The 61,336-nt window shown below is 40.0% G+C and overlaps 1 protein-coding gene and 1 long non-coding RNA gene across 11 annotated transcripts; both read left to right on the forward strand.

The window, feature by feature from the left end:
* The first annotated feature begins 17,248 nt into the window (after positions 1–17,248).
* On the forward strand, positions 17,249–43,546 carry LOC119779936 (gastrula zinc finger protein XlCGF8.2DB-like). Of its 10 annotated transcripts, none has more exons than XM_038279793.1 (5): positions 17,250–17,570; positions 30,742–30,789; positions 41,306–41,944; positions 42,029–42,784; positions 42,869–43,546. In XM_038279793.1, the coding sequence occupies exons 1-5, from the start codon at positions 17,507–17,509 to the stop codon at positions 43,222–43,224; spliced, it is 1,863 nt and encodes a 620-aa protein (XP_038135721.1). In that variant the 5' UTR covers positions 17,250–17,506; the 3' UTR covers positions 43,225–43,546. The 10 variants fall into 10 exon arrangements, with proteins under 10 accessions (XP_038135720.1, XP_038135721.1, XP_038135723.1 ...); XM_038279795.1 differs by having other exon boundaries at positions 41,306–41,642; positions 41,811–41,944; positions 42,029–43,546; XM_038279799.1 differs by having other exon boundaries at positions 17,251–17,570; positions 42,029–42,298; positions 43,223–43,546.
* A 13,864-nt stretch (positions 43,547–57,410) lies between these two features.
* Positions 57,411–57,823, forward strand: LOC119779938. Its single transcript, XR_005280315.1, has 2 exons — positions 57,411–57,651; positions 57,730–57,823. It is a non-coding gene; the product is annotated as an uncharacterized LOC119779938 (long non-coding RNA).
* The last annotated feature ends 3,513 nt before the right edge of the window (positions 57,824–61,336 follow it).

The following is a 61,336-nucleotide window of genomic DNA, read 5'->3' on the forward strand; positions in this document are numbered from 1 at the left end:
GATCAGATTCTTTGAGGTGACTCCTCCTATTAGTGACTCACAACCCTCAGGTACTACAGAAAACAGCACACTATTCTTTGCTCTTCACAGTTACTCTTAGCCTACACTGACCTTTGCTTTCTATTTCTTTTCCATTGTAATATTTCAGCTGCACTGATTTCTTGAGTATTTTCGGCTTTTCTTTCATAGCCCTGATTTCAGTCATACTGATCAGATTGGCTTGTGCACTCGTGTCAATTTTCAGCGCTACCAAAGAACCATTTATTGGCAGTAAAACAATCCAGTTTTCATCTTCTGTGTGCCTTTCACGTTCTTCTCTGGCTTGACCTTTCTTTGCGTGTTCACATGACACTATATCTATGAAGAACATCTCACCCAGGTCTGCTTCCTCAATTACCCTCACTGGCTTTGATCTGTCCTTAGTCAGGCACTGTTTGGCAAAATGATTTTTTCCATTGCATTTTGCACATCTTTTGCCATATGCAGGGCACTGCCTTGGCTCATGCTTTCCACCACATCGCTTGCAGCCTGTTACATTTTTGTTTGTTTTCTGCTGGTCATGTCTTTTTATCTTATTTCTGATGACTGCTGCTTTAGCACTCTCATGCACGACAGATGCAGTCATTTCTGCAAACGTTTTAGCATGCTGTTGTGCTAGTTCATTAGCATGGCATATCTTCTCAGCCTCATCCAAAGTTAGCTTCTCGTCTCTTAGCATCCTTTCCCTCGCCTTTTTGTCTAGTATTCCATAAACTATCTGATAACGAACCATTGAGTCTTTCAAATCTCCAAAATCACATGACTGGGCCTTCAGTTTTAAATCAGTCACAAAGCAGTCAAATGTTTCTCCTGCCTGTTGCATTGTGACCAGAACACATACTTCTCGTATACAATGTTCTTTTTTGGGGAGCAGTATGCTTCGAATTTCTCTATGACTTTACTGTCTTCTTTGTCTTCAGCCCTGGTAAACTCGAATGTGTTGAAGACCTCCATGGCTTCCGCTACGGTGAGCAGAATTGCAATTTTCCTCGGCCCTGGCTTGTTGTCCATCCCTGTTAAAAGATCGCCAATTACTGTCCACATTTCCAACGAATTTCAGTCCCTCCGGTGGCCTTAGCGTCTCCATCTTCAGTTAATCCAGTTGCTCGACACCCGGTTTTAATCCTGGTACCATGTGTTGTTTATGAACTCAGTCATTAAACAAAGTATGATCCACGGTGAGCATGTGCTCAACTTTTATTAACTTCTTAACCAGCATTAACAACCGTCTTGCTTTGTTTACCTCTTCTTCTACCGCCTTACTCTAGTAGTTGACCTTGTATTCATAAGTCAATAGAACCACCTAGTGGGCATATCTGGAACTACGATTGAATACATTCTGCATATCAGCACACTGGACTGAAGACATTAGCTGCGTCTCAATTCGCAGGCTGCGTACTTCGGAGGACCCAGCATTCGGAGGCTGCTCTGGAGGATCCTCAGCCGTTGGTAAATGGGACGGACTAGCCTTCGGAGCACTTCCTGGTTGCGACACGACGTCATCACGTCTACCCCAAAAACAGCGCCAAACAAAATCCCACCGCTCGAGAAATACGGAAATAAACAACAAAAACAAAAAAATGGATATGTACATTTTTATTTTATTTTTTTTATTTACTTGTTATTAGAGGAGGAGAGTCGGCTTTGACAGCTTCCGCGGCAGCAAAACCGGCGACGGATTTTTCTCAGGCTGGGAGAGCGCATTGGAGAGGTAACATTTACCTGCTATTATTCTAACCCACAGGGGCCTGCTAATGATCAGAATATACCAGTTATTAAATAGACGCTTGTCAGCAGATTGACCAATATGTTTAAATATCAAATTTTATAATTGTAATAGGGCTCGGGATCCACGTTGCATTGTAGGATGTGGCGGCCATCTTGATGGCTACGCTAACATAAACATAGCTCTGATACAACGTTGTTGTTGAAAGAAGAGACGTAGAAGTAGAGAGAAAAAAGATGTTAAAATCCCGAAAAGGATCTGGAATTTGACGGGACACATTAAATAGAGAAGCAACGGACCGGTATGTTGACAAAATCAGCATTATTAATCATTTGGATCCATATGAAGTTCCAAACAATGAGTGGAGCACCGATGAGTGAGCGCCTATACTTCAAAACAGTTCCGAAGCTACAAGTCCTTGGAGTCTCATGTGCAGTTCATCAAAGGATGGGTTCAGGAGCTGCAGATCATAAAGCCAGCAAACAGTGGGAACACAATAATCTGTACAAAGGTAAGCTGTGCTCAGACGGGCTCTGGAACCTGCTAGTTTAGTAACCGCTAACCGCTAGTGCTAACAACCACTCACACATGTAATGTACTTTTAACTAGCTGTCATGTGTTTCAAAGGTGTAGTTAGTAACGTTAACTGCCAACCCTTCCTAAACCCTCCGGGTTTCTCACGTATTTGAGCCTTTTCCCGCTGCCGATTTTATTATTTTCCCATAAAAGATCCCAACTTTGAAGGAAAGAAACAATGTAGGCAATAAAATAAAACCGTGCATCTTTAACTTACCAGAATGAAAATGCAGGGAACACACTCTCAACAGAAAGCAGCAGCAGTGCCTGCAGTAGTGCGGAGAACACCTTTAAATGTGTCATGATGGGTCTCTGTGTTTAAACCCACACGCAGAACACCACAGGAAACGGAGTAAAAGTTCAATAATTTATTTGGAGAAATACACAAGAATAATTAATGAGCAAGTTCTGGTACTGGTCCGGGACTGGAATCACAGAGTAATCTGCAGAGATGGATAGTTTGGTTAGCCAGGCAGCGCTGATGATTTCTGAGAGGTTTGATTCTGGTTTGTACCTTGATGAGGTTCAGACTGATCGATGGAGAGAGGGAACCGGTTGGGTCCAGAGACTGTGGATTCAGCAGAGAGCTCAGCAGCAGCAGCGTCTAGCTTCAGGCTAATCCGGTTCAGACCTTGAATTGATCTTCTAGTTCTCCCTTGAGAACTAGCTGGGGAATTCAGACTAATAGTCTTCAGGTTTGGCTTCCTTGGGCAGGCAGGCAGGTTTCCAAGCAAAAGCTCCTCCAGAGCTACAGACTTCAGTCGGGCTTTCCTGTGAGCAGAGAAGACAGAGGCTGGTTAGAATCTGGTTACTCACCAGAGCAGACAGAGATTCTATGTGCAGGCTGAGGATCAGGTTCTGCTAACCAAAACTGGTCAACACTCCGGCGACGAAGACAGGTCTGGCTGCTGCTTATGTAGGAGGTCTCCTGATGGGCTGATGATCCTCAGGTGTGCTGGAGGCTCCAGCCCAGGAGACCCACAGCGCTCTCTGCTGGAGACAGGTGGCAGATCTCCAGATCCCAACAGTAACCCAAGTCCCAACAGAAAAACATACAACAGGAGGGGATCCTCGGCGCCCTCTGGAGGGCAAGCCTCTGGATCCCAACAAAATGTAAGTAGGTTGTTTTTGTTTTTTAACTATTCTATTAAAATACACGACGGTAACGGAGCCACCGGGATGTGCAGGACCAGCTAAAGCTAAAGCTTAAAGCTAACCTGTTGATACGAGATGCTCATCAACAATTAAAAGCCTTCATACAAATATCACAATTTTTTTATTTTAAGCTACATCTTATTGTAACTGTGCTATCCCTCACAAATCGGATCGTTTTATTCTCATACAGTTTATTACAAAGGATTAGAACTGTCAAAGCTTAATGCAGCTGAAGAAATAATATTAGTCCAGCTGTACTGGGCTGTTAATACTGCAAACATTTTGTTTTAATACTCAATAATGTATAGTTAATTTACAGTACAGTATAATACGGTTTAAAGTATAATTCGCTTGAAGAACAATACAGGCGTAATTATACAGAACAGTCATTTTGCCTGTTGACATAACAGAAATATGCTTTACATGTTATTTTGTTCCAGGGAGCAGACAGAGGAGTGGATAAAATGACCTCCTTATCATCGTGGCCAAAAAATACTGCAGCAGTCGGATGGAGGGAAGAGTTGAGGCAGAATTCCATCTACATGTTGCATTTCTATGTAAAAGTCACACAAGTTAAAAGAAGTCCTGTTCAAACACCAAAGTACAAATATAATCTTTTGATCACATCAAATGATGCTCAGATGCCACTCTTTGTAAATCTTATAAATGTGATAATAGTGATCCTAGTGTGTTTATCTCTTCTCATTTCTCTTGTTTAGAACAAGTATGTTCAGTTTTGGATAACGTAATGAAATACACACACACACACACATATATATATATATATATATATATATATATATATATATATATATATATATATATATATATATATAAACTGTTTTCTCACCCCTCGTGGGGTGGTATGTGTCATCCTCAAGCTCGGGTCCTCTACCAGAGGCCTGGGAGTTTGAGGGTTCTGCGCAGTATCTTAGCTGTTCCTAGGACTGCGCTCTTCTGGACAGAGACCTCTGATGTTTTACCTGGAATCTGCTGTAGCCACTCTCCCAGTTTGGGGGTCACAGCCCCCAGTGCTCCAATTACCACTGGCACCACTGCTGCTCTTACTTTACACATCTTTTCTAGCTCCTCCTTCAGCCCTCCTCCTTTCTTGATGTTGCTGTTGCTTGGGATTGCCACATCTATCACTACTGCCTTCTTCTGCTGTTTGTCGATCAACACGATGTCTTGCTGGTTAGCCATCACCTGTCATATATATATATATATATATATATATATATACATACATCTTAAATGACGTCTTATATATATATATATATATATATTATATTCATGTTCAATTTACACTTTCAGTAAGCTTGAACAAAGTCCTCTCCAGGTCACCATTCCAAAGTCGTCTCTTTCTCTGTAGAATTTCATTAAAGGAATAGTACACCAAAAACATAATTAGCCTTCATTTTCTACTCACCCCCCTGCTGAACAACACTCTGGAGTACTTTTTTGATATCTCAAATGCATCTGGAGATCTGGGAGGCTTCTTGCTGTCTGCTGACATTCAAATAATGGAGGTCTATGGTGCCCGAGGCAGAAAGGTCCATAAAAGTCCACAAAAAACGTGTCAATATTCCTCCATACTGCTCGTCCAATGTATTCTAAGTGTCCTGAGTGGGTAGCGTCCATAATTTACTCGAAACAAAGTCATTTAGAATGTTTTTAGAGCATAAACAGTAGTGTATAGGATTTTCTAAAAGCGCGTTCACGAGTCTACGGAAACTGCGGCAGACCAAACCGGACGAAAGTGCGCATTCAGCTCGGCAAAGAACTCATGCTCTTCCTCAACACTGAAGTCCTCAGACATTTTTCTTTCGTTGTTTCTTTCTTTGCACAGATAAACAGCACATTTCTTCTTCTATGCTTGCATTATCGGCAGAGCAGACGCTGAATGCGCACTTTAGTCTGGTTTGGCACCAGGTGTAAAACCGGGTGTCAAGCAACTGGATTAACCGAAGATGGAGACGCTAAGGCCACCGGAGGGACTGAAATTCGTTGGAAATGTGGACAGTAATTGGCGATCTTTTAACAGAGATGGACAACAAGCCAGGGCCGAGGAAAATTGCAATTCTGCTCACCGTAGCGGGTCCCCAAGCCATGGAGGTCTTCAACACATTCGAGTTTACCAGGGCTGAAGACAAAGAAGACGGTAAAGTCATAGAGAAATTCGAAGCATACTGCTCCCCAAAAAAGAACATTGTATACGAGAAGTATGTGTTCTGGTCACAATGCAACAGGCAGGAGAAACATTTGACTGCTTTGTGACTGATTTAAAACTGAAGGCCCAGTCATGTGATTTTGGAGATTTGAAAGACTCAATGGTTCGTGATCAGATAGTTTATGGAATACTAGACAAAAAGGCGAGGGAAAGGATGCTAAGAGACGAGAAGCTAACTTTGGATGAGGCTGAGAAGATATGCCATGCTAATGAATTAGCACAACAGCATGCTAAAACGTTTGCAGAAATGACTGCATCTGTCGTGCATGAGAGTGCTAAAGTAGCAGATATCAGATATAAGATAAAAAGACATGACCAGCAGAAAACAAACAAAAATGTAACAGGCTGCAAGCGATGTGGTGGAAAGCATGAGCCAAGGCAGTGCCCTGCATATGGCAAAAGATGTGCAAAATGCAATGGAAAAAATCATTTTGCCAAACAGTGCCTGACTAAGGACAGATCAAAGCCAGTGAGGGTAATTGAGGAAGCAGACCTGGGTGAGATGTTCTTCATAGATATAGTGTCATGTGAACACGCAAAGAAAGGTCAAGCCAAAGAAGAACGTGAAAGGCACACAGAAGATGAAAACTGGATTGTTTTACTGCCAATAAATGGTTCTTTGGTAGCGCTGAAAATTGACACGGGTGCACAAGCCAATCTGATCAGTATGACTGAAATCAGGGCTATGAAAGAAAAGCCGAAAATACTCAAGAAATCAGTGCAGCTGAAATATTACAATGGAAAAGAAATAGAAAGCAAAGGTCAGTTTAGGCTAAGAGTAACTGTGAAGAGCAAACAATACAGTGTGCTGTTTTCTGTAGTACCTGAGGGTTGTGAGTCACTAATAGGAGGAGTCACCTCAAAGAATCTGAATCTGGTGAGAAGAGTCCACCAAATCAGCTGTTCAAAAGCTGTGAGGACACACAACAGCACAGTTGACTCCATAGTACAACATTTTCCTGATGTATTTAAAGGATTGGGCTGCCTTCCCTACACATACAAAATTCAATTGAAAGAGGATTGAAAGAGGATCCTTAAGAAAGAATTGGACAGAATGTGTGAGATGAAGGTGATCACAAAAGTGGAAGAGCCTAAAGTGTGGGTAAACTCTATGGCGTGCGTAGATAAAAAGAACAGAGGATATGCATGGACCCAGGAGACTTAAATAGAAACATAAAACGTGAGCACTACCAGATACCAAAACGTGAGGAAATTGCAAGTGAAATGGCAGGTGCCAAATATTTTTCCAAATTAGATGCAGCACAAGGATTCTGGCAAATCCAGTTAGATGACAAGAGCTCACGATTCTGCACATTCAATATGCCTTACGGGCGATACAGATTCCTGCACATGCCTTTTGGAATAATCTCAGCATCAGAGATCTATCATTGTGTGATGGACAATATGCTTGAGGGCCTGGAAGGAGTGCGTTGCTACATAGATGATGTGATCATATGGGGGTCCACCCTACAACAGCACAATGAGAGACTGGCAAAAGTCCTCCACAGGATATCTGTTAATGGATTGAAATTGAATCGTGCAAAATGTCAGTTTGGTGTACAAGAAATAACATTCCTTGGAGACAAGATGTCAGCTGAAGGAATTCAGCCAGATGACAAGAAAATTAAAGCAATCCTCGGCATGCCACGCCCCACAGACAAAAAAGGGGTGCTCAGAGTGATGAGGATGATCAACTTTATTGGCAAGTTTATACCCAACTTATCTGTGAAAACAACAGCACTGAGGGAACTACTGCATGACTCCTCAGAGTTCAAATGGACAACAAGGAATGAGCGAGAATGGAATGCTCTCAAGGAAACTCTGACCAAGTCTCCTGTGCTAGCTTATTATGATCCAGCAAAGAAACAGAAGATTTCCACTGATGCATCAAAAAATGGCCTGGGAGCTGTCCACCTGCAGGCAGAAGGAGATAGCTGGAAGCCAGTTGCCTACGCATCGCGTTCTATGACAAAAACTGAAACCAAATATGCTCAAATAGAGAAAGAATGTTTGGGATTAGCCTATGGACTAGAAAAATTCCACTGCTATGTTTATGGGCTTCCCTCATTCACTGTAGAAACAGATCATCGCCCTCTGGTGTCGATCATCAAAAAGAATCTCAACGAGATGTCGCCCAGGATCCAGCGACTCATCATGAAGCTGCAGAGGTATGATTTTGAGCTAATTTAAACTCCAGGCAAACATTTATTGATTGCAGATGCGCTGTCACGAGCCCCAGTGATGAGTGAAGTGAGTCACACTGAAAAAGAAATTGAAAATCACATCAACATGATAGTTGAGTCACTGCCAGTATCTGATGTCAAAGCAAAACAGATACGTGATGAATTGAACAAAGACAAAGAATTACAAAAAGTAATCAACAACATGCTAAAAGGATGGCCCAGAGGCTCCTGTCCAAAATACTACCACATAAGAGCAGAGCTAAGTGTGGCGAATGGACTGTTGTTGAGAGACAATAGAATAGTCATCCCACACAGCCTCAGATCAGAGATACTGAGACAGAAACACGAGGGACATTTTGGAATCGAGAAATGTAAGAGGAGAGCCAGGAGCGCTGTGTATTGGCCTGGCATTAACAGTGACATAGAAAACATGGTAGGAAAGTGTGAGACATGCAACAAATATCAGAGCAAACAGGCAAGGGAACCCATGATGATTCCAGACCTTCCCACTGCACCTTGGGAGAAAGTTGGAACGGACCTGTTTCATTGCAATGGAAAGGACTATTCACTAGTAATTGATTACTACTCCAACTTCCCTGAAATTGCCCTGCTGTCAAGCACAAATGCCAGAACTGTCATTATGCACGTCAAATCCATATTTGCCCAGCATGGAATACCACAGACTGCAATGAGTGACAATGGTCCTTGCTACAGCTGCAAAGAGTGGCAGCAGTTTGCGAGCCAATACGGCTTCAATCACGTCACATCCAGTCCTCACCATCCACAGGCAAATGGCAAAGCTGAAAAGAGGGTGCACATCATCAAACAGATTTAAAAAAAAACCACAGACAGCAAGTCAGATCCTTACTTAGCTCTTCTAAGTTACAGAGCTGCCCCGCTTGAATGTGGTCTATCACCAGCAGAACAGTTAATGAACCGTAAATTACGCACAACTCTTCCCTATTGCACAGATATAAAGCACAATACAGGGATACAGACGAAATTGGAGAACATGAAATGGAAACAGAAACAATGCTTTGACAAGTCAACAAAATCTCTCAGTCCGATCGCCAAGGATGATGTTGTACGAATCCAGGATCAAGATGGATGGAACAGGAAAGCAACTATATACTCCAGGAGATTGGACCTAGATCTTATGAAGTGAAGACTGAGGAAGGACAGGTGCTGAGGAGGAACCGCCGCAGCCTTCTGAAAACAAAAGAAACTTTCACTGACACAGAGATTGATGCTGATGCACTCAGTGCAAGCACACCATCAGATGCTGACAATGATGGACATTTACAGGAGGACACAAGTAATGTTCAAGTGGATTTACCAGTTCTGAGAAGATCTGGGCGCAAGAAAAAAAACTCTGATAGGCTGGACTTGTAAGACCCTGAAATGAATGTTGGTTTATTGTTAAAAAAAAAGGAATAAGGAAGTTTGTGTTTTTTGTGTTAAAAAAAAATATATTGTTTAAATCTGTTCATGTGTTGATAAATGTACGTATCTATGTGTTGAGCAATGTTTAAAGTAAGTTTCAACATGTTAGATTGAATAAGTAAGTAAAGTAAGCATTGAGTGTAATATTAGATTTACAGAAAGGGGGATATGCTGATATGCAGAATGTATTCAATGGTAGTTCCAGATATGCCCACTAGGTGGTTCTATTGAGTTATGAATACAAGGTCAACTACTAGAGTAAGGCGGAAGAAGATTTAAGTAAAGGATATTATTCAGTTCTACAGGTATATACAGATGGGTCTAAGGAGTCAGAGTCTGGAAGAACAGCAGCGGCAGTATACATTCCGACATTCAAAATAAAAATTGCAAAAAGAATATCTAATCATGTGTCAGTATTTACAACTGAAGTATTAGCTATCATATTAGCACTACAGTGGATCGAAGAAGTTCAATCACTAAGAACTGTAATATGTACCGACTCAATGGCTACGCTAAATAGTCTTCTAAGTGGAAAATCTGAAACTTGGCAAGATTTAATATTTGAAGTATTGCAAGGTCTATTTAGAATAAGGCAGTTAAGAATACTGGTATACTTTCTTATGGGGTTCCTTTAGTGCCAAAAATATGTTTCTGTGTCTTCTGGTATGTTTAAGTGTCTTCTGGTGTGTCCATGTGTCTATGTAAGGTGTGCATGTATCGTGCTTATGTAATGGAAGTTGTATATGTAGTGGTTTAAAGTCTATATGTCAGATTCATATGTTGTGTCTATATGCTGTGAGCATATTGTGTCTACATGAGGGATAACGTGCATTGCATTATTCTTCACTTTATGTTGTTTGACCATGTTGTTGAACCTGTCAGCATGTGATCTCGTTTTGCTGTCGTTTCCTTTGCTCTTACAGCCTGTCGTTGTCACGTCATCTCCCTCTGCTGGTACAACCAGAAGACACATAAACATATTTTTGGCACTAACGGAACCCCATACTTTCTCTGGGTGCCAGCACATGTGGGTGTAGATGGAAATGAGAAAGCGGACAAGCTAGCAAAGAAAGCATTAAATCATCAGCAAATAGAAATGAATGTATTTTTAAGTAAATCAGAAATTAAAACATTGATAACAATTAAAACTAGAAAGAAATGGCAAACGATATGGAATAATGAGTCAAAAGGAAGACATTTATATCAGATTCAAAAGTTTATTGGAAAGGAGAGGAAAAGATTTGGAAATAGGAAAAAAGGTATAATTATTTGAAGGCTAAGAATAGGTCACACAGCATTAAACTAAAGTCTTTTTAAAATAGGGAAACATGAAACAGGAAATTGTGACAAATGCAGAGATCCAGAAACAGTACAACATATTGTTTTTGAGTGTACTGCGTATGTTAGGGAGAGAATGAAGTTCATACAAGAGTTGAGAAAAATAGGGATTAATGGAATTCAATAAAAGTATTGTAAGGAAACGAGATAAGACAAACAAGAGTTAATGAAATATTATTCAAATATCTAAAAGATACAGGAACAATGAATAGGATTTAGTTATAGGATTGTTTTATTTTTATTTTTTATTTTTTTGGGTATAGTGCAGTCTTCCAAAATTGTGCACCTCACACTCCAGATCAGTAGGTGGCGGAAATGCACCTTTCAGAAGAAGAAGAAGAAGAAGAAGAAGAAGAAGAAGAAGAAGAAGAAGAAGAAGAAGAAGGCGGTAGAAGAAGAGATAAACAAAGCAAGACGGTTGTTAATGCTGGTTAAGAAGTTAATAAAAGTTGAGCACATGCTCACCGTGGATCATACTTTGTTTAATGACTGAGTTCATAAACAACACATCCAGCTTCAAGGAGAGTTTATCAGCGAGCAGTTAACTCCTGCTGAAGAAACATTCACGGAGTTTAAAGGGAGTTTGGTCAATTCGGAGGAAAAGATGGACGACCAACATCTACTGCTGGATTTCACCAGGATCCCCCAGATCATCTTACACCGGATAGGTAGGAAACACCTGATAGAAACGATTCCCTGATGATGCACACTGTGGATGTTAGCCTCATCTGATTGGAAAACTGCTTAGAGGAGATCAAGATGCTAAGCTAAAGCTAACTTCCGGTTGATGGTTAGTTTACGTTGTTGGGTTAAAACGTGTTAGTTTTAAGTTGGATATTCAAACATTTGCTCCAGTTAAACCCCTTCCTCCCCTGGTTTGGAGAAAGCTGCTCCAACATTTTAAGTGTATTAGAGACTTTACAGTAAAAACACATCGAGAGAAAAGGGCTACGTCATGCACCGACTTCCTGTTTTGAAAATACAACTGCTAGCTTAGATATTTATTTTTATTGATATTTAATTATCCTATATACAATGGTCTGGCCTTGAAAGTGAAACAGACTGAGTGAAAACTTTTATAGTGAGTAAATAGGATCAATTAATATCTAATTAAAAGAGAAATCTAAATTTTCCAACTACAGTCCACCCTTTCGATTATAGAAGGATATCATTTTGTAATCGATATTAAAAATGGGAAAATTAATGAATATAAAAAACTAAAAGTAACTAAAACTGTAAATATTTATAAAGAAAACAAAAAAAAATTGTGTATATGTAAAGAAAGGTAAAAATAAGAAACTAAAAATAAAAATAATAATGAAACATATATATCAAAAACGCTGCATTAAGTGAGTGGACAAATTAAATGATTATAATAGATGGAAAAATCATGGAAAAGATCATGAAAGCTAAAATGTTTTGCCAATAAATAGAGCCCTGGAATCACATCCTAGTTGGCAAAAATATTTACTGTTTTTCCCCATGATGATACTTTTATGGTAAAATATCTATTGTTGAGAATTTTAATGTTTAATTCTTATCATTATCAGTTACCCTTTTTGTTTCCCTTGAAAGAGAAAAGTTCAAATCAGTCAAAAAAAATGGACTCCTTCATCTCTACAAAGGGTAAGTCAAATTATTAACCTGAGCTTCATTATAAGTAACATAAAAAAAATATCTCTATGCAAAAAGTTAAAATCATAACACAAAGATGTTTCACACAGATTCAGTTCAGCTCTGCAGAATCAGGTTCAGTCAAAGCTCACATTGAAAAGTTGGAGGATTTAATCTCAGCGCTCCTCTTCCCCAATGGTAGCTGAGATGACCCGATCATCAGAGTTCATTCTCTAATCCAGAAATCTCTGCCAATACTGACCATCAGCCATCAGGTGCTCATCTAACACTTGGACTTTATTTATTTTTTAAGAAAAGTTATATCAAACACTCAGATACTAAAAATGTTTATCTTTCATTAAAATACAACACATTTCCCTTCTCATTCATGTTGTATAATTAAATAATCAAAAAGCCAAAGCTGATGTCAGACATCTTCAGGTGGGCGTCTTCATCTTTCTGTTGATGTCGGTCCCTTATACAGGCGACATTTTGAACGAGGTTCAATGGATGGTTTGCAGAGCAGCCGGTCCTCAACACATCAGATGGACTACTGATGTGTTAATTAACCAATCAGAGGGGATTATTCTGGTCCTTTATTCTGGTTTGCTTTGTTGAAGCTCTTCCTGGTTCCTTCCTGATGAGCTCAGATGAGATCTGATCACTTTCTTTTGATGACTTTGAGACACACCTCCTCGTCCTGAAGGATGGAAGGATGGCTGAGATGGTCCTCCATCAGTGTCTCCAGGCACCTTGGTCCCTCTGTAAAGCCGTCTCTAAGGGGAAAAAGGTCATGTAGGTCATTTTAATGTTTCACCTGTCAGTCCCAGTCTGGCCAGAGGTCAGTGGTCTGGTCCGTTCTGTGGTCCAGGAACGGGTCGACCCGTCATGAGCTCATGTGGAGCAAAACTGGGAGTCAAAGTTACCAACGGTCTGAATTAAAGGAGCTGAGTCTGAGAAGGACAGATCAGATGTTATCTTACCCTTTCACAAACAATAGTAGATAAAATAATTTCATGTAGCTTAAAGAATTTTAGATGAAAATTTCAACTTTGTCACAAATCAATGAATTATTCCATAATTTCAAACTGACCCAGTAAATTTACTTCCTTAGTGTTCGGTACTCTTTATCACTTCTGCACCTGCAGAAGTCCAAACAAACTTCTCCTCAGCAGAGGAGGGAGGGAGGACTGTGTGGCAGTTTCAGTCAATTTAACCTCCAGATATATCTGAGCTATGGATTCATTGAGAATAGATCATTTTAAAGACTCCACCATTCATCTTAATGTAGGAATTATATCCTGTTATCTATATCCTCTGTCACTTTAATAATTATTATTAATGTTATCATTATTATTATTATTAATAAATAATAGTATTAGTATTATTTTTGTAACTTTGTGTCGTCCACCAGGTCCTTACTCTGAATTTTTAGATGAGTTTTCAGAGTTCCTTTCTGATTTGGTATTAAATACTGACAGGGTCATCATAGTGGGAGATTTTAACATCCATGCTGACATTGAAGGCGATAGCTTAAGAGCAGCCTTTAATGCTATCTTAGACACTATTGGCTTTGTTCAAAATGTGAATAGTCCCACACATTCTCATCTTCATACTTTGGATCTTGTGCTGACATATGGCATAGAATGTGCAGAAATAACAGTATTTCCTCACAACCCTGTCCTTTCTGACCACTTTCTAATAACCTTCAGGATTACTTTAACAGAGTTCTCCCCCAAAAGAAGGTTCAATTCTAGTAGATCTTTATCAGATAGTGCAGTTATACATTTTAAAGAATCTGCTTCACTTTCTAAGCTGCAGAGGTATGATTTTGAGCTAATTTACACTCCAGGCAAACATTTAGTGATTGCAGATGCGCTGTCACGAGTCCCAGTGATGAGTGAAGTGAGTCACACTGAAAAAGAAATTGAAAATCACATCAACATGATAGTTGAGTCACTGCCAGTATCTGATGTCAAAGCAAAACAGATACGTGATGAATTGAACAAAGACAAAGAATTGCAAAAAGTAATCAACAACATGCTAAAAGGATGGCCCAGAGGCTCCTGTCCAAAATACTACCACATAAGAGCAGAGCTAAGTGTGGCGAATGGACTGTTGCTGAGAGACAATAGAATAGTCATCCCACACAGCCTCAGATCAGAGATACTGAGACAGAAACACGAGGGACATCTTGGAATCGAGAAATGTAAGAGGAGAGCCAGGAGCGCTGTGTATTGGCCTGGCATTAACAGTAACATAGAAAACATGGTAGGAAAGTGTGAGACATGCAACAAATATCAGAGCAAACAGGCAAGGGAACCCATGATGATTCCAGACCTTCCCACTGCACCTTGGGAGAAAGTTGGAACGGACCTGTTTCATTGCAATGGAAAGGACTATTTGCTAGTAATTGATTACTACTCCAACTTCCCTGAAATTGCCCTGCTGTCAAGCACAAATGCCAGTACTGTCATTATGCATGTCAAATCCATATTTGCCCGGCATGGAATACCACAGACTGTAATGAGTGACAATGGTCCTTGCTACAGCTGCAAAGAGTGGCAGCAGTTTGCGAGCCAATACGGCTTCAATCGCGTCACATCCAGTCCTCACCATCCACAGGCAAATGGCAAAGCTGAAAAGGGGGTGCACATCATCAAACAGATTTAAAAAAAACCACAGACAGCAAGTCAGATCCTTACTTAGCTCTTCTAAGTTACAGAGCTGCCCCGCTTGAATGTGGTCTATCACCAGCAGAACTGTTAATGAACCGTAAATTACGCACAACTCTTCCCTATTGCACAGATATAAAGCACAATACAGGGATACAGACGAAATTGGAGAACATGAAATGGAAACAGAAACAACGCTTTGACAAGTCAACAAAATCTCTCAGTCCGATCGCCAAGGATGATGTTGTACGAATCCAGGATCAAGATGGATGGAACAGGAAAGCAACTATATACTCCAGGAGGTTGGACCTAGATCTTATGAAGTGAAGACTGAGGAAGGACAGGTGCTGAGGAGGAACCGCCGCAGCCCTCTGAAAACAAAAGAAACTTTCACAGACACAGAGATTGATGCTGATGCACTCAGTGCAAGCACAGCATCGGATGCTGACAATGATGGACATTTACAGGAGGACACAAGTAATGTTCAAGTGGATTTAGCAGTTCTGAGAAGATCTGGGCGCAAGAAAAAAAACTCTGATAGGCTGGACTTGTAAGAGCCTGAAATGAATGTTGGTTTATTGTTAAAAAAAAAAGGAATAAGGAAGTTTGTGTTTTTTGTGTTAAAAAAAAATATATTGTTTAAATCTGTTCATGTGTTGATAAATGTACGTATCTATGTGTTGAGCAATGTTTAAAGTAAGTTTCAACATGTTAGATTGAATAAGTAAGTAAAGTAAGCATTGAGTGTAATATTAGATTTACAGAAAGGGGGATATGCTGATATGCAGAATGTATTCAATGGTAGTTCCAGATATGCCCACTAGGTGGTTCTATTGAGTTATGAATACAAGGTCAACTACTAGAGTAAGGCGGAAGAAGATTTAAGTAAAGGATATTATTCAGTTCTACAGGTATATACAGATGGGTCTAAGGAGTCAGAGTCTGGAAGAACAGCAGCGGCAGTATACATTCCGACATTCAAAATAAAAATTGCAAAAAGAATATCTAATCATGTGTCAGTATTTACAACTGAAGTATTAGCTATCATATTAGCACTACAGTGGATCGAAGAAGTTCAATCACTAAGAACTGTAATATGTTCCGACTCAATGGCTACGCTAAATAGTCTTCTAAGTGGAAAATCTGAAACTTGGCAAGATTTAATATTTGAAGTATTGCAAGGTCTATTTAGAATAAGGCAGTTAAGAATACTGGTATACTTTCTTATGGGGTTCCTTTAGTGCTAAAAATATGTTTCTGTGTCTTCTGGTATGTTTAAGTGTCTTCTGGTGTGTCCATGTGTCTATGTAAGGTGTGCATGTATCGTGCTTATGTAATGGAAGTTGTATATGTAGTGGTTTAAAGTCTATATGTCAGATTCATATGTTGTGTCTATATGCTGTGAGCATATTGTGTCTACATGAGGGATAACGTGCATTGCATTATTCTTCACTTTATGTTGTTTGACCATGTTGTTGAACCTGTCAGCATGTGATCTCGTTTTGCTGTCGTTTCCTTTGCTGTTACAGCCTGTCGTTGTCACGTCATCTCCCTCTGCTGGTACAACCAGAAGACACATAAACATATTTTTGGCACTAACGGAACCCCATACTTTCTCTGGGTGCCAGCACATGTGGGTGTAGATGGAAATGAGAAAGCGGACAAGCTAGCAAAGAAAGCATTAAATCATCAGCAAATAGAAATGAATGTATTTTTAAGTAAATCAGAAATTAAAACATTGATAACAATTAAAACTAGAAAGAAATGGCAAACGATATGGAATAATGAGTCAAAAGGAAGACATTTATATCAGATTCAAAAGTTTATTGGAAAGGAGAGGAAAAGATTTGGAAATAGGAAAAAAGGTATAATTATTTGAAGGCTAAGAATAGGTCACACAGCATTAAACTACAGTCTTTTTAAAATAGGGAAACATGAAACAGGAAATTGTGACAAATGCAGAGATCCAGAAACAGTACAACATATTGTTTTTGAGTGTACTGCGTATGTTAGGGAGAGAATGAAGTTCATACAAGAGTTGAGAAAAATAGGGATTAATGGAATTCAATAAAAGTATTGTAAGGAAACAAGATAAGACAAACAAGAGTTAATTAAATATTATTCAAATATCTAAAAGATACAGGAACAATGAATAGGATTTAGTTATAGGATTGTTTTATTTTTATTTTTTATTTTTTTGGGTATAGTGCAGTCTTCCAAAATTGTGCACCTCACACTCCAGATCAGTAGGTGGCGGAAATGCACCTTTCAGAAGAAGAAGAAGAAGAAGAAGAAGAAGAAGAAGAAGGCGGTAGAAGAAGAGATAAACAAAGCAAGACGGTTGTTAATGCTGGTTAAGAAGTTAATAAAAGTTGAGCACATGCTCACCGTGGATCATACTTTGTTTAATGACTGAGTTCATAAACAACACATCCAGCTTCAAGGAGAGTTTATCAGCGAGCAGTTAACTCCTGCTGAAGAAACATTCACGGAGTTTAAAGGGAGTTTGGTCAATTCGGAGGAAAAGATGGACGACCAACATCTACTGCTGGATTTCACCAGGATCCCCCAGATCATCTTACACCGGATAGGTAGGAAACACCTGATAGAAACGATTCCCTGATGATGCACACTGTGGATGTTAGCCTCATCTGATTGGAAAACTGCTTAGAGGAGATCAAGATGCTAAGCTAAAGCTAACTTCCGGTTGATGGTTAGTTTACGTTGTTGGGTTAAAAAACGTGTTAGTTTTAAGTTGGATATTCAAACATTTGCTCCAGTTAAACCCCTTCCTCCCCTGGTTTGGAGAAAGCTGCTCCAACATTTCAAGTGTATTAGAGACTTTACAGTAAAAACACATCGAGAGAAAAGGGCTACGTCATGCACCGACTTCCTGTTTTGAAAATACAACTGCTAGCTTAGATATTTATTTTTATTGATATTTAATTATCCTATATACAATGGTCTGGCCTTGAAAGTGAAACAGACTGAGTGAAAACTTTTATAGTGAGTAAATAGGATCAATTAATATCTAATTAAAAGAGAAATCTAAATTTTCCAACTACAGTCCACCCTTTCGATTATAGAAGGATATCATTTTGTAATCGATATTAAAAATGGGAAAATTAATGAATATAAAAAACTAAAAGTAACTAAAACTGTAAATATTTATAAAGAAAACAAAAAAAAATTGTGTATATGTAAAGAAAGGTAAAAATAAGAAACTAAAAATAAAAATAATAATGAAACATATATATCAAAAACGCTGCATTAAGTGAGTGGACAAATTAAATGATTATAATAGATGGAAAAATCATGGAAAAGATCATGAAAGCTAAAATGTTTTGCCAATAAATAGAGCCCTGGAATCACATCCTAGTTGGCAAAAATATTTACTGTTTTTCCCCATGATGATACTTTTATGGTAAAATATCTATTGTTGAGAATTTTAATGTTTAATTCTTATCATTATCAGTTACCCTTTTTGTTTCCCTTGAAAGAGAAAAGTTCAAATCAGTCAAAAAAAATGGACTCCTTCATCTCTACAAAGGGTAAGTCAAATTATTAACCTGAGCTTCATTATAAGTAACATAAAAAAAAATATCTCTATGCAAAAAGTTAAAATCATAACACAAAGATGTTTCACACAGATTCAGTTCAGCTCTGCAGAATCAGGTTCAGTCAAAGCTCACATTGAAAAGTTGGAGGATTTAATCTCAGCGCTCCTCTTCCCCAATGGTAGCTGAGATGACCCGATCATCAGAGTTCATTCTCTAATCCAGAAATCTCTGCCAATACTGACCATCAGCCATCAGGTGCTCATCTAACACTTGGACTTTATTTATTTTTTAAGAAAAGTTATATCAAACACTCAGATACTAAAAATTTTTATCTTTCATTAAAATACAACACATTACAACATGTTTCCCTTCTCATTCATGTTGTATAATTAAATAATCAAAAAGCCAAAGCTGATGTCAGACATCTTCAGGTGGGCGTCTTCATCTTTCTGTTGATGTCGGTCCCTTATACAGGCGACATTTTGAACGAGGTTCAATGGATGGTCTGCAGAGCAGCTGGTCCTCAACACATCAGATGGACTACTGATGTGTTAATTAACCAATCAGAGGGGATTATTCTGGTCCTTTATTCTGGGCCGTTTCTCAATATGCGTTCTTGAGCGTTCTCGTGTGCTCGTGTACTCGTGATACGTCATCAGCCTCAGCCCGAGTACCGTTCCAATTCTCAAGAACGCCAGATTGAGAACGCATAAAATCCCCGGATGTTGTTCTCACCCCGCCCTCTTTATCGAGCATGCATCAGAGCAGACTTGTGCGTTCTTCAGACTGGCCGCTTCCCCAGAATGCCCCGCGGCCGCAGCTTGATTCCAGACAGCGCTCACAGTGTTAGGTTAAACATTCCCTTTTCTGCTGCTGTTGTTCTTCAAAAGTACGTTTTGAAATCGTTTGAGGCGATAACATTATACATTTAAGCCTCCCTGTGTGGTCTGTTTACAGAGTTAGTGCGAAATTAAAAAAAAAAAGTCCGACATTGAGCGGACCAGAGTGACCAGCAGACCTCCGAAGGTAACCCGCAGCCAGGGCTAAATTTACCCCGTCTGTAGTGCACTTATCTCGGTCTAGTTATGTGTGAACTACAGCTCGTTCTGATGGCGTTTTTTTGCGGTTCGGTAATTTTTTTTAATGTTTTTTAAGCTTTAGAAATTAAAAATATTGTTTTCAACATGTTTTGTGTAGGGAATAAATAGTTTTGACTGTTAAAGAAATGCTAAACAACGTTGCATGTGATGACGTCACGAGTACGCTTCTGCTCCAATACACATACGTGCTTGCGTGCTCGCGTTCTCGTCAAGTCCGCTCTTCCTGCGTTCTCGCCAAGAACGGACTTGACGAGAACGCGAGTACGTACTCGTGTTCTCGTGAATTGAGAAACGCCCCTGGTTTGCTTTGTTGAAGCTCTTCCTGGTTCCTTCCTGATGAGCTCAGATGAGATCTGATCACTTTCTTTTGATGTCTTTGAGCCACACCTCCTCGTCCTGAAGGATGGAAGGATGGCTGAGATGGTCCTCCATCAGTGTCTCCAGGCACCTTGGTCCCTCTGTAAAGCCGTCTCTAAGGGGAAAAAGGTCATGTAGGTCATTTTAATGTGTCACCTGTCAGTCCCAGTCTGGCCAGAGGTCAGTGGTCTGGTCCGTTCTGTGGTCCAGGAACGGGTCGACCCGTCATGAGCTCATGTGGAGCAAAACTGGGAGTCAAAGTTACCAACGGTCTGAATTAAAGGAGCTGAGTCTGAGAAGGACAGATCAGATGTTATCTTACCCTTTCACAAACAATAGTAGATAAAATAAGTTCATGTAGCTTAAAGAATTTTAGATGAAAGTTTCAACTTTGTCACAAATCACTGAATTATTCCATAATTTCAAACTGACCCAGTAAATTTACTTCCTTAGTGTTCGGTACTCTTTATCACTTCTGCACCTGCAGAAGTCCAAACAAACTTCTCCTCAGCAGAGGAGGGAGGGAGGACTGTGTGGCAGTTTCAGTCAATTTAACCTCCAGATACACTATATTGCCAAAAGTATTTGCTCACCTGCCTTGACTCACATATGAGCTTAAGTGACATCCCGTTCCTAATCCATAGGGTTCAATATGACGTCGGTCCACCCTTTGCAGCTAGAACAGCTTCAACTCTTCTGGGAAGGCTGTCCACAAGGTTTAGGAGTGTGTTTATGGGAATTTTTGACCATTCTTCCAGAAGCGCATTTGTGAGGTCGCACACTGATGTTGGACGAGAAGGCCTGGCTCTCAGTCTCCGCTCTAATTCATCCCAAAGGTGTTCTATCGGGTTGAGGTCAGGACTCTGTGCAGGCCAGTCAAGTTCATCCACACCAGACTCTGTCATCCATGTCTTTATGGACCTTGCTTTGTGCACTGGTGCACAGTCATGTTGGAAGAGGAAGGGGCCAGCTCCAAACTGTTCCCACAAAGTTGGGAGCATGGAATTGTCCAAAATGTCTTGGTATGCTGAAGCATTCAGAGTTCCTTTCACTGGAACTAAGGGGCCAAGCCCAGCTCCTGAAAAACAACCTCACACCATAATCCCCCCTCCACCAAACTTTACACTTGGCACAATGCAGTCAGACAAGTACCGTTCTCCTGGCAACCGCCAAACCCAGACCCGTCCATCAGATTGCCAGATGGAGAAGCGCGATTCGTCACTCCAGAGAACGCGTCTCCACTGCTCTAGAGTCCAGTGGCGGCGTGCTTTACACCACCGCATCCGACGCTTTGCATTGCACTTGGTGATGTATGGCTTGGATGCAGCTGCTCGACCATGGAAACCCATTCCATGAAGCTCTCTGCGCACTGTTCTTGAGCTAATCTGAAGGCCACATGAAGTTTGGAGGTCTGTAGTGATTGACTCTGCAGAAAGTTGGCGACCTCTTCGCACTATGCGCGTCAGCATCCGCTGACCCCGCTCCGTCAGTTTACGTGGCCTACCACTTCGTGGCTGAGTTGCTGTCGTTCCCAAACACTTCCATTTTCTTATAATACAGCTGACAGTTGACTGTGGAATATTTAGGAGCGAGGAAATTTCACGACTGGATTTGTTGCACAGGTGGCATCCTATCACAGTTCCACGCTGGAATTCACTGAGCTCCTGAGAGCGACCCATTCTTTCACAAATGTTTGTAAAAACAGTCTGCATGCCTAGGTGCTTGAATTTATACACCTGTGGCCATGGAAGTGATTGGAACACCTGATTCCAATAATTTGGATGGGTGAGCAAATACTTTTGGCAATATAGTGTATATCTGAGCTATGGATTCATTGAGAATAGATCATTTTAAAGCCTCCACCATTCATCTTAATGTAGGAATTATATCCTGTTATCTATATCCTCTGTCACTTTAATAATTATTATTAATGTTATTATTATTATTATTAATAATAAATAATAGTATTATTATTATTTTTGTAACTTTGTGTCGTCCACCAGGTCCTTACTCTGAATTTTTAGATGAGTTTTCAGAGTTCCTTTCTGATTTGGTATTAAATACTGACAGGGTCATCATAGTGGGAGATTTTGACATCCATGCTGACATTGAAGGCGATAGCTTAAGAGCAGCCTTTAATGCTATCTTAGACACTATTGGCTTTGTTATAAATGTGAATAGTCCCACACATTCTCATCTTCATACTTTGGATCTTGTGCTGACATACGACATAGAATGTGCAGAAATAACAGTATTTCCTCACAACCCTGTCCTCTCTGACCACTTTCTAATAACCTTCAGGATTACTTTAACAGAGTTCACCTCCCCCAAAAGAAGGTTCAATTTTAGTAGATCTTTATCAGATAGTGCAGTTATACATTTTAAAGAATCTTCTTCACTTTCTCTCTCCTCTGTGTCGCTGAGCAGTGCTGCAGAGTGCAAAAGCTTAGCTTATTCCCCTTCACAGGTTGATGATTTTGTTGATGGGGTTGCTAGTTCTATGCGTACTGCCTTAGACAACGCAGCTCCTTTGAAAATGAAAACCGTTAAAAATAGAAAGCTTGCTCCTTGGTTTAATGCAGAGCTGCGCACTTTGAAGCAAAATGCTAGGAAGCTGGAGAGAAAATATCGCTCCACAGGCCTGCGGGAGTCCTTCCTAGTCTGAAAAAATAGTTTACTGCTGTATAAGAGGACCCTTTATAAAGCAAGAGCAGCATATTTCTCCTCATTAATAGAGGAGAATAAGAATAATCCTAGATTTCTTTTTAATACAGTTGCCAAACTCACCCAGAGCCATAGCTCTGTTGAACCGTCCATTCCACCTGCTCTTAGCAGTAATGATTTTATGGGATTTTTTATAAATAAGATTGATCTTATTAAAAATAAGATCATAAGCACTCCTCTATCCGCGATTGTACCTGAGGTAGTTATGGAATCTGAACCGGGTTTAGACTGCTTTGATCCAGTTGAACTTTCTGAGTTAGCAAAATTATTGTCTTCATCTAAGCCTTCAACTTGAATGTTAAATCCTGTTCCAACCAGGTTATTTAAGCAGGTATTCCCTTTGATCTCCTCCTCCATTTTAGATGTGATTATTCTATCTCTGTTACAGGGAAATGTACCTAAGGCTTTTAAGGTTGCTGGAATTAAACCTCTGCTTAAAAAACCGTCTCTTGACCCAGATGACTTGGTTAATTATAGACCTATATCCAATCTTACTTTCTTTTCCAAAATTCTTGAGAAAGTAGTTGCCAAACAAGTTTGCGATCACTTACACCATAATGAACTTTTTGAAGAGTTTCAGTCTGGCTTTAGAGCTCATCATAGCACTGAAACAGCTCTGGTGAAAGTCACTAATGATATTCTCATGGCCTCAGATTATGGACTTGTATCTGTGCTCGTCCTGTTGGATCTTAGTGCTGCATTTGATACAGTTGACCATAATATTCTTTTAGAAAGACTTGAATATTTTGTTGGAATTAAAGGAACAGCTCTAGACTTTTTTAGATCTTATGTATCGGATTGAATTCAGCTTGTTCATGTTAATGACAGATTATACATGCTCCCAATTGGTAGAATTATTAGACAGCATGGGATTAATTTTCACTGTTATGCTGATGATACCCAGCTATATCTGTCTATAAATCCAGATGAAGCTAACCCATTACATAGATTACAGGCATGTCTTGAAGACATAAAAACCTGGATGACTCTTAACTTTCTGCTTCTGAATGCAGACAAAACAGAAGTTATAGTCTTTGGACCAGAGTCTCTGAAAAAGAAGCTGATTAGCCAGTCACTTCATTTGGAAGGGATTTAACTGATTTCAGATAATAAAGTAAAAAATCTTGGTGTTATTTTTGGATCAGGACCTGTCATTTAAATCCCATATCAAAGAGGTTTCTAGAATTTCCTTGTTTCATCTGAGGAATACTGCAAAAATGCGAAATCTCCTGTCCAGGGGTGATGCTGAGAAACTAGTCCATGCATTTGTCACTTCAAGGCTGGACTATTGTAATTCTTTACTATCAGGAAGTCCACAAACTGTAGTTAGAAGCCTTCAGCTGATCCAAAATGCTGCAGCCAGAGTTCTAATGAAAATTAAAAAGAGAGATCATATCTCTCCTATCCTGGCTTCTCTTCATTGGCTTTCTGTTAAATCCAGAATAGAATTTAAAATCCTCCTTCTCACATATAAAGCCTTAAATGGCCAAGCTCCATCTGATATCAGAGATCTGATTCTTCCTTATGTTCCTAACAGAGCACTTCGCTCTCAATCTGCAGGTTTACTAGTGGTTCCTAGAATTTCTAAAAGTAGAATGGGAGGCAGATCTTTTAGTTATCAGGCTCCTCTCCTGTGGAACCAGCTACCAGTTTTAGTCCGTGAGGCAGACACCCTGTCTACTTTAAAGGCTAGGCTTAAAACTTTCCTTTTTGATAAAGCTTATAGTTAGAGTGGCTCAGGTTATCCTGAGCTATCTCTATAGTTATGCTGCTATAGGCTTAGACTTCTGGAGGACATAGGGACCCCCATTTCATCATTCTGCTTCATTCTCTCTCTGTTCTCCTATTCTGCAGAATCTGTTAGTTCAATCTCTAACGTTATGCTCTCTCTTGTTATGCTTTTTCTCATAGTAGCTTCATCTGGTCTGTTCCTGTTTGGCTGTGACTCCATCCTGCAGAGAAATATCAGCTGTGCTGCTGCCATCAACACCATTGTTTATAGAGGCTGGAGATCGGCCTGTTTTCTAGTGTAGTCCTGTTTCTCTGACCGTGGCTGACTGGATGTGCTCTCTTCATCCTCTGACATGGGAGCTGGCTCTGAGCTCGTCTGCCTGGCTGTCTGTTTCCTGGACGGGGCCGCCTTTTACAGCTGCTTTTTGTGTCTCTGCTTCTTTTTCTATGTCTGCTTCTGTCTCCTTGAACCCCAGTCGGCCGCTCACACTGAGCCTGGTTCTGCTGGAGGTTTCTTCCTGTTAAAAGGGAGTTTTTCCTCTCCACCGTTGCTACAAGCATGCTTAGTGTGAGGGATTGTATTTGAGTCATCGAGTCAATGCAATCAGCTGGTTTTCCTTAGATAGAAAACTTTGAATCAATCTGACTGGATGATCTGGTGAACTGTAAAGTGCCTTGAGATGACATGTGTTGTGAATTGGCGCCGTATAAATAAATTGAATTGAATTATATATATCCCAGTTGATTATAATTTTATAACTATATTTCTAATCCATATTGATTGTTTCACCCCAAATTATCCAATTGTTCATGTCATGCATCCTTATATTGTGTCAGGAGAGTGATAGCAGAGATGCTAGAGAAGGTGGAGAAAACAAACAGAGAAAAACTACTAGAAAACACGCTGTCACACCTGTCCGGTCTATGGTGTCCTTGTGCCATGTGCACTAATAGACATCCTTGTGCTTGAAAATGGTGTTCATGACAGACAATCTGTGCTTTTTTTAACAACTTCCTGACCTGGATTAACAACTTCCTGACCGATCGACCCCAGGCTGTGAGACTTGGCTCCCACCTCTCCTCCACCCGCACGCTGAGCATCGGCTCCCCACAGGGCTGTGTGCTGAGCCCCCTCCTCTTCTGCCTCTACACCCACGATTGCAGACCGATCCACAACCACAACCGGATCATCAAGTACGCCGACGATACCGCTGTGGTCGGTCTCATCTCCAGGGGTGACGAGGCCGCCTACAGAGAGGAGGTCCTGAAGCTGGCTGATTGGTGCTCAGAGAACAATCTGACTCTGAACACCAAGAAAACCAACGAGCTCATCATAGACTTCAGGAGGCACAGCCCTGAGCCAGCTCCCCTCTTCATCAACGGCGAGCAGGTGGAGAGGGTTCACAGCGTCGAATACCTCGGCGTCCACATCTCTGACCGCATCACCTGGTCAGAGAACATCACCACCATCATCAAGAAGGCCCGGCAAAGGTTACACTTCCTGAGAATCCTCAGAAGGTATAACCTCAACTCTGATCTGCTGCTGGCCTTCTACCGCTCCTCCATCGAGAGCTTGCTGACCTACTGCATCTTAGTATGGTTCGGCAGCTCCACCGCTGCCGACAGGGAGAGGCTGCAGAGGGTGATAAAGGCAGCGCAGAGGATTATCGGTCGCCCTCTCCCCTCCCTGGCAGACATTTACTCCACCCGGTGCCTCAGCAGAGCCAGGGCCATCTCCAAGGACAGCTCCCACCCTGGCTCCACCCTGTTTGACCTGTTGCCCTCTGGAAGGCGCTACAGGCAAATGAGGATCAGGACAAACAGACTCAAGAACAGTTTCTTCCCCCGAGCCATTGCCGCCCTCAACTCCGACCTGCACTGACGGACACTTTTCACCTGGTTTACATTATTCCCCAAGCCATTGCCCCCCCTCAACTCCGACCTGCACTGTCGGTCACTTTACACCTGTTTTGCACTATCCCCCCCCCCCCCCCCCCCCACAATCTGTGCCAGTACTGTTTACATTTCCTTTTCACTGTTTACATTTCCATTTTCACTGTTTACATTTCCTTTTAATATATTTATATATATTTTTTTGTAACTGTTTACATTCCTTTTCCTTTTAATATATCTATATATTTTTTATATATTTTTTATTTTTATTTCACGGTAGCTGTTATGGAAGTCCCAAATCTCATTGTATCTGTCACAGAATATAATGACAATAAAGGCTTTTTGACTTTTGACTTTTTTAACTACTCTTTTTCTAACCGGTCATCCGGGGGAATTTAAGCTCCCTGAAAACATAGCCTCTGTTATCATTCAATTCAGTTTATTTATACAGCGCCAATTCACATCTCATGTCATCTTAACCACTTTATAGAGACAATTCAGTCAGATTGGTTTAAAGTTTTCTATCCAAAGAAATCCAGCAGATTACATCGACTCATTGACTCAAAGCCAACCCCTCACACCAAGCATGCTTGTAGTGACAGTAGAGAGGAAAACTACCTTTTAACAGCAGGAAACCTCCAGCAGAACTGGGTTCATTGTTAGCGGCCATCTAGCATCAAACATACAGAAAGAAGCAGAGATACAAAAGTTGGTCCATTCCCGGAAATACAGGCAGACGAGCTCTAAACCAGTTCCCACGCCAGAGGATGAAATGTAGCACATACAGTTAGTCACAGTAAGAGAAACAGGACAGCTATGAAAAACAAGCCCATCTTCAACATCTATAAGAAAAGGTGTTGATGGCAGCAGCACAGCTGATATTTCTCTCTAGGATGGAGTCACAGCCAAACAGGAACAGACCACATGAAGCTGTTATGATGAGAAAAATCAGAGCATAAAGTCAGAGGTTGTACTGGGCCTGGGCAAAAACTCGATTCCAGAAATGTATGCAAATCTTTTGTTGCGGGTAGTTTTAAAGAAGTGTAATCTTTTTTCTTTCTTTTTTTTTTTATGTAGCAGCACATTTTAGACTCCCCAGAGTTTTACTGGCTGCAGTATTACTCTCAGGTTGTAGTTTGGCAAGCGACAACTCAACACAAAACGGGAAAGGTTATAACTACAAGTGAGAAGTTTGTTCTCCAAAAAGGAATAAAATCAAATTTTTAAAATTTTAATACGATTTTTTCGCACCCCGTTTTTAATTTCTAGATTTGTGAAAAATCCTTCAGCAGCCCTATGTTGGAGACAGTGTGGGAAGATTGGTGACCATACGCACATTCTTTGGGACTGTCCTGTTATCAGTGAGTATTGGTAGGGGATTAGGGATGAAATAGAGACAATTATAAACAGAGAAATACCTTCAAATGCTCTGTTTTATTTACTGAATATAATACCAGACTATTTTAATGTAGACCAAAAGTATATTTTGCACATTTTACTATTAGTAGCTAAAAAAACTATAACGGCTAACTGGAGACAAGTTTTGTCACCATCTATAGCAGAGTGGAAGAATAGGGTAAAACAAGTGTTTATGATGGAAAAAATGACCGCATGTTTACAACTCAAAGTGGACAAGTTCAATCAAAGATGGCATTTGGTGAAATTATATATGGGTGTGTGATTTTGGGCTGTAGTGATTCTAATGGATCGCAATCTGCTCCGTCATCGGTATTACAAAGGTATATACTTCAATATGTATATGTATGTGTATGTATACATGTAAGTGGGTATATATTTTATACATATAATTTTTTGCTGTTTGTTTACTATATGTGGTATTTTTGGCCTGTGGGTAAGCACCCTAGAGGGGAGGGGGAGGGGTGTGGGTTTGTGTGTATGTATATGTACATATGGTAGTATGTATGTGCAGTTCTCTCTTGTAAGGTATTCAAAGTTTCAGGTGACCTGGTTTATCGTGCTGCATTTATGCTGAAATACTGTATATGCGGCATCAGTATTTCTGTTATTGATTTATTTGCTCTTGGCTCATTTCCGTCTTGCGTCAACTGTGGTTGTATTAGAATTATGGGGTATGTATATTGTATATTGAAATGCACATTTTAAAACCATCAGAAAAGGTTTCTGCTCCAGATAGTTAACAAGCTAGCTGTTAACTGATGCAGGGCTGCCAATTGCACGGCGCGGTAGTGATCTGAAAAGGGGTCCCTATGTCCTCCAGCAGTCTAAGCCTATAGCAGCATAACTATAGAGATAGCTCTTGATAACCTGAGCTATCTCTATATCCATCTCTGTTAGGAACATAGAGAATGATCTGATATCTGATATTAGATTGAGTTTGACCATTTAAGGCTTTATATGTGAGGAGAATTCAATTTACAATTCACTGAAATCCTTTCACAGCTCTAAAGTAACGGTTCAGAGAGGGTAATCTCTAACTATATTGAGAAAAAATCTCTAAATCTATATTCTAATAAATTCCTATCAACATAATGTAGCTCAATAGCTAATGTGATCAATTGACTCAAAATCGTTGTTAGATAATAGCGTTCCACATTAAATCTTGAATTATTTTTAATTTTTGTATGAAAATATAAAAATTTTTGCTCAAGTTTCCAGAACATGTGATCAATTGATTTAATATCAGTGTTGGATCAAATCACTCCACTGGCTTCAAAAGTTAAACATTTTAGTTTTACATTTCAAGTCTCTAAATAGTTTTTAAACATATAGGATAAATTTCAATATTGATAGCTTCTCCGCTTTAAAAACTAGGCCTACACTTTTATTTTGAAAACAGGAAGTCGGTAAACGCTGTGGTTGTTAGCGCTTGTTGCTTCAAAAGTCAAGATAAAGTAGTACATATCGTCTGGCATCATTATTTTGTGGATTTTTTGAGTGTTTGGGGTGGAGAGTTCAGTAAGATATATTACATTTTATGCCTTAGAGTTGAATAAAGCAATTTCACACAGAAAATACACTGCAGGTCAAAAAATAAGTTTAAATCACCTTTAGGAAAGTAAAATAGTCATATACCAACCCAGTCTCATAGGAAAATGTACCCCCACTACGTTGGTCCACACTGCAAAACGTAGTGGAGGTACATTAATGGCAATTTTTTTGTGGTACTGTTACATTTCTTCTGCCTATACGCTTTCTATTGTTTTACGTCCTAGTCACGTGACTTTCAAGATTCCAGCTGGGAGAAGAAAAAATATATATATAGATGGCCGACATTCGCTCATTTTTTTGTGGAAAGATTAATGACTTGAGTTTGTTTTTGCATTAAAATGAGTTTTGATTACATTTCTAGTGAGAAATGTATAGTTTGTTGCCAGAATATTTACTATATTCACTTGCTTGTTCGTTTCTTGCAAAGATTTTTCAAGATAATGTGAAACTGTAACATTTTGGTATAAACATGGCTGAGATTTCTCTAACTTTTAGTGGGAAAATCAATAATTTCAATCAGTTTCTGCATTTAAATGGGTTTTGATTACATTTATAGCGAGAAGTGTAGGGTTTATTTACATAATATTTACTTCGTGAACTTACATAATCACCCGCTTGCTAGTTTTTGCTACGTTTTTCGGATCTCGTCAGGATTATGTGAAATTGCAACGTTTTGGCTGCTACCTATCGCGTAGCATTTAGCTGCCGCCCCGATTCAACATTGAATTTTTTGTGATTTAACTCCATCTGACGGATCAAACCCTCGCCACTGCGTGCGTTGCGTCTGAGGTTGATTTTCAGATCAATGCATTACGTCGTGGCATACGGGAGAAACTAATTAAACTCATTTTAATGCAAAAACAAACTCAAGTCATTAATCTTTCCACAAAAAAATGAGCGAATGTCGGCCATATATATATTTTTTTCTTCTCCCAGCTGGAATCTTGAAAGTCACGTGACTAGGACGTAAAAAAAAAAAACAAAGCGTATAGGCAGAAGAAACGTAACAGTACCACAAAAAAATGGCCATTAATGTACCTCCACTACGTTTTGCAGTGTGGACCAACGTAGTGGGGGTACATTTTCCCATGAGACTGGGTTGCATATACTGTGTATTTTGTGGATTATTTCAGTGCTGGGGGGGTGAGTTCAGCAGAATATATTTAATATTATAAAATAATAATTAATATAATAAATAATATGAATTAATATAATTGTAGGAGACATAAATGGTTATGTGGTGTATGGTGTGTCTCGGGGGTTCAGACTCAAAAGGGAGGTGGGTGTGCACCAAGGAAGTAGGTGTGTATAAGTGTGCACTCGCCTGTCTCACTGATGAGAAGAGTAAGGGTGGGGCTGCCGTAATTTTGTTTGACCGCTTCATTTCACTACGTTTCATATTATTTTGTTTGTCTGTTTTTTTGCAGATGTTCATGAGGAATGCAAAAATGAAGCCGTTGATGAGGAGCAGAAAGGTAAATAAGACACATCTGCTGTAACTTTGGTCATAGAAATATAACTGGTTTACTGGTGTTAATAGTGTTTGATTTCAAAATCTAAAATACAGAGAAAGAAACTTGAAACAACACAGGCAGGTTGGGCTCACTAAACATAGAAACAAGTCCCTCTTCTTGCTGCTCTGTGGGAACGCGGCCGATCTTAGCCGATCAGTTTATAACAGACAATCACTTTTTGGCACAACACCGTCCAGCGAGCCACCATGAGAGCTCTATCATGTATATAGATATCAATGGTTTCTGGTGCTTAGATTCCAACATGGAGGCTGATATGATCCCTGATTAGATCTTGGTGTCTTTTTCTGACCTCACTGTGGAAACCAAGCTGAAGCTGGCTTCAGGTTTAGCTAACGACTGAAGGGCTATTCCACCTCTTTTCTGACCACCTTAAGTGTCTTTAATCTGTTCTAATTTAAAAAATTTCAACACTCAGACACCTGAACCTGGATTAGATTATTCCAAGCTAACAGCAGAATCTTTCAAAGCCTCTTTGGGATTTATGAAAGCTGTATCTGCCTTGTGAAATTTCAACAAAGAGCCCTAGAAGGTCTTTTGTTGCATCTGGCCCACATTATATCTAGTGTTGTAGATCAGCTGGTGGTGGCAGCTGGAATATGCAGATGTCTCTGTGTCTTTCAGGACCCCTCAATGTCTTTCAGGAATTTCCTTGATAAGATCCTCGTCAAGAGGATCTTATCCTCTTTTTTTTTTTTCTTTTTTTTTTACATACTTGGATTATTTGGTTTTTAACAGGAATTGCATAGCCATAAATGTACAATGTGATACATATCAAACAAACCATACAATTCTCTTGAGTCATAAAAAACCAAACAGAAAACACAACAAAACGACCTCCAATCACTCCCAGGAAATAAGAAAAAGTCATAAGAAAAAGGACACCCACACGAGAGAAAAAAATAAAAAATATATAAAAACTTATAAAAAAATAAAAAATGTTTTGAGATAGTACAGTACAGTTTGTGCCCAGGAAAGTATACACGAAGGACTAGACTGGGACAGAATGGAAATTAACCTGACCAACCAATCGCAGTAATGGTTGTCAGAATCTCTGCAAATTTGTCAAAGTAACCCCGTAGTGACAACCTATTTTTTTCAAGTTTAAGAAAATAAACCATATCCCTCAACCAAAGTACGAAAGAAGGAGGTTGTGGTGATTTCCATTTAAGAAGAATTATCCTCCTTGCTATAATGGTCATAAAGGACAAAGAATTTTCTTGGGAAGAGGACAAAGGAGATAGCCCCGAAAACACCCCAAACAAAGCTCTCTTGGGGTTCGGATACATTTTTCTGCCAACCACGTCTGATATAACAACAAATAACTCTGTCCAAAAGCTCTTCAGCTGGGGGCACAACCAAAACATGTGTATAAGGTTCGCAGGAGACTGTTGGCACCTATCACAAACTGGGGAAACTGTGCTATAGAATTTAGACAGACGGGCCCTGGTATAGTAAACGCGGTGCACAAGCATGCATTGAATAAGACAGTCCTAGCACATATAGAAGACTTATGTACCCGGATTAAGATACGTGACCAAAGCTCGTCAGGGATAGCCTCTCCTATATCCTCCTTCCAGAGGGCCTTGATTGATCCTAAAGACTAAGGGCAGATCGAAGCTATGCGATCCACTCTGAGGAATGGGCAAAAGCAAGGAGTCAAGGTCAAGGAATTGCATAGCCATAAATGTACAATGTGATACATATCAAACAAACCATACAATTCTCTTGAGTCATAAAAAACCAAACAGAAAACACAACAAAACGACCTCCAATCACTCCCAGGAAATAAGAAAAAGTCATAAGAAAAAGGACACCCACACGAGAGAAAAAAATAAAAAATATATAAAAACTTATAAAAAAATAAAAAATGTTTTGAGATAGTACAGTACAGTTTGTGCCCAGGAAAGTATACACGAAGGACTAGACTGGGACAGAATGGAAATTAACCTGACCAACCAATCGCAGTAATGGTTGTCAGAATCTCTGCAAATTTGTCAAAGTAACCCCGTAGTGACAACCTAATTTTTTCAAGTTTAAGAAAATAAACCATATCCCTCAACCAAAGTACGAAAGAAGGAGGTTGTGGTGATTTCCATTTAAGAAGAATTATCCTCCTTGCTATAATGGTCATAAAGGACAAAGAATTTTCTTGGGAAGAGGACAAAGGAGATGGCCCCGAAAACACCCCAAACAAAGCTCTCTTGGGGTTCGGATACATTTTTCTGCCAACCACGTCTGATATAACAACAAATAACTCTGTCCAAAAGCTCTTCAGCTGGGGGCACAACCAAAACATGTGTATAAGGTTCGCAGGAGACTGTTGGCACCTATCACAAACTGGGGAAACTGTGCTATACAGGTGCTGGTCATAAAATTAGAATATCATGAAAAAGTAGATTGATTTCAGTAATTCCATTTAAAAAGTGAAACTTGTATATTATATTCATACATTACATACAAACTCATATATTTCAGATGTTTATTTTGTTTAATTTTGATGATTACAAATGACAACAAATGAAAATCTCAAATTCATCATATCAGAAAATTAGAATATTGTGAAAAGGTTCAAAATTGATGGCCCCTGGTGCCACACTCTAATCAGCTAATTAACTCAAACCACCTGCAAAAGCCTTTAAATGGTCTACACAATCATGGGGAACTTGACAGTTGTCCAAAAGACGACCATCGACACCTTGCACAAGGAGGGCAAGACACAAAAGGTCATCGCTAAAGAGGCTGGCTGTTCACAGAGCTCAGTGTCCAAGCACATTAATAGAGAGGCGAAGGGAAGGAAAAGATGTGGTCGAAAAAAGTGTGCAAGCAAGAGAGATAACCGCACCCTGGAGAGGATTGTGAAACAAAACCCATTCAAAAATGTGGGGGAGATTCACAAAGAGTGGACTGCAGCTGGAGTGAGTGCTTCAAGAACCACCACACACAGACGTATGAAAGACATGGGTTTCTGCTGTCGCATTCCTTGTGTCAAGCCACTCTTGAACCACAGACAGCGTCAGAAGCGTCTTGCCTGGGCTAAAGAGAAACAGGACTGGACTGCTGGTGAGTGGTCCAAAGTCATGTTCTCTGATGAAAGTAAATTTTGCATTTCCTTTGGAAATCAAGGTCCCAGAGTCTGGAGGAAAAGAAGAGAGGCACTTCATCCACGTTGCTTGAAGTCCAGTGTAAAGTTTCCACAGTCAGTGATGGTTTGGGGTGCCATGTCATCTGCTGGTGTTGGTCCATTGTGTTTTCTGAGGTCCAGGGTCAACGCAGCCACATACCAGGAAGTTTTAGAGCACTTCATGCTTCCTGCAGCTGACCAACTTTTTGGAGATGCAGATTTCATTTTCCAACAGGACTTGGCACCTGCACACAGTGCCAAAGCTACCAGTACCTGGTTGAAGGACCATGGTATCCCTGTTCTTAATTGGCCAGCAAACTCTCCTGACCTTAACCCCATAGAAAATCTATGGGGTATTGTGAAGAAGAAGATGCAATACACCAGACCCAACAATTCAGAAGAGCTAAAAGCCACTATTAGAGCAACCTGGGCTATCATAACACCTGAGCAGTGCCACAGACTGATCGACTCCATGCCACGCCGCATTGCTGCAGTAATACAGGCCAAAGGAGGCCCAACTAAATACTGAGTGCTGTACATGCTCATACTTTTCATGTTCATACTTTTCAGTTGGCCAACATTTCTATAAATCCTTTGTTTTTATTGATCTTCAGTAATATTCTAATTTTCTGATATGATGAATTTGAGATTTTCATTTGTTGTCATTTGTAATCATCAAAATTAAACCAAATAAACATCTGAAATATATGAGTTTGTATGTAATGTATGAATATAATATACAAGTTTCACTTTTTAAATGGAATTACTGAAATCAATCTACTTTTTCATGATATTCTAATTTTATGACCAGCACCTGTAGAATTTAGACAGACGGGCCCTGGTATAGTAAACGCGGTGCACAAGCATGCATTGAATAAGACAGTGCCTAGCACATATAGAAGACTTATGTACCCGGATTAAGATACGTGACCAAAGCTCGTCAGGGATAGCCTCTCCTATATCCTCCTTCCAGAGGGCCTTGATTGATCCTAAAGACTAAGGGCGGATCGAAGCTATGCGATCCGCTCTGAGGAATGGGCAAAAGCAAGGAGTCAAGGTCAGAGTCTTTAGGCAGCCTAGGAAAAGTGGGAAAATTACTACGAACAAAGCTGCACACCTGTAAAAATCTGAAAAAATCTCGAGATGGGAGAGTAAATTTGGCAGAGAGTTGTTGAAAGGTAGCGAAGATACCATCAATAAATAAATCCCTAAAGGTCTGAATGCCAAGGTTTGACCAAATCACAAAAGTTTTGTCTGTGAGAGGGAGAAAAGTCATGATTGTTTGCGATAGGAGCATATGCTGAAAGGAGTTGTAGACCAAAATAACGCCGAAATTGAGTCCAAACCTTAAGAGAGGTTTTAACTACGCTATTCCTAGTGTAAGCAACAGTCGAGGATTTAATTGGTGAGTAGCTACGAGAGACACAGGTTTTGCCGAATTCGTCTCCGTTACAAGCCAGTGAGGAGAGGATGGGAGACACCGAAGTCAGGCTGTCAAAACCCTAATATTGGAGGCCCAATTGTAGTACCTGAAGTTCGGTAAGGCCATCCCCCCAAGTGGCTTAGGTCTCTCTAAATATTGTCTAGACAATCTAGGGACCCTCCCCTCCCGGTGAAAATCCGAAACAAGAGAATCTACCCAACCAAAAAAGGAATTGGTTAAAAAAGTTGGGACACATTGAAAAGGATACAAAAAACGGGGGAGAACATTCATTTTGATACAGTTAATTCGAGCTACCAGAGACAGTTTAAGTAAGGACCAGTTCTCAAAGTCTTCTTTAACTTTCAGCAGCAAGGGAGAAAAGTTAGCGTTAAATAAGTACTCGAACTCCAAGATATGTGAAACTGTCATTGGCTACTTTGAAAGGAAAGCCGTGCAGTGGAAGAGCCCTAGCCGCTGAGTTAATAGGAAACAATTCACTTTTACCCAGATTCAGTTTATACCCAGATAACCGGTCAAAGTCTGAAAGCAGGTGCAAAGCAGCAGGAATAGAGTTGTACAGAACTGAAAGGTATAAAAGTAAGTCAACAACATAAAGCGAGACTTTAACTTCCAAACTATAACGTCGTATGCCCACAATAGTTGGACTCGAACGAAGCATGATGGCAAGCGGCTCAATAGCCAGGGCAAATAAAAGGGGGCTCAATGGGCACCCCTGTCTTGTAGAGCGATGAAGAAGGAAGTACTCCGACCGAGTGTTATTAGTAGTGTTGCACCGATAATGATACCAGTATCGGACGGGGCCCAGATAATGCCCTGAAATGGTGGTATCGGTATCAGCGAGTACCAAAAAATAGGGCACCGATACCATTTTGAGAGCCATAAGTTTATTCAACTATTGTCACCAATTCCAGATAGGCAATGAAAAGTTCTACTGGATTCACTTTGTATTAGATTTTTTCCTTCTTCACAAAGGTATGCAGCAGCTTGACAAAGCCATGATGGCAATTATTTTACATTATTATGGTATCGGTATCGGCCGATACTGCACAGCCAGGTATCGGGTATCGGTATCGGGGGCCAAAAAATGGCATCGGCGCAACACTAGTTATTAGTCCTAACAGAGACCTGTGGGTTAGAATATAGTAACTTAATCCAAGTCAAAAAAGCTTCACCAAACCCAAACTTTCTGACAATATAAAATAGGTAAGACCACTCAACTCGGTCAAAAGCCTTTTCAGCATCGAGAGAGATCAACGCTTCGGGATTGTTATGGGATGAGTCCTTGTGAATAACATTAAAAAGCCTCCTAATATTAGAAAAAGAATGTCTATTTTGAACAAACCCGGTCTGGTCTAAGTGAACTAATGTAGGCAGAACACACTCAAGATGCATAGCTAAAACTTTCGATAACAGTTTAAAGTCGACATTTAAAAGGCTTATCGGACAATAGGATGAACAACAAAGAGGATCTTTGGCTTTTTTCAAAAGAAGGGAAATGGTGGCCTGATTAAGAGTCTCGGGCAGGATTCCAATAACAAAAGCATCATTATACATTTCTAATAAGAGTGGTGCCAGTTTTTCCCAAAATGTCTTATAAAACTCAGAGGGGTACCCATCAGGGCCTGGGCATTTTCCTCCCTGAAGAGATCGCATAGCCGCATCAAGTTCTGACAAAGTGATAGGTCTACTCAGGTTAACTGCCGTTTCCTGATCAACAGCAGGCACTTCCAATTCGGTGAAAAAATTATCCAAGTCAGCAACCGTGGATGTGGATTCAGATGAATACAATAACCTATAAAATTTCTCAAAAGCAAGGTTAATCTGACAGGGATCTGTCGTCACACCTGTGTCAGTTTGAATCTTGATAATCTGACGCGATGCAGACACCCGGCGAATTTGGTGTGCCAACAAATTGCTGGCCTTGTCACCGTGTTTGAAAAACTGTGCCCTGGACCGCAACCTAAGTTCTGTAGTGCGGTGGGTCATGAGTATATCAAATTCGGATTAAAGTGAAAGCTCTTTATACACATTCGGGGAAGCACAGGCCGCGTACATATTTCGTCTTAGGGTATTCAACTTCTCATTCCTTAATTTATTCTCGAAATGAATAAATGAAATGATCTCTCCCCTAATAAAAGCCTTCAGTGATTCCCAAAGAAGGGAGGGAGAGATACCCGGTGCTCTATTTGTTGCCAGGAAAAAATCTATCTGTTTCGAAATGTAGTCAATAAAGCTAGTGTTTGAGAGAAGACGTGTGTTCAATTGCCATAATGGACGTTGGGATGATAACATGCCTAATCTAACATCCATCAAAAGCGGGGCATGGTCAGATAAAACGATGACATCATATCTACACAAGGACAAGGATGGTAACAGCCTATTATCAATAAGAAAAAAGGTCAAATTTGAGTGAATGTATGATGAGAAGGAGGAGTACTCTCTTTTCAAAGGATTAAAAAAACGTCACGCATCAGATACTGCAAACTCCTGCATAAATGAGTGAATTGTTTTGGCCAATCGAGAGAGCACGGCCGGCTTGGATGAAGAACGATCGAGTGTCGAGTTGACCCAGCAATTGAAATCTCCGCCTAATGCTAAATAATGTGTTGACATATCCGGAAGTTCAGAGAAAAGGCGTCTATAGAAAGCGTCATCATCCCAGTTGGGAGCATAGACATTAGCTAATGTTACACGTATATCCCCAATAGAACCTGTAACAATAACATATCTACCATTGTGGTCAGAAATAATCTGATCACAAGTAAAAGGGACAGATTTATGTAAAAGAATAGCTGCACCCCTGGCCTTACCAGAAAAAGATGAATGATAGATCTGGCCAACCCAGTTCTTCTTCAGTTTCTGATGGTCTTGTTTCCTAAGATGACTCTTGCTCCCAACTGGTTGAGGTGATGTAGTACTTTACTGCATTAAACAGGATTATTAAGCCCCTTGCCGTTGAAACTGGCAAATTGGAGGTCCTGTCCTAGTAATAGAGCCATAGCAAAGTATAAGACATATGAGTAACAGAAAGAATCTGGGCGCTTGATCGATAGAACAAAGGGTCAAGCAGAAGAAAAGATAAGGAAGAGTTGGAGGTACACAACACAAAAAGCAAACCTTGTGAACAAACAAACCGAACATCTCGCAGAAGCATCCCCCCAAATGGGATGCACGAAGCACACTCCCCCCACAAAATGCCCATGGTCCGACCTACAAAAGGTCCTTGGAGAGTTCTTAGAGAGAGAAAAACAAAACCCTCCAAATAGAATGTAACAAAAACAAAATCTAGGTGCACAATATTGTATTTAAAAAAAATTAAAATAAAAATAAATAAAAATTTTAATAAAAATAATATTAAAAATAAATACATAAAAAAAAAAAAATAATAAAAAAATCAAATAATAAAAAAAAAGGTGCAAACCAGTGTGCAAAAACAATACTTAAGGTGCAAGGAAGCCAACCTCAATTATCAAATCTGCAGCGTTAGTGCAAGTTACATTAGTGGTCCTTGGGGCCAAAAAATTTGCCGTAACAAAATACTACAACAAAAGTGTCAATAAAGTCATAGCAATCCCCGTGCATAAACGCAAAAGAATTGTCTTGAAAATGTCTGCCATAGGGCAAACATTCAAACAGAGTCAGGGGATCACTGCATTTTTCAGCTTTTTCTCAACAAAGTCCATGGCGAGCGACGGATCTTCAAACCTCTGGACTAGCCCATCTGGAAGAGTAATTCGCAATATTGCCGGGTAGAAAAGACCAAATTTGACACTTGGACAGCAGTGCAGCTCCTTCTTAACTTTAGTAAAGGCAGTCCGTTATTTTGCCACAGCAGCAGTGAAATCCGGGAAAACAGAAATCCTCCTCCCATTATAAATCAAAGGAGATGCTTCATTGGCCTTACAGAGGATTTCGTTACGTTGTTGAAACATATTCACTCTGACAACGAAGGGACGTGGGGGTTCCCGATCCGTAGGTTTAGCACGGAGGGTCCGGTGAGCCCTGTCCAGCGCGGGTTTGTAGGGCAAACCAAGTAAATCCTTAAGTAAAGTAGCCACAAAATCCGTTGGGCGGCTTCCCTCAGACCACCCATACATTATTCAGTCTCGACCGTCCTTCCAAATCCTCGCATTTCTTTGATATGGATTCCACAATATCCTTTAGCGAAGCAACAGTTGCTCCAAGGGTTGTTAGCTTGTCATTGTAGTCAGTAGCCGAGCGCTCAAGGTCCGCAATAGCTTGTTCGTGCGAATTAACTTCAGTCCCAGCGGAGCAAGAGTAGTCGTAATCTCCCTTCTCACAGCCCCGGACACAATTTTGTCAAATTTGCTAACAAGATCTGAGCGCACACCCTCCAGTTTCTCCTCCATACGCTTTAGCAGATGCTCGTTAGCATCGAATACTGGAGCAGCCTCGGGCTCAGGCGACAGGCGTGGTTTGCTGCGGCCTACCTTCGAGGTGTCGGATTTACCCCGGTTTGCCATGGTTTAATAAAATTACCAAAACTAGTTGAGCATAAATGCCTGTAGATTACGTAATGAACTAAAGCTGTAAAAGAAACTTCAATAAGTCGTGTTCAAAAAGGTTTAAATAGTCACATTCCTGCGGAGCTCCGGCAGATACGTCCTACATGCTTGACGCTCCCCGCCGACCGCCTAACTAGAAATATTTCAAACTCATTATTTACACAGAAGCATTTTAATCAGGTGTTTTGTTTCCCAGTTTTTTTCTTTACTCTATTCAACAGTCTAATCAGTAGAAACACAGATACTGAGGATAGAACTCATTACCACTGTGGGGTTATTATTTCAACAAAGTACAGGAAACCTATGGTTTTATGGCTGTTTGGAGAAATAACTATTAAAGGGAGTCCCTATGTCCTCCAGCAGTCTAAGCCTATAGCAGCATAACTATAGAGATAGCTCAGGATAACCTGAGCCACTCTAACTAGAAGCTTTATCAAAAAGGAAAGTTTTAAGCTTAAAAGTAGACAGGGTGTCTGCCTCACTGACTACAACTGGTAGTTGGTTCCACAGGAGAGGAGCCTGATAACTAAAAGATCTGCCTCCCATTCTACTTTTAGAAATTCTAGGAACCACTAGTAAACCTGCAGATTGAAAGCGAAGTGCTCTGTTAGGAACATAAGGAACAATCAGATCTCTGATATCAGATGGATCTTGGTGAATTAGAGCTTTATATGTGAAAAGGAGTATTTTAAATTCTTAACAGGAAGTAAATGAAGAGAAGCTAGAATAGGAGAGATATGGTTTTGTTTTTTTTATTTTCATCAGGACTCTGACTGCAGCATTTTGGATCAGCTGAAGGCTTTTTGCTACAGTTTGTGTACTTCCTGACTGTAAAGAATTGCAATAGGCTAGCATTGAAGTAACAATTGCATGGACTAGTTTCTCAGCATCACTCCTGGACAGGATATTTCTCTGAATATAAAAGAAGGAAATTCTAGAAACCTTTATTACATGGGATTAAAATGGCAGCTCCTGCTCAACCTCTGACACATTGAGCTGGGGTATATCTCTTCCAGGCAGAGGTGTACAGGAAGCGCTGCTGAGTATAGGCTCAACCTCTGACACATTGAGCTGGGGTATGTCTCTTCCAGGCAGAGGTGTACAGGAAGCGCTGCTGAGTATAGGCTGTCTCATTACTTTCTCATTTGCCAGGCAGTCACTGTGGTGTTGGATGTAAATGCTTTACTTTCCTTAATAATTGTTTGTAGGGAAATAAATTTAGGCCAGAATGAACTTCATATCTTCAGGTTGCTTGATAGGATCCACTCGCTCCTCAACCTCAAGGAGAGAGTTTGGTGCTTATATGTGAGGTGTCCTTTATTTAACAACCAATAGAACGCCTTTTTGCTATGTTTGTCTTTCCAGACCGCCTCCAGGATTATGTCGGAAAAGAGGAGGATTTCTCTGACCAGCAGCTCTGTGGACAGGAGAGGAAATCCATTTTGGACCAAGAGGAATCGGAACATCCGCAGATAAAAGAAGAGCATCAAAAGCCAGAACGTCCCTGTACAAAAGAGGAAACCATGGAGCTCCCCATAAGTGAGCAGAAAGAGCAGCTTGTTCTTAAGCAGAAGATTAAAGATACAAGACAGAAATCTTTCCCATGTTTGACATGTGGAGAAAACTTTCTTAAAAAAAAGCATTTAATGGTTCACATGAGAACTCACACAGGTCAGAAGTTTTATTGTCTGTCCTGTGGAAAATTTTTCACAAAGAAATCTAGACTTGATAGACATATGATAATTCACACAGGTGAGAAGCCTTTTTCCTGTACCATTTGTAACAAGAATTTCACTCGAAAAAGTGATTTGACTACTCACATGAGAATTCACACAAGTGAGAAGCCTTTTGAATGTCTGTCCTGTGGAAAAAGTTTCACTAACAAATCTCATCTTGTTACACACATCAGAATTCACAGTGGTGAGAAGCCTTTTTCCTGTACCATTTGTAACAATAAATTTACTCAAAAGAGTTATTTGACTACTCACATGAGAATTCACACAGGTGAGAAGCCTTTTGAATGTCCGTCCTGTGGAAAAAGCTTTGCTAACAAATCTTATTTTGATAAACACATCAGAACTCACACAGGTGAGAAGCCTTTTGAATGTCCGTCCTGTGGAAAAACTTTCACTAACAAATCCAATCTTGATACACACATCAGAATTCACACAGGTGAGAAGCCTTTTGAATGTCCATCCTGTGGAAAAACTTTCACTAACAAATCCAATCTTGATACACACATCAGAATTCACACAGGTGAGAAGCCTTTTGAATGTCCATCCTGTGGAAAAACTTTCACTAACAAATCTCATCTTGTTACACACATCAGAATTCACACAGGTGAGAAGCCTTTTGAATGTCCGTCCTGTGGAAAAACTTTCACTAACAAATCCAATCTTGATACACACATCAGAATTCACACAGGTGAGAAGCCTTTTGAATGTCGGTCCTGTGGAAAAAGCTTCTCTGACAAATCACATCTTTATAAACACATCAAAGTTCACACTGGTGTGAAGCCTTTTAAATGTCCGTCCTGTGGAAAAAGCTTCACTAAAAAATCTCATCTTGATAGACACATCAGAATTCACAGTGGTGAGAAACCTTTTTCCTGTACCATTTGTAACAATAAATTTACTCAAAAGAGTAATTTGACTACTCACATGAGAATTCACACAGGTGAGAAGCCTTTTGAATGTCCGTCCTGTGGAAAAACTTTCACTAACAAATCTTATCTTAATACACACATCAGAATTCATACAGGTGTGAAGCCTTTTGAATGTCCGTCCTGTGGAAAAAGCTTTGCTAACAAATCTGATTTTGATAAACACATCAGAATTCACAGTGGTGAGAAGCCTTTTTCCTGTACCATTTGTAACAATAAATTTACTCAAAAGAGTAATTTGACTTCTCACATGAGAATTCACACAGGTGAGAAGCCTTTTTCCTGTACCATTTGTAGCAAAAAATTTACTCAAAAGAGTAATTTGACTACTCACATGAGAATTCACACAGTTAAGAAGCCTTTTGAATGTCCGTCCTGTGGAAAAAGTTTCACTAACAAATCTCATCTTGATATACACATCAGAATTCACAGTGGTGAGAAGCCTTTTTCCTGTCCCATTTGTAACAATAAATTTACTCAAAAGATTCATTTGACTTCTCACATGAGAATTCACACAAGTGAGAAGCCTTTTGAATGTCCCTCCTGTGGAAAAACTTTCACTAACAAATCTCATCTTGTTACACACTTGAGAATTCATACTCATGAGAAGCCTTTTGAATAAGTCACAGCAGTTAGATGCCACAGGAATGAACAGTAGAGGTGTTTACCATGTTTGACTGGTGATAAAATGTCCATCTAGAAACTCTTTCACCTCATTACATAAGAAACTCACGGGTTAATGACCTTTTTTTAGGCCAGTTTTGAGAAAGCCATTAATTAACAACTGTGTATACATAGAAACCAGAACAGATAAGCTGTTATATAGTAATCTGGTACTCATTTATCTAAGCAATTGATATGTTTAAATAGAAAAAAAAAATCAAGGCAGACCCATACTGTGCAACTTTGGTATGGTGTTTCACATCTTTTTCTGAATGAATTTAGGCCCCGTCCACACGAACACGAAACGCTGATATTTTCCAGAACGGTTGTCGTAAAGACGGAGACGTAAAATAAATGTGATCGTCCACACGAATGCATGAAAACGCTGCAAAATGTATGTAAGGCCTGTAAGTGGCGCAGCGGTGCCAAAGCAAAAATAAGACTTAGACTTAGACTTCTTTATTTGTCATTTTGTATGCACAGGGTGCATACAGAACGAAATTGCGTTACATACAGCTTATGAACGTTGCATTGATATTTCAAATGGCACAAGTTATAGAAAAATACAAAAAGTGCAGCAGTGGTCAAAGTGTGAACAGTGCAGAGGATAAGAGACAGTGTGCAAGTTGCAGTGGTTCAGTGCAAATAGGCATTTGTGCAAAAAATGCGTTATTGAAAATAGAATGAGATGAACAATTAAAGGGCTAAAAGTTAAAAGTTCAGCAGCATTTGATGCCCGATAATGTGCAATAGGTGCAGAGTTCGGTTTGTGGATCAAAGGTTCAACAGTCTGATGGCAGTGGGGAAGAAGCTGTTGCACAACCTGGTGGATCTGCAGCGGATGCTGCGGAACCTCTTTCCAGAGGGCAGCAGGGAGAACAGTCCATGGTGGGGGTGTGAGGGGTCTTTGATGATATTACGGGCTCGGGACACACAGCGCTGTGATGAAATGTCCTTAATGGAGGGAAGAAGAGCCCCAATGATTCCTTCTGCTGTCCTCACCACCCTCCTCACATTCTTCCAGTCAGAGGCTCTGCAGCCTCCACACCACAGAGAGAGACAGCTGGTCAGAATGCTCTCTATGGTGCTTCTGTAGAAGGTTGTGAGGATGGGCGGGGGCAGGCGGGCTCTCCTCATCCTCCGCAGAAAGTACAAGCGCTTCTGTGCCCTCTTCACTAGAGATGAAGTGTTTACAGTCCAGGTGAGGTTGTCCGTGATGTGCACCCCCAGGAACTTTGTGCTGCTGACCACCTCCACAGCTGAGCTGTTGATGAGCAGTGGAGCATGGTGGGGGCGGTTTTTCCTGAAGTCGACGATGATCTCCTTCGTCTTCTCCACGTTCAGGATCAGACTGTTTTCACTGCACCAGCCCACCAGCTGCTCCACCTCCTCTCTGTAGTCCCGGTCGTTGTCGTCCCTGAAGAGGCCCACCACCGTGGTGTCGTCCGCAAACTTCACGATGTGATTGGTGGTGAACCTGGGGACGCAGTCATATGTCATCAGGGTGAACAGCAGGGGGCTCAGGACGCAGCCCTGAGGGGAGCCCGTGCTGAGGGTGATGACGTCAGAGGTGTTCTGACCGACCCGGACCGACTGAGGTCTGTTGGTGAGGAAGTCCAGCAGCCAGTTTCGAAGGGGTGTGTTGAAGCCCAGATGTTCCAGCTTTTCCACCAGGTGCTGTGGGATGATGGTGTTAAACGCTGAACTGAAGTCCAGGAACAGCATCCGCACGTGGGTGTTCTTCTCCTCCAGGTGGGCCAGGCTCAGGTGAAGAGCGGAGGAGATGGCGTCCTCAGTGGAGCGGTTTCGCCGGTAGGCAAACTGGAACGGGTCGAGTGTTGGGGGGAGACTGGAGACGATGTGTTCCTTTACCAGCCTTTCAAAGCACTTCATCATGATGGGAGTCAGTGCGACGAAATGTTGGGCATGCGCACTAATATGTATACATGGTTGCCCTGCGGGTCCATTTTCGTGGTTAAGTCAAATTCAGGTGCTGAACTATGTCGTCGATATTGCTCTGTTCTTCCTGGAGATATTCCAGAAGAAGAAGATTCTGTTGTAAGCCCGACAGCAGGGTGAGTAGCATTAGCAGCAACCATTCAACACAGTACGGCGCCATTGTTGTTGTGATACTGTGTTGCGCATGCGTGTTTAGAGGCGACGCTATGACGCATGCGTGTAAAAAAAAAAAAAAATGCGGGTAGAGCTTAAAGATGGAAACGCGAAAACGGCGTTTCAAAATCTTCCCACTCTGAAGGCTGAATAAAAAAAAGATCGTTTACAGACCCCCGAAACGCCGGCTTCGTGTGGATGAGAGGCTGGTTTGGTGAAAAATTTGTGCGTTTAGGCCAGGGTTCGGCTTCCTGTGGACGGGGCCTTATTAAGAAAAAAAATCTCCAGTTTTATTTTTTACTCTAAGAAAGTTTTAGTTGAATGATAAGCTATCGGCTGGATATATTCCAGAAACAGACTTTTATTCAGATGAAAATAAAAGCAAAGCTAGGACAGATTTAATGTGCTTTGCTCAGTATTGCTGATGTTTTTGGAGGATTTTCTAAGAGGTCAGCTACAAATGATCAGAGTTTAGCTAATTCAGTGTCTTGTTGGCTTTCATTAGCACTGCATCAATCAGCCCTGCTACGTGTGTTGTTGAAACCAGGCCCACCAAAACTCCAACTGTTTTTGGCGCAGTGTTAGAGCTATGGTCAATAGATATTAGAATGAAGTAGATCATCTATAGAGGAGTCTCGGATGAAGATTTGGGACATATATAAGTGTGTGTCAGTCTCAGAGTTAGTCAGCTACAAGCTAATTAATGTTGCAAAGTAGCTCCACCCACCTTGAAAGGGGGTGCTGGGATTATGGGGTTAAACTACGGGACATCAAAGAACTCAGTTTAGAGGCTGGAGTCTGTAGTTCAGGTAAATTGAAGTCCTAAAATGATGAAACATGTTTGTTTAAAAAGATAAACAGGATTGATGATGTTGCTGTTATTTTTACTGATCAGTTTGAACCTGCTTTAACTTGGTAAAAAGCCTTTGTCTTAATAATGTATTAAAGAAATCTCACTCTATTCTAGAAGTGTAGAGTTTCTGCTTTTTAAAGATTTTTTGAAAGTATAATTTTCCTTTGAATTAATTCTAATAGTTTTGTTCTTGATTCTGTAGATGTTCTATTTACCTGCTATGATTGAAAGTAACTATTGCCTATTTTATACAACTGATTTTATGGATTATATTCTGCTGTGGATGTTTTTAATTATTGTAATCACTTCTAAATTGATGAACGAGCAGCAATAAAAACCTCATGGATTGTAAAAATTTGTTTTTTTTTTATATGGTTTAAAATAAATTGCAATATTTTCCCATGTTTTCTCTGATATTTTCAGCCAAACTAAAGCTGTAAAATAAATAGTTTAATGGAATTCACCTTCTGTCTTCTCCAGTCTTTCCTGTTGCTCCTCCGTCAGCATTAATCTTTTTTGCTATTTAGAGCCTGAGTGTGTTCAAATCTGGCCATTGGATAAATCTTCCTTTGCTTGTTGGAGAACTTAGATTAGGAAATAATGTTGGTACGTATTCTGGCCCAGTTGGTTTGGCACCTGATAAAACAAGTGTTTCAGTTGCTATAACTGTGTGTGTCCAGAGCCGCTACAACCAAGCAACTAGAGGAATGAAGGATCTAACTATGGCTATGTTCACAATGCAGCCTGAAGGGACCCTAATCTGATTTATTTTTTTGACAATATGTAATCTGTACCTGATCTTTTCATGAAAGTCTGAACAATAAAAATCTGATTTTACAACAATAGTTCTGGACCATTTATAGAAAAAGTGAGAATATTAGAGGTTTTTGATGAACAACTTGTACAACACAATTTGTGTAGTTGTACACAAAAATGAAAAACCTGCTGCAGCTTTTTCCTGACAGCCTGAGCAGGTTAATATCTGTCTGCATACAGCGCCGTAATTATTACCAATCACATGTGGAGGTGTTGCGCCATATGCCATGATCATACTGTTTGGACGTTGGGAACCGTGGAATCTCTTGAACCCCAGCTTGATTTCACTAAGAATTTAAACACTGATATAACATTAGTGTTCATGTGTTCCTCAGATGCTCATTACATTTCCATTACCAAGTATGACCAAGACTCATTTAGTGGAATCCTGATGCTATTCGCTGCTAGCTATTTCAAAGAGGGTAAAGAATCATTTAACTAAAGGTTATTGGTTCTCGATTAAGAGTATCATTTAATAAAACATTATTTGGCCAAATAATATTTTATTCACCTCATGGATTTGCATTGTGAATTGGTCTGAAAACATTCCAATTTCTTTAAATTACTGAAAGCAAATTTGATCATATCCCAAATTCTTCCAGATAAACTTTGGTTTCAAACCCAAGATCCATCTTAAACTGTAATATGATATTCAGCCATGTTTCCCCTTCCTCTCTGTACATAGTAGTTAGTTTAGTTTAGTTGAGTTTCACTAGTTTTAGTTTAGAATGTTAAACTGAAATGTTTGATTTGGAGCTGAATTATTTTTGTTAATAAACTCCTATATACAGAAATTGTGGTGTATTTATTCCATGTATGCGCTGAATGTACTGTTTGACCAGGATTAGAGCTTGAATAACTTTTTCATTTATTGTTCTAACACAGCTGAAATAATATCTGATTAAATAAGATATTTTGCCACCCCTACCTGGGAGGGCAATAAACATCTTAAAGTATCAGAAATATAAATTCCCAGCTGGCTGGAAATTGAAAAGAACATAAAATCACAACAGAGGTACAACTAAAATGCAAGTCTAAAGAAACCTCACCATTAAGCCTCAGTTTTTCTTTCTGCTGTTTTTCAATATGAAAGCAATCTGAAGAGTTCTCAGCCTCCTGGATCCAACAAGCCCTGTAGCAAATGAAGGTCCCCTGAACTTTGTCTAGAAAGAAGTTATCTAATTGAGATTTTAATTCCTCAGGTTGAAGCTGCTTCTCAGATTATTGAATTGATTTTCTACATAATTGTTGATATAAATCAGTTTCTGGTTGTTGTTTTTTTTTTTGCCTCAATTTTTTAACCAGTTTACTAATCCTGACTGCAACTTTCTTATCACTAAATTTGAGCTATTCCTATTACCTCAAAGGTGAAAGTTCCATCAATGAAATATTCTTATTATAAATGATGTAAAGAATCAACCAATAGTCTTCTTGAGGATTTTAATCAGGTGTTTTGTCTCAGATGCCTTGATCTCCAACAATCAGCTTAAAACTGGAGAATAAAAATATCCTCAATGAGAGGATGCTGCCATTCAGTGGGAAAACGATCAGTGAATCCATCTGGAGCTACAATAATCTCCCCTCCAATGATAACCTGTTCAGTGAAGTATTTAAGCTTCCACTGCTCTATTGCCTTAAGGTTGAATTTATTTGTTACACATTGGAGGAAAATGAGGGAATTAGGTGACTTTTTACGTTTTCGAAGGTTCCCCTGTGATTCTATTTCACTAATGGAAGAGCAGAAGGTGATTAAGAAATTCAGGGTAAAGAGGCGAGAAAATCTGTGGTTTTCTCCAGATCTGGCAAATGGTATTAATGAGCGCAATAAAGCATGGGACAAGGCAGGACAAGGTAACTCTGCCAGTGATTGGTCATATTTTAGACAGCTTCGAAATAAATGCACTTTGCTTATTAAAAAGGCCAAAGCAGAATTATTTTTGTCCATGACCACTGAAAACCTCAATGATCCACTGAAATTCTGGAAAGTGATCAAATCTTTGTCTCCAAAATATAAATTTACAGACTCTTTAGACATTTCTACTTAAAGCTGCAGTCTGTAACATTGAGAAGAGAGCAGACTTCGACTGAAAATTTGAAGAAAAACAGGTTTCACGCCACTCCCCCACCCTCTCTGCTTCACTCATGCCCCACCTCCAAAATCCACCCCTCTCACAGCATCTGCGCGGCTACCGCATGCGACCAGAAGGGGGGGGGGGGGGGGCGGAATTTAGCGTGTGTGAGCTGTGATTGACACTCCATCAGTCGCTCCTCTGGCTGTGATTGGTTGTTTTGACTCGTCCCGAATTATTCTTTCCAGATTGAAATACAGGCAGTAGGCGGTACCAATTGAAGCAGTTTTTTTTTCACAGGTTACATATCACATGTACTGCTGTCTGGGCATAGGGACAGTTTTAGCCAATATGACAAAAAAGTGATTTTTAAAAACTTACAGACTTCAGCTTTAAGTTTACCACTCTCCAATTGTTAAAACACTGTTTGCCCACAGCACAGAAAGCAACAGTGAAACAGCATAAATGAAAGAGAAAAAAAAAGTCACTCGTTCTTTACACCATTCAGCTGCAATTTCAGAAGCCACCACCAGGGGGAGACAAGGTGCCTTCGCCTGGGAATTTTCAAACTGTGGTTGCAATGACACGCCTACGCCACCAGATGGCGCCAAAGAGAGCACTACACAATTTGGATCTCAAAACACTGGAATCAGATGAGTAGTTGTAATTACACAAGCTACCACTAGGGGGGAGATGACAATCTCTGTCAATGTGGCCTACACTGACCCAGTTGCTGTGACTTTAAGAACCTCTGTGACGCACCAATCCACAATTTGATCTCACGGCTTCAGAATAGCAGCAACCAACAAACAACGCAGCTGCAGTCCTAAATCACCAATTCTCTATTGGATTATAGGTCTGAGATTTAATTAACTGGCCGTTAAATCCACTCAAACCTGCAAGACTCAATAGCTGCACCACCACAAACACACCCGGTCTGTTTTCAGCAGGAGTAGCGTTTTTAGCTATTTAACTAAAAGCACTCTGGATGATTTATCTGTTATTGTTATGGTTCTTATTTGTTGTGACTCTGAGTTTTCAGTTTTCTGTTATCAGTTGTTTTGTTATTTTCCATGATCTTCAAGCATTCTTTAGTTACTCTCTGTTGCCCCCTTGTGATTGTTTTCTTTTCCCTTGGATTCCCTCTTGCCAGTTCCACCCACACCTGCTCCCCATTCAGCTCGTTAGTCCATCCTTTTGTTTGGTTGTCCTTAAATACTCCACCTCTGCAGTCTCTCAGTGCTGGTTCCTTCTTGTTGCTGTGTTTTCTACTCTGCTCGTCTCTCCCTGGCTCCTCAGACTCGTCTCTACCCTGATGTCTCCATGATTTTGGTTTGTTTTATATTTTGAGTTGGATTTCTGGATTTCTGCCTCTGCTGCTTTTTGGTCAACAATTAAACCTCTCAGAACTCATCCCTGCCTCACTTGTCTCTGCATCTGGGTCCTCAAGCAACCTCACCACCCATTGTTGACAGTTATTCATATAACGGATGTTTCAGTTTCAGGCCCACCCAGGGACAACGCCAATATGTTGTGCAAAATAATATCCTGCAGATAATGAATAAATGATTAACTAGAACTGGATTTATAGTTAATTATTTAACCTATTCAAAATCGGAGGTGAAATCAATTTAATGTTCTAGTTGAATAATTGTAGCTTCAATTCTCTTACTTACCAGGGTTTGTGGTTTCACCTCTGGAGGGTTCCTGGATCGGCTGTTAAAATCCAGGTATCCACACCAATCTAGTGACCCAGGCTAAGTTATCAGCAGAGCTAATAATTATCAATAAAGAACCTTTTATCTCTGTTTATTAGCACTATTACCAAAGGGGGGTGGATCTGACCTCAGTGATAAATCGTCCGCTATATGAAACACAGAACTACTACAAGTTAATCAATGATGTCTTTATTCTAATAATTCAGGATTACAGAAAATCTAACAACTATGCAAACAATAGACGCTATTAGAAAATAAACACGAGGTAAATTAAATTAATAGCTTAAAGAAAACAAAATAAAAGAAATAAAAAAAGAATAAAATCCTAAGAATCTGTTTAACTGGCTTCTGAGATTGTCCAAAAGATGCCAGATGTTAATACATTCACTAATGTCCGTTGAAATGGCAGCAGGTATGATGATAACAGTGCAATTAATCAACATAAAATTAATACATTCAGCTTAAAAATGGTAAATGGTTAAAATTGTCATGATTTTATCTAAAGCTCGGACCCACATGCAGTGAAGCCAAACAGAGAGACACAGAGTAAAAGTTTGAACGGGTTTTATTGAAAGGTATTTAGAGTTCGGTGCAGAGTTCCTCCGAACTCTGCTCGGCCGGAAAACTGAAAGAGGAGGGGAAGACAGACTGTTAGATTCAGGCTCAGTGGGGAATTGGAGTTGTTAATCCTGAAGGAGAGGATTTGTTGCCACTCATGTTTCCAGAGAAGAGGAGACACGTAGACTCCAGTCTGTGTGTTGGTCTTCCAGGGTTTGTTTGATTCGGTGGAGGGCGGAACAGGGTTTACCCAGAACTCGGACGGAGTGGAATGATGCAGCCGCTGGTTGCAACTCAGTTTTCCTGTGGTACTTGAACGGGTCGTGGTGAAGATGACTTCCTTACTCAGAGAGTGATCTCAGCGTTCTCAAAGGTGGCTGGATCCAAACCTCCTGTTTGGAATCCGTCGCTCAGTGTAAGACTCAGTTGATCCCACTTGGGAGAAGGCGGTCCGAAAAGGTCCAGTTTGCAGGAAGGCTTCCTGCCGAAAGGCAAAGAACAAACAAAGTTGAGACTCGGGGAGAAACAAGCGCTCAGTAAAACTCAATGTGATCTCAGCTTGGCTAGAGAACAAAAACTCAGATTAGACTCAGCATAAACAAGGCTTGGCTAGAGTACCCCAAACTGGAAAACACTCTGGCGTCGAAGTAGTGGCAACCAGCAGCTTAAGAGCAGTCCGGTGATGAGGCAACAGCTTTGTGGCAATATATCCCAACATATTCCCCCCTTTTAGCTTTGAAGATTGGGTATCCGTCTCAGTCTTTAAAGCTAACCAAGTCCATTAATCCATATTGCCACAAGATTCCATTTTGGCCTCCAATGGGTAACTCCATAGTTCGTTAGAGGGGGGTGCTGGCTCGGGGAGAGCAGGTTGGCGCTCAGCGAGTTTATTTCTAACTAGCTAACTAATGTCATTACGATGTAACCAAACATGGAGAAATAGACATCTGTTGTACATTCACCACACTTCTAGCATTCTTGGTTCAGTGTTCATTACTTTTCCAGATAATCTTTTGTTCTCTTTGTGAAAAAGGAAACGGGGATCTGGCTCCATTTTGGCAATATATCCCAACATATATATATATACAGTGGGGCAAAAAAATATTTAGTCAGCCACCAATAGTGCAAGTTCTCCCACTTAAAAAGATGAGAGAGGCCGGTAATTTTCATCATAGATATACCTCAACTATGAGAGACAAAATGAGAAAAAAAATCCAGAAAATCACGTTGTCTGATTTAGAATTTATTTGCAAAATATGGTGGAAAATAAGTATTTGGTCAATAACAAAAGTTCATCTTAATACTTTGTTATATACCCTTTGTTGGCAATGACAGAGATCAAACGTTTTCTGTGAGTCTTCATGAGGTTTTCACACACTGTTGCTGGTATTTTGGCCCATTCCTCCATGCAGATCTCCTCTAGAGCAGTGATGTTCTGGGGCTGTCGCTGGGCAACACGGACTTTCAACTCCCTCCAAAGATTTTCCATGGGGTTGAGATCTGGAGACTGGCTAGGCCACTCCAGGACCTTGAAATGCTTCTTACGAAGCCACTCCTTTGTTACCCGGGCGGTGTGTTTGGGATCATTGTCATGCTGAAAGACCCAGCCACGTTTCATCTTCAATGCCCTTGCGTATGGAAGGAGGTTTTCACTCAAAATTTGACAATACATGGCCCCATTCATTCTTTCCTTCACACGGATCAGTCGTCCTGGTCCCTTAGCAGAAAAACAGCCCCAAAGCATGATGTTTCCACCCCCATGCTTCACTGTAGGTATGGTGTTCTTTGGATGCAACTCAGGATTCTCTCTCCTCCAAACACAACGAGTAGAGTTTTTACCAAAAAGTTCTATTTTGGTTTCATCTGACCATATGATATTCTCCCAGTCATCATCCAAATGCTCTCTAGCAAACTTGAGACGGGCCTTGACATGTACTGGCTTAAGCAGGGGGACACGTCTGGCACTGCAGGATTTGAGTCCCTGGCGGCGTAGTGTTACTGATGGTAGCCTTTGTTACTTTGGTCCCAGCTCTCTGCAGGTCATTCACTAGGTCCCCCCGTGTGGTTCTGGGATTTTTACTCACCGTTCTTGTGATCATTTTGACCCCACGGGGTGAGATCTTGCGTGGAGCCCCAGATCGAGGAAGATTATCAGTGGTCTTATATGTTTTCCATTTTCTAATAATTGATCCCACAGTTGATTTCTTCACACCAAGCTGTTTACCTATTGCAGATTCAGACTTCCCAGCCTGGTGCAGGTCTATAATTTTGTTTCGGGTGTCCTTTGACAGCTCTCTAGTTTTGGCCATGGTGGAGTTTAGAGTGTGACTGTTTGAGGTTGTGGACAGGTGTCTTTTATACTGATAACGGGTTCAAACAGGTGCCATTAATGAAGGTAACGAGTGGAGGACAGAGGAGCCTCTTACAGAAGAAGTTACAGGTCTGTGAGAGCCAGGAATCTTGCTTGTTTGTAACTGACCAAATACTTATTTTCCACCATATTTTGCAAATAAATTCTTTAAAAATCAGACAATGTGATTTTCTGGATTATTTTTTCTCATTTTGTCTCTCATAGTTGAGGTATATCTATGATGAAAATTACCGGCCTCTTTCATCTTTTTAAGTGAGAGAACTTGCACTATTGGTGGCTGACTACATACTTTTTTGCCCCACTGTATATATATATATATATATATATATATATATATATACATTTATATATATATAAATTTCTTAGAACCGTAAAGTTACAGTCATATTTACTGTTTTTCAAGGCTGCGCTTTTAAAAGATTAAATTGTCCAGGGAGCTGTTTCCAAACGAATTTTATTTTTGTTTTACAAAATGACAAATAAAATCTGTCTAAAGTCTAATCAAAATATTCTATTCTTCATTAAATATTTGATCAAATCAATTGTAAAATGTAAATTTTTCAATAACTTTCCTGAAATATTTAATCAAAGTCAGCTGCAGATCAATTAAAAAAACTTGAAAAAATAATTATGACAGACTTTCTTGTAGCAAGCATAACTTATTTGTGAAGCAGAGAGATAATAAAAGATGTGTTTTGTGGACATGAGTTTAAAGTATACGTAAGTAATAAAACAATTAGACTTGTACTTAGGCAAACTTTTAATGTAATTTTGTACACAGGGTGTATAGAAAATGAAATGTCGTTCAGGACAGCTCTCAAAACATTTCAATTTCTTAAAGTGCAGCTGTAATAAAACGTAAACATGGGATAAAATGTAAACATAAGTTTTCCAACATTCAGCACTTTTTTTTTCACCCCATGTTTGACAACATTCAGCAGTCTAATGGCGGTGGGGAAGAAGCTGTTGCAGAACCTGCTGGTCCTGCATTGAATGCTGCAAAGCCTCTTCCCAGAGGGCAGCGGGGAGAACAGTCCATGGTGGGGGGGTGAGGGGTCACTCATAATGTTACGGGCTCGCGACATGCAGCCCTGGGATGAAATGTCTTTTATGGTGGGAGGAGGAGCCCTTGTGCTCTTCTCTGCAGTAAATATATTTAATTGTTAATTTAGAATAATTGTTTCATCAAATTGATTCATGCATCTCAAGTCACATTGAAAATCTGAAATGAGCAGCAAGTGACGGCATTAGCAGTTCTACTAAACTAGCATTGAGTTATGTTATTTGAATAATCACATAATACATCAAAACAGAATATCATATTTCCAGAGCTTTAGTCTTGAAATAAAATCTCGAGTCTCAGTGTTCAAGAGTGAGTCCATATGTGACTGAGTCAAAGAAAAGACCATCAATACAGGTTCTTCTCAAAATATTACCATATTGTGATAAAGTTAATTATTTTCCATAACTTAATGATAAAACTTGAACAGTCATTTATTTTAGATTCATTGCACACTAACTGAAATATTTCAGGTCTTTTATTGTTTTAATACGGATGATTTTGGCATACAGCTCATGAAAACCCCAAATTCCTATCTCACAAAATTTGCATATGTCATCCGACCAATAAAAGAAAATTGTTTTTGATACAAAAAAGTCAAACTTCAAATAATGATGTACAGTTATAATGAACTTTATCACAATATGCTAATATTTTGAGAAGGACCTGAATATGGTGCTGCAGCACCCTATACATCAAGAACTGGTCTTCCAGCCTTCATCACTGCAGACAAAGCAGAGCTTCAGCCCTAATGCTTTATATGCAGAGGTTCTAATGAATTACTGAATTAACCCAGACCATGTTATAACCGGTGGTGGAGAGTAATAAGGTACATTTACTTGATTACTGTACTTAAGGACGTTTTTGAGTATATTTACTTTACTTGAGTATTTTCTTTGGGGGGTTACTTATAACATTTTACTCCATTTCGAGGAAGCTGCTCATTACTTCTTCCTTTCGGCTCAGCTTAGCTTTTTAATCCATTGTTGCTGTTTTTCTTTCTTGAACTGCAATTTCAACATTCAAGATAGCAGCCCTTAGGACTGAATTTGGACACCACTGGTTTAGAGATTAGCATGATAATAAATAAATGCAGTGGCGGCCTGGGCTATAAATCCAAAATGGACATATACTAAGTTATAAAACCAGTATATTTATATGACTGCATACAACAAAAAACATAATAAAAATACTGTTTTAAAAACAAAGCAATATTTCACTTACAAGTTTACATTTTCTACATAAATCTTGCCCTTCTGAGGCTTTGTGAAGTTAAATCTGTGTTTGCATGGTCCAATGCTGTGTCACAAACCTAAAAAAATAATATAACAGTTTAATAATGGAGAGGCTATTAGTATATATTTATATATTTTTAATGTATAAAACTATTTATTTTCTGAGAATGTTGTGGTACCAGTTTGTGGGGTTAGATTGTGTTCTTTTTCAGTTCCACCGTTCATCCAGCAGATGTTGCCGTTGGGTTAATTCTGTCTTGGAGGGCTTGCCTACCCGTCTCAATTACCCACACCTGCAGTAAATCTCTCCTCACCTCAGAGGAGTATATGAGCAGCTGACTGTCATCACCTCTTTGCCAGAGTGTTTGCCTGTTTTGGGTACTCTAACCCCTCTGAGCTTTTGCTGAGTAAACCTTTGTACTAGTGATGCTGAGATGAAGCCTCATAAGGCATTGAATCCCCACAGTTCATGAGACTTCATGTGAACATGTCACCACCTACTGGTGGAATGCAGAACTACAGTTTGTAATGAAATCTGTGATTTTTCTGCAATAGTTTTTCTTTTTTTTCCCCTTTTAAGTTCCTTTGAAATTGTTAATAGTTGATTTGTATAATAAAATCTTTTGTAATTTTTTTAAGTGTAAAATTTCTTAGAACAATAATTTAAGGTGCATAGTTTTTCTGCCATTTTAGTGAAATAAACTCAAGCAGACAGTGAAAGTGTTTGTGCAAATTGGGCAATGATGAGCAAAATGAAAGGTGTTAGTCATTTTTATTCAAACATGATAGTTTTTTTCCCCACGTTTTTTGGTTTTAATCAGGTTGGAAATTGTGTTCAATCAATCTTTTGGCTAAACCGACTTAATTTACCCAATCTATGTTTTTACTAGGGCAAAACCATGCAAATTAGTCTCATCAGCCAAAATAATTAAGTTTAATCGCAACTTTCAAAAGTCAAAGACAGGTCTTGAACCATCAACCTCTAGAGTTCAAGTCTAAGTCTTATAATTGACGCCACCTATGTAGATAACTGCAGCATGGAAAAAAACTACTAGTGACGTGTTAACACTGATTTTGTCCGGTGGCTTGCTCAGATTTTGATCATTACATAATTTATTCCACTCAAAATAATTTTAAGCAGCTAGATTGGTTGTTTTTCCAACCAATCTACTCTTAGAATCAATCCAAACTCTATCCATCTGACAGCAACTCTCCTCCAATCTCACACATCTTGACTGAACACTGGGGCTGTTTAAATGCCTGTAAAAATTCTTGCACTTCCTGAACCACTTCCTAAAGAGGTAACGTGGTATCATGGTAGCGAGACCTAATCAATTTTGATCCCTCCTCTAAATGAATCACGCTATGGGGAAATGCCCCTTCCATAACTCGACACACGCCTCGAAGCCTCGGCTCATCTCATAACATCACTACTTTGTAGTTTTCCAGTGAATTCATGCTCTTACCCTTTGTTTTTTTGTGAATCTTCAGCAGGAAACCTACAGATCCTCTGAGAACTTATCCACCTTTATCCAGCCAAGTCCTCCACAAACTGGAACCTCAGACCACCCTCCAACTCAAGCAAAGAGTTCAAGTAAGAACAGAGAACCAGTCTTCTGAATTTTTTCCCAACCAAATTAGAACCCACCTAATCTCTCTTTCCTTTGTGCAGTCGAACCTGGATTCCTGGCCGCAGGACCCCCAAGCTGAGAACCCTTTTTCTGTCTCTTTGTTTCAGAAAAAGAAAATAAACTTTCTAACTTTGACAATCTCTGTGTGTTTCTGCATGTGGGCAAAAAGGATTAGACCCATCATGACAGAGGATGTGTTTATTGATGAACAACTATGCAAATTAAGAAACATCTAGAAAAAGTAGACTTTATTATTCTTCTTTATGCTTTTTTGCCTTTTCTAAAAAGTGCTTTAAATCAGTCCTAGCGTCTTTATCCATGCTGGCTCAGATCGTGACCTTTGAAAAAGGAGGCAGGGAAGCAGCATAAAGCTACATGCTGCTAGCCAAGCCTTCTTGCTAAAGCAGGACCTGGAAAAGGACGTTTGTTGCACCATTTCTCTCTCTCCACGACTCGACCTGTCAATCACCCGCAAAAAGTCTGCTCTGTGGCAGGAGGTGGTGAGCAAATGCACTTCCTGTCACCTCAGGGCGCATCTCCTATACTTTTGTATCGCAGAACTTTTAACAACGAACAACTTTTAACGACAGTCAATGGGCAAAGATTTTTGCGCCCTAGAATGGAAATACGTCACCAATCTGACGAAAAATGGAATGAGGCTTTACTAGTCATTAAAGATTCAATATTTTTCTCGCACACCTAAAAAACATATATATATATATAGAAATATTTCACAATATTTTACATTTTAATTTAAAATTAGATAATTAAAAAAATTATTAATTTTTTAATATATCTTAATCAGGGTCATTGGGTGTGGGGCGGTGCCCTAGCGCCCTCTATTGGCCAGCAGAGACTGCTAAAAAGTGAGAAACTCAGGTTGTAGTTTCTTTGTGGTAATAGATTCAACATTAAACCTCTATGCAATAGAGAGTTTGAGGAGAATCAAGGCTCTCCTGCTTTCTTTTTGGTTTGATTTGAATATTAAATGATAATCATGATAACTGTGTTTATTTTTTGTGCCATTTTTATGTTGAAGTTCTTTACAAGTGGTGTAGAATTGGTAGCAGGTGGTTCTACGCATCAATACATCAGCAGACATCCCAAGTCTCCCGGAAGTTCCAGGAGTCTCCCTGATATCGATAGTTGTTTACAGATTCCCGCGAGTCGGATAAATTATCCTGGATTTTAGACTATGGGAGGTGGAGTTTTTTTTTTTTTTTTTTATGCGAGTTAGAGCGGGCAGGCAGTACAATAATTTGTGCATCACGTGCGGATTAGAACTACTTCGAATGCACAGGAACAACAAGAGAGAGAGCAGAATGTGAGGAGGAGGTTACTTGTGAAACCTGAGCAGCGTATCTGTTCAAAGCGATGCTCTGTTCAAACGGCGTTCCCAGCGTTTCTCTGGTTACTCTCTGGCAGTCACCTAGTTACCACTCAAAGCTGTGCATCCTGTGAAACAGCAGAGGGTGAATCCTCGAGTAAAAAAAAAAATATAGGACTAATTTTACAGCAGAATAAACTAAAGTATATCCATGTCTAGTGAAGGTGAGGAACAGTGGCGGATCTAGACCCAGTGTACCAGGGGGCCAGGAGGGGGCCAGCGTGTTTTCATGGGGGCCCAGAAAAGCACGAAATAAAAATCAAATTTAAATTTTTTTTTACACATTTTTGACTTAACTTGAGTTAAAACTACAGTTTTCTATAAAAGTTGAATTAGAACTCAAGAAAAACTGTTATTAATGTTATTTAACTCATCTGTAAAAATTTGAGCATTTTTTCTTTATTTGTTGTGAAAAAAAACATTTAGCAGATGAAAACTGGGATCCTATCTCAGTACCACTGAAGCTATCACCTTATTGTTTTTGAATAATTAGTAAAACAGAATTTGTAAAGAAAAAGAATGAAATAGATCCAAAGGACCTATCAGTAATCATGTCTGTTCCAGCTCGGATCATTATTAGAATTTCTTTTTAGTATTATGTCTTCAGTACAGGGGCCAGGACATGACCTACAGGGGGCACTGGCCCCCGTTGGCCCCCGTCTAGAAATAGCCCCCGTGCTATTTCTTCTGTGTTGTCCAATCTATCTGATATTGTTTCATTAAAAGAACATCAGAGAATGTTTTCGCCCTTCTCCCGACCGGATTTGGCAAGAGCTTGATCTACCAAATGGCTCCTCCTCTCACAGCGTCACGGGTTAGCTTCGGTGTGAGTGGTTGAAATAGCACGTCAATAAAGATGACAGACAAGTGGCTTATCCAATCATATGCAAGGAGTTTTGATAAGGCCCAGCCTTTAGCAAAGGCAATTCCTATGGCGGGTTCCCAGATGTATGTGAGTGGAGCTAGGCGGAGCGAGACATGCATCTGGCTGTTGTCAGGTTAAGAAACTGCCCCTAGTGAGGTAAATGCAAACAGCAACTGCAGTTTCAGTTATGTAAAACCAAGGAACTGAGCACGGGCAGAAAACGCCACTGGTGAGGTAAATAAACGAGCAGTATCAGCTGTGAAAACAACCAGCTGCCAAATTAAACACAGCAGGGCGAGACGCCACCCGCGGGGTTCGGAAAAATGAAAGAAAAACAGACTCACCGGACACCAGATGAAATCCGTAGGCACAATAATCGTCACTTGCGCAGCCCCTGGAGGGCGAGCACGCCCGCAGCTACGATCACAAATGATCACGGGCTACTAGAAGCAAGCTGAAGTAGGAAGCGGTTATACAGAGAAACTCACGCGTCTGTAGAAAGAAACCGCTCACAACAAACCTGCGTGCGAGAAGATGAGAAGGGACTGAGCTACCAGTGTCACGTGCCTATATAGGCTTCCGCTAATCACCGGTAGGTCACAGTTGACTTTGTTGATACTAATTCTCAACCTGCGCAAGAGTGATCATTCAGTGCTTCAAGCACCGCCTCTGGCGGTCATCCGGGATTCATAGAACCGTGGTTACATATGTAACCTTCGTTCTGACTCTTCCATTGGACCACAGTTAACAGTTAAGAAACAGCTTCTGATCCAGTTTGGGAGAATTTCCCCCTGGTTGATCTCTGAAGGGTTTTTTAGAACTTATTAAATGGATTGATGATCGTAAACTCACATTAAAACTGGTTTTAGAATAAAGTATGAAGCTAAATCGTCTCAAAAAGAACCACATGCGTAAAACACGATATGTAATTGTACTAAATGTGTACCTTGCCCTTTAAAATATGTAAGTGCGCAGTGTATTATTTCTTGTGTATTATGAATGCTGTAAACTTGAGAAACTGTTAACACATTTATAAATGTCAAGGCACACATTTGAGCTTTGTGTGATGCACATTTGTGAATGAATATGTACATTTATAGATCTTGTTTTACACTCGTGGATCTCATTTTACGCATATGTGAATCTTTTAGAGCGATTTAGCTCCATGCTCAGCTTTTACTCTGACTAACTGTACGTGCTCTCTTCCATAGTTTCTGATATTAAAACTGACTCAGACCTCATCGGGTTGACTGCTTCTTTCCAAGAAAGAGCCACTAATGGAGCAAGTTTAGCTTGACCTTTTCTAACATGGAAAGCATTCATGAATCAGTTCTTCTATGCTCTTTATCTGAAATAAATATTTATAAACATTAAACCAGGGATAACCAATTAAAAA

The sequence above is a fragment of the Cyprinodon tularosa genome, unplaced genomic scaffold, assembly GCF_016077235.1.
Source record: "Cyprinodon tularosa strain WSP-4 unplaced genomic scaffold, ASM1607723v1 ctg1530, whole genome shotgun sequence".
NCBI lineage: Eukaryota > Metazoa > Chordata > Actinopteri > Cyprinodontiformes > Cyprinodontidae > Cyprinodon > Cyprinodon tularosa.

Excerpts from the sequence above, each read along its gene's own strand:
- LOC119779936 (XM_038279791.1), top strand. The coding sequence starts at position 17,507 with ATGGACGACCAACATCTACTGCTGGATTTCACCAGGATCCCCCAGATC. Across the intron at positions 17,571-30,741 it reads GATCATCTTACACCGGATAG|ATGTTCATGAGGAATGCAAA; the intron begins GTAGGAAACACC and ends GTTTTTTTGCAG. Across the intron at positions 41,945-42,028 it reads TCACATGAGAATTCACACAG|GTGAGAAGCCTTTTGAATGT; the intron begins GTGAGAAGCCTT and ends GAACTCACACAG.